This window comes from Pan troglodytes, chromosome X, assembly GCF_028858775.2.
Source record: "Pan troglodytes isolate AG18354 chromosome X, NHGRI_mPanTro3-v2.0_pri, whole genome shotgun sequence".
In the NCBI taxonomy this organism is placed as follows: Eukaryota; Metazoa; Chordata; class Mammalia; order Primates; family Hominidae; genus Pan; species Pan troglodytes.
The window spans coordinates 70,788,959-70,861,047 of record NC_072421.2 but is presented as its reverse complement, the minus strand read 5'-3'; the positions used below and the strand labels follow the sequence as shown (position 1 = coordinate 70,861,047).

The window sequence follows — 72,089 nt, the reverse complement described above, 5'->3', positions numbered from 1 at the left end:
GCAGGAAGGCAGGAAGGCAGGAAGGCAGGAAGGAAGGAAGGCAGGAAGGCAGGAAGGCAGGAAGGCAGGAAGGAAGGAAGGAAGGAAGGAAGGAAGGAAGGAAGGCAGGCAGGCAGGCAGGCAGGCAGGCTTGTCTCCACCGTCATTTCTGGTTTGATTTGAGTCTTTTCTGGTTTTTTCTTGGTAAATCTGGAAAAAGATTTGTTGATTTTGTTTACATTTTCAGAAATCAACTCTTAATTGTGTTGATCGTTATTTTTTTTCAGCCTCTTGTTAGTTCATTTATTTCTACTCTGATTTTTTTTTTTTTTTTTGAGATGGAGTCTCACTCTGTCACCCAGGCTGGAGTGCAGTGGTGCAATCTCCACTCACTGCAACCACCACCTCCCAGGTTTAAGTGATTCTCCTGCCTCAGCCTCCCGAGTAGCTGGGATTACAGGCACATGCCACCACACCTGGCTAATTTTTGTATTTTTTAGTAGAGATGAGGTTTCACCTTGTTGGTCAGGCTGGTCTCAAACTCCTGACCTCATGATCAGCCTGCCTTGGCCTCCCAAAGTGCTGGGATTACAGGCATGAGCCACCGCACCCAGTCTTTTTTTTTTTTTTTTTTGAGACAGATTCTTGCTCTGTCACCCAGGCTGGAGTGCAGTGGCACAATCTAGGCTCACTGCAACCTCTGCCTCCTGGGTTCAAGTGATTCTCCTGCCTCAGCCTCCCAAGTAGCTGGGACCACAAGTGTGTGCCACCACTCCCAGCTAATTTTTGTATTTTTAGTAGCTATGGGGTTTCACTGTGTTGGCCAGGCTGATCTCGAACTCCTGACCTCAGGTGATCTGCCCGCTTTGGCCTCCCAAAGTGCTGGGATTACAGGTGTGAGCCACTGCACCTGGCCTCTGCTCTGATCTTTACTATTTCTTTCCATCTGCTAACACTGAGTTTAATGGGGTTTTTTTGTTTGTTTCTATTTCTTTGAGGTGTAACATTGTTTGTGATCTTTCTATTTTTGGTATAGGCATTTATTGTTACAAACTTTCATCACAAAATTGGTTTTGCTGCATGCCATAAGTGTTGGTATGTTTCCATTTTCATTTGTTTCAAGATTTTTTTAAATTTCCTTAATTTCTTCATTGACTTATCACTTGTTCAGGAGCATATTGTTTAATCTCCATGTATTTGAGTATATCCTGAAATTTCTCCTGATATTGATTTCTAGTTTCATACTATTGTGGTCAAAATGATACTTGATATTATTTCAATCTTCTTAAATTTGCTAAGACTCATCTTGTGGCCTAACACATGATCTGTCCTGTAGAGTGTCCCTTGTGCACTTGAGAAGAATGAATATTTTGTTGTTGTTTAATGGCACATTCTGTATATATCTATGGGCTCCATTTAGTCTAAATGTTGCTAAAGTACGTTTCCTTTTTGATTTTCTGTCTGAATAATCTGTCCAATACTGAAAATAGTGTATTGCTGTCCCCCATGATTATCGTATTGCAATCTATCTCTCCCTTCCGAGCTTTTAATATTTGATTAAAATAGGTGCTTCATTGTAAGGTGCATATACAGTTACAATTATATCTTCTTAATGGATCCTTTTTATCATTATATAATGTCCTTCTTTGTCTCTTTGTAGTTTTTGACTTAAAGTCTATTTTTTCTAATATAACTATTACTATTCCTGATTTCTTTTGAATTTCATTTGTGTGGAATATCTTTTTCTTTCCCATCACTTTCAGCATATATATGTCCTTAAAGGTAAAGTGGCTTTTATAGGGAACATACAGTTGGGTCTTATTTTATTATCTATTCATTCACTCTATATCTTTTGATTGGAGAATTTAGTCCATTTTTACTCAAGATAATTATTGATATGTAATAACTTACTACTGTAATTTTGTTAATTGTTTTCTGGTTGTTTTGTGCATATTTTGTTTCTTTCTTCTCTTGCTGTTTTTTGTTTTATGGTTTGATGATTTTCTGAAGTGGTACTTTGGAATTACTTTTATTTTTGTTTTGTGCATCTCCTACAGATTTTAGAGTTTTTTTGGTTACTATGAAGCATAAATAGAACACCTTACATTTATAACATTTTGTTTCAAACTGATAACACGTTAACTTTGATTGCATAAAGTAACACTACACTTTTACTCACTCCCCACATTTTAAGGTTTCATGTCTGAATTTATGTTATTTTGCAATATGAATCTCTTGAAAATTCATTTTAGCTATAGTTGTTTTTAGTAATTTTGTCCTTTTATCCTTGTACTAGGGATAACATTACTTTACATACTACCATTACAGTCTTAGAGTATTATAAATATCACTCTGTATTAGTTATACCATTGGGTTTTGTGCATTGGTAAGTTTTCTGTTATTAATTAGCAGCCTTTTTTTTCTAGTTTAAAGAACTCCCTTGTAGCAATTCCTCTAAAGCATCCACCATACAGTGCTGATGAACTTCCTTAAATTTTGTTTGTATGGGAATGTTTTTATTTCTCCCTTATTTCTGTAGGGAAGATTTGATGCATAAAGTATTATTGGTTGACAGGTTTCTTTCCTTTGACATTTGAATATATCATCCTACTATCTCAAGAAGTCCACTAATAGTCATATCAGGACACCTTTGTGTGTAACGCATATTTTATCTCTTGCTGCTCTCAGGATGTTTTCTTTGTCTTTGATTTTTGATGGTTTATATATTGTATGTCTTGATGAACTCCCCTTTGTTGGAATTTAATTGGTGACTTCTGCAATACCTGTACCTAGATGTTGACTTCCCTCCTCAGAATGGGAAAGTGTTCACTAATTATTTCTTTAATTTTTTTTTTTTCTGGCCCTGTATCTCTTTCTTCTTTTTCTGCAGTGCCAATTATGCATAGGTTAGGTCTCTTGATAGTGTCCCATAATTCCTATAGGCTTTCTTCATCCTTTATTCTTTCTACTCTTCTGATTGAGAAATTTCAAGTGTCTGTCCTTGAGTTCACTGATCCTTCCACCAGCTTGATCTAGCTGGCTGTAGACACTTTGCATTGCCTTTTTTAGTATAGTCGTTGCATTATTTATCTCTAGCACTTCTATTTGTTTTTAATTGTTTCTGCTTCTTTGTCAAACTTCTCTTGTTCATGTATTGATCTCCAAATTTCACTTAATATTCATATATTCCTGGAGTTCACTGAGATTTTTAAGAGGATTATTCTGAATTCTTTTTCTATAATTTTGTAAATGTCCCTTTTTTAGTGTCCATTTTTGGAGCTTTGTTCATTTCTTTCAGAGGTCTCATGATTTTCTGAATCTTTGTTTTGTGCCATTGTGTGGGTGTATTTGTTGAGACAGACATCTTTTCTGGTTTTTACAGGAGTTCTTTGGCAGGGATAGACATTCACTTGTTAGTCTAGGCTATGACTGGATGGGTCAGCTGGTGATGACCCGAGGCATACAGAGCTTGCTTTCAGGTTCTTTAGATGTTTGGGCTACTGCTGACTTTGCTCTGAATTCATATGGGGCAGCTGGCTACACTCTGCTATCCAGCAAGACCGTTATCTAACATCTGCTACCAGGCTGAGCTGGTATATGGGCATTGCAATCACCTGATTCAGAATAGACTACAGCATGTATTCCCTGGAGAGAAGATACTGCCATTTGATTTCAGCGGTTGAGAGTTGCGAAGAGGTACCACAGTTAAGTTGATTGGAATAAATAGACCAAGTGCTATGTGCAGTAGAAATGCACAATTGAGACTTGCTTCTCTCCTTGGGTGGGGTCTGGGAGTGAGCTTTGAGGTACAGGGATTAAACTCCAGGGTGTGGCAGAATTAATACATGCTTATTGTTGAAATTCACTGCAGTGGTTCTCCCTCCCTGGGTGGGTCTAGTGGTAAAGTTTGAGGTCAAGAGGAGCCCTGATTAAGCTCTCAGTTGTGCAGAACTAGTGCCCACTTCTTATCAAAAGTCATCTCCCTCCCTAAGTGGGGTCTGAGGATGGGCTTTGAGGCTGTGGACGAATGATGATTAAGCTCCTGGGTGTCTGAAATCTAGTGGCTGCTTGTTGTGAAAATTTGTTATGGGGGTCTTCTCCCTAAGAGGGAGGCTGGGGTAGGATCTGAGGCTGGACCTGGAGGCTGGCCATCTTGGAATTCAAGCAAGATAGTACTTTCCACTTTTTCTGAGAGTGACCAGCTTAACATTGTGAGTGAGCTACACTGTAGCTAATATTGTAATTGAGTGCCACTGCTGGCAGGTACACTGAGCTTTCATCAAAATCTGTATGCTATTTTTATGGGCTCTTCCTTTTTCTTTGTTTTTCCTATCTGGCCCCAGGGGGTCTATTCATGTAGTTTCTCCCTACAAATGGAGTGAGCCTCCTGGGAAGCATCAGAGAATGCTAGGGAAGCTGGATGTCTGCCTCCCCAAAACTCTTTTCCCACTGTAGACTACCATGGGGAATCCTCTCTACGTGGCACTGAGACAACTTGGGGTAAAGGAAGGGGTGATGTAGTCAAAGCAAAGCCATTTTGCCTACACATTTAATGCAGGTTTGTATTAAGTTCCCTGGAATGTGCAGGTGGCTCGGGCTTATTTCCACACTTTGACGTTTTCAACAAGGTGTTTTTGTCTGTGGATAGTTCTAGTTGACGATTTGATTGAAGGGGGGAGGAAAGCCTGGAAACTTCTATTCTTTCTGACATCTCCTTCCAAAAAAGGAGAGTTGTTGCTTAATGAATTTATAGTTTTTTTTGTGGTGCTGAAAATTTTTAGCAGTAAGTAGTGGTGTTGGTGACATAACATTGTGAATGTAATTAATACCATGGAATTGTACACTTTGAAAACGGTTGAAATGGCAAATTTTATGCTATATATATAATCATAATTTTTTAAGTGAACAGGAAATACCTACAACACTCATTAAAAGTGACATAAAAATAGATACACTCAAAATCACTATAGATAAATCACAATGGAATTCTAAAAAGTGTTTAAATAATCCACAGGAAGGCAGACAAAGAAAACAGATGAGAACAAACAGAATGAAAGGAAGGCAAAAGCATAATGACAGACAAAAACACTAACATGTAAAAATTGTGAAATACAAATAATCTAAATATGCGAATTAGAATACAGAGATTGGCAGTGGATTAAAAACTCGACCCAATCTGTGTTATCTGCAAGAAACTCACCCTAAGTATAATCATATAGGCAGGTTTTAAATAAAATAATAGAAAAGATACATGGTACAAACATTAATCAAAGGAAAGCAAGAGTGGCTATAGTAATAGATCAAGCACACATAAGAGCAAAAAAAATTACCAGAGAGAGGAAGGCACACTATGTTTTAGTAGAAGGATCAGTTCACCAGAAGATATAGCAATCCTAAATGTGTACGGAACAAACGTCAAAGCTTCAAATAGGTAAAGCAAAAAATGATAGAACTGAAAAAAGAAATAGAGAAACCCACAATTTTAGTTGAAATATTTAACTCCCCTCTCTCAACAATTGAGAGAAGATCTGGAAAGAAAATCAGTAATCATGTAGAAGAAATCAACAATGCCATCAAGCAGCATGATCTAATCACCTTTTATAGAACACTGCAGATAAAAACAGCAGAATGCATTCTGTTCAAATGCCAGTGTTACTTATATCAAGATATACTATATTTTGGGCCAGAAAACAAACCTCAACAAAATTTAATAATGAAAATCATACAGAGTGTGTTCTTGGACCATAATGGAATCAAACTAAAAATTCGTAACAGAAAGGTAGCTGAAAAAGAACCAAGCACTTGGAAAGTAAATAACAGTTTCCCATATAATCCAGATGTCAAAAGGGATGTGTGAGGAGAAATTTGACAAAGAAACTATTGAACTGAATGAAAATAATAATAAATCACATCAAAGCTGTGGGAAGCACTAAAGGAGCATTTAGAAGAAAATGTATAGGATTAAATGCACACATTAGAAAAAATACAATTTCTGATGGTCACTAAAAGGGGCTTTGAGATGGCTGATTAGAGGCATCTGTTACCTCCTTCATGAAGAAAGCCAAAATAGCAAGTAGATAATCACACTTTGAACAGATCTCCTAAGAGAGAACACTGGTATTCAGCAGAGAAGTAAGGAAAACACCTAAGTCAAGGAAGAAATAAAAAGAGAGGCAGCCTGCTTCTCTGGGATGGGCAGGGATCCTGAAGTGGCTCTCCAATATGGGGAAAGGGCAAGTGAGAGACCCCCCTGGTGGTCCAAATTCCCACCATGGTTTCCTGTAATCTTAGGCACAGGAGAGTCTGTTGACACTTGCAGGTTCTGAGATAACATAGAGAGCTGCCTGGAGACCACATGATGGCATTTCTACAGAGAAGGAGCTCATGCTGGGTCCCAAACACCACCTGAGCCCTAAGCAGATATAGCATGGCATCATTTTGTGAGCCCAGGCCCCACATGGCTGCATCAAGCCCTGAGGCCCAACAGCCCCTGTATCTCCATATCCCTGAAGACCATTAACTTCCCCCACCCACAGACACTGCCACTGCTGGCTGCTGCTGCCAAGGCCACAGCATGAGCTATTGGCAGTGACACTGCTTCTCCCAATAGCAGAAGTGCAGCACATTTACATGTGCCCTGAAAACAGGCTACTGCATTTGGGGCTGAGGTGTGTCCTTGCTAGCCACTTGCCTATGGATGCTGCCACTAAACAGGAATCCCAGCCTCCCTAGCAGCAGGCCTGCAGCACAGCTGCTGCTGCCCCCACCAAAGAACTACTCTGGGGGCCTGAAGATCACCCCATCTCTGCCTACCAAAGCACATACCTGCATTCATCAACAGGAAGTCTTAGTTCAGGCTTTCCCAGCTTAGCTATGACCTCTGTAGTTCCAGAGCACATTATCCCGGCGGGGCTGGGGATTGCCATACCACATCTACCACCACTGGTATCCAAGTGCTGCTCCGGGGGCCATGAGGATGAGCCTGCCAAAACTGCCTCTATCACCCCTGAAGGAATCAACTCACTTCTGGAACCTGATGGCCTAGGGACTGGCCTGACTAGATCAAGCAGAAGAAATAATTTTAGAATATAAAGACAGGTCTACTGAAATAACCCACTCAGACAAAAATTATTTTAAAAAAGTAAAAAAGAATAAACAAAGCCTATGTTATATATGGGACACCATTAGGTGAAAAAACACTCAAATTTTTGATATCCCAGAAGACGAAGAGAAAAGGAGAGGGGTAGAAAATCTGTTCAATGTAATAATAGTAAAAAATTTTCCCCCTCTAGCAAGAGATTTAGACATGTAGATACAGGAGGCTCAGAGATTCTCAAAAGATACAATTAAAAAAGATCTCCTCCATGGCGCATTATAGTCAAAACATAAAAAGTCAGCCACAAAGAGAGAACTCTAAAAACAGCAAGAGAAAAGTGTCTAGTCACTTAAAAGGGATTCCCCATCAGACTAACAGGGGATTTCTTAGCAGAAATATATAGACCAGGAAAAAATGGGATCATATGGTCAAAGTGCTGATAACTCTCCAAGATGGGCAGCTAGAGGTAGCCAGGAGGAACATCTCCCACTGAAGAACCAGAATATCAGGAAGACTGGTGCACTCCTAGCAGATCTTCAAGAGGGAAGGCATTGAGAGCAGATGGCGGGAAGACACAGATGCTGGGCTGAAGCCGGGGGAAGCTGGGAACCCTGCACAGGGCTACCATGCACCAGGAGTCATACCTGGCCAATAACGACTCCTAGGGAAGGGATGAGTTGAGCAGGCAAGGACCCATTCAATCTTGTCACAAGCCTCCTGAATCTCAGCAGGAGGAGACTCCTTGACCACCATGGACACTTGAGCTGTCAGAGAGAGCTGCTTAGAGAAGTGGTTGGGGCAGAACTCCAGCCAGTGTGGAGCCCAAAGGATTTGGTGCGGGAACATCTGTAGTGGAGCATAGCTCCTGTGCTAGCAGATGGTGCCAAACCAGTAGAGTGCTCCAGCAGAGGGGACCCACAGTCAAGCACCAGTCTACCCAAGCCCTTCCCCAACTGTGGCCTCCCTCATGCCACTTTGCCTGCATGCACTCACCCAGGGTGAATAAAGAGCCACTAGGACCACTAACACTCCAGCTGTGCAACAACATCACCATCTCTTTCCAGAAAGTTTTCAAACTGAAACTCTGTACTCATTAGAGAATAACTTCCCATTTCCTCTCCTCTCACTCAGATGCTGGCAAACACAAATCAACCTTCTGTCTTTATGAATTTGACTACACTAGGTACCTCACATAAGTGGAACCATATACTACTTGCCCTGTTTATGACTAGTTTATTTTACTTAACACAGTGCACTCAAAATTGATCCATGTTATATATCATGTGTCAAAGTTCCTTCCTTTTTACAGCTGGATAATATTCCAATATAATATATACCATATTTTGTTTATCCATTCATTTATCAATGAATACTTAGAATGTTTTCACCTTTTATTGACTATGAATAATGCCACAGTGAATACGGGTGCACAAGTGTCTGTTTGGGTTCCTGTTTTTAAATATTTAGGGTATATAGCCAGAAGCAGACTTGCTGGATCATACAGTAATTATATTTTTAATATTTTGAGGAACAGTGAAACTATTTTACATAGTTACTGTACCATTGTACATTCCCACTATCAATGGATAAGTGTTCCAATTTCTCCTCATTCTTGTCAAAACTTGTTATTCTATCTTCTGTGTGTGTGTGTGTGTGTGTGTGTGTGTGTCAGATAATTGCTATCCTAATGGATGTGAACTGAAATTTCCTTGTGGCTTTGGTTGGCATTTACCGAATAATTAGTGATGTTTAGCAACTTTTTATATGCTTATTGGCCATTTGTGTGCCTTTGCAGGAATGCTTATTTAAGTCCTTTACCCATTTTAAAAATTGGATTGGGTTTCTTTTCTTTTTTTTTTTATACTTTAAGTTTTAGGGTACATGTGCACAATGTGCAGGTTACTTTACATATGTATATATGTGCAATGCTGGTGTGATCCACCCATTAACTCCTCATTTAGCATTAGGTATATCTCCTAATGCTATCCCTCCCCCTTCACCCCACCCCACAACTGTCCCCAGAGTGTGATGTTCCCCTTCCTGTGTCCATGTGTTCTCATTGTTCAATTCCCACCTATGAGTGAGAATATGCGGTGTTTGGTTTTTTGTTCTTCCAATAGTTTACTGAGAATGATGGTTTCCAGCTTCATCCATGTCCCTACAAAGGACATGAACTCATCATTTTTTAGGGCTGCATAGTATTCCATGGTGTATATGTACCACATTTTCTTAATCCAGTCTATCATTGTTGGACATTTAGGTTGGTTCCAAGTCTTTGCTATTGTGAATGGTGCTGCAATAAACATACGTATGCATGTGTCTTTATAGCAGCATGATTTATAGTCATTTGGGTATATACCCAGTAATGGGATGGCTGGGTCAAATGGTATTTCTAGTTCTAGATCCCTGAGGAATCGCCACATTGACTTCCACAATGGTTGAACTAGTTTACAGTCCCACCAACAGTGTAAAAGTGTTCCTATTTCTCCACATCCTCTCCAACACCTGTTGTTTCCTGACTTTTTAATGATTGCCATTCTAAATGGTGTGAGATGGTATCTCATTGTGGTTTTGATTTGCATTTCTCTGATGGCCAGTGATGGTGAGCATTTTTTCATGTGTTTTTTGGCTGCATAAATGTCTTCTTTTGAGAAGTGTCTGTTCATGTCCTTAACCCACTTTTTGATGGGGTTGTTTTTTTCTTGTAAATTTGTTTGAGTTCATTGTAGATTCTGGATATTAGCCCTTTGTCAGGTGAGTAGGTTGTGAAAATTTTCTCCCATTTTTAGGTTGCCTGTTCACTCTGATGGTAGTTTCTTTTGCTGTGCAGAAGCTCTTTAGTTTAATTAGATCTCATTTGTCAATTTTGAGTTTTGTTGCCATTGCTTTTGGTGTTTTAGACATGAAGTCCTTGCCCATGCCTATGTCCTGAATGGTAACGCCTAGATTTTCTTCTAGGGTTTTTATGGTTTTAGGTCTAACATTTAAGTCTTTAATCCACCTTGAATTAATTTTTGTATAAGGTGTAAGGAAGGGATCCAGTTTCAGCTTTCTACATATGGCTAGCCAGTTTTCCCAGCACCATTTATTAAATAGGGAATCCTTTCCCCATTGCTTGTTTTTCTCAGGTTTGTCAAAGATCATATAGTTGTAGATATGCGGTGCTATTTCTGAGGGCTCTGTTCTGTTCCATTGATCTATATCTCTGTTTTGGTACCAGTACCATGCTGTTTTGGTTACTGTAGCCTTGTAGTATAGTTTGAAGTCAGGTAGTGTGATGTCTCCAGCTTTGTTCTTTTGGCTTAGGATTGACTTGGCGATGCGGGCTCTTTTTTGGTTCCATATGAACTTTAAAGTAGTTTTTTCCAATTCTGTGAAGAAAGTAATTGGTAGCTTGATGGGGATGGCATTGAATCTATAAATTACCTTGGGCAGTATGGCCATTTTCACGATATTGATTCTTCCTACCCATGAGCATGGAATGTTCTTCCATTTGTTTGTATCCTCTTTTATTTCATCGAGCAGTGGTTTGTAGTTCTCCTTGAAGAAGTCCTTCACATCCCTTGTAAGTTGGATTCCTAGGTATTTTATTCTCTTTGAAGCAATTGTGAATGGGAGTTCACTCATGATTTGGCTCTCTGTTTTTCTGTTATTGGTGTTTAAGAATGCTTGTGATTTTTGCACATTGATTTTGTATCCTGAGACTTTGCTGTAGTTGCTTCTCAGTTTGAGGAGATTTTGGGCTGAGACAACGGGGTTTTCTAGATATACAGTCATGTCATCTGCAAACAGGGACAATTTGACATCCTCTTTTCCTAATTGAATAACCTTTATTTCCTTCTCCTGCCTGATTGCCCTGGCCAGAACTTCCAACACTATGTTGAATAGGAGTGGTGAGAGAGGGCATCCCTGTCTTGTGCCAGTTTTCAAAGGGAATGCTTCCAGCTTTTGCCCATTAAGTATGATATTGGCTGTGGGATTGTCATAGATAGCTCTTAGTATTTTGAGATATGTCCCATCAACACCTAATTTATTGAGAGTTTTTAGCATGAAGTGTTGTTGAATTTTGTCAAAGGCCTTTTCTGCATCTATTGAGATAATCATGTGGTTTTTGTCTTTGATTCTGTTTATAAGCTGGATTACATTTTTGATTTGCATATGTTGAACCAGACTTGCATCCCAGGGATGAAGCCCACTTGATCATGGTGGATAAGCTTTTTGATGTGCTGCTGGATTCTGTTAGCCAGTATTTTATTGAGGATTTTTGCATCAATGTTCATCAAGGATATTGGCCTAAAATTCTCTTTTTTGGTTGTGTTTCTGCCAGGCTTTGGTATCAGGATGATGCTGGCCTCATAAAATGAGTTAGGGAGGATTACCTCTTTTTCTATTGATTGAAATAGTTTCAGAAGGAATGGTACCAGTTCCTCCTTGTACCTCTGGTAGAATTTGGCTGTGAATCCATCTGGTCCTGGACTCTTTTTGGTTGGTAAGCTATTGATTATTGCCACAATTTCAGAGCCTCTTATTGGTCTATTCAGAGATTCAAGTTCTTCCTGGTTTAGTCTTGGGAGGGTGTATGTGTCCAGGAATTTATCCATTTCTTCTAGATTTTCCAGTTTATTTGCATAGAGGTGTTTATAGTATTCTCTGATGGTAGTTTGTATTTCTGTAGGATCGGTGGTGATATCCCCTTTATCATTTTTTATTGCATCTATTTGATTCTTCTCTCTTTTCTTATTAGTCTTGCTAGTGGTCTATCAATTTTGTTGATCCTTTCAAAAAACCAGCTCCTGGATTCATTAATTTTTTGAAGGGTTTTTGTGTCTCCATTTCCTTCAGTTCTGCTCTGATTTTGGTTATTTCTAGCCTTTTGCTAGCTTTTGAATGTGTTTCTCTTGCTTTTCTAGTTCTTGTAATTGTGATGTTAGGGTGTCAATTTTAGATCTTTCCTGCTTTCTCTTGTGGGCATTTAGTGCTATAAATTTCCCTCTACACACTGCTTTGAATGTGTCCCAGAGATTCTGGTATGTTGTGTCTTTGCTCTCATTGGTTTCAAAGAATATCTTTATTTCTGCCTTCATTTCGTTATGTACCCAGTAGTCATTCAGGAGCAGGTTGTTCAGTTTCCATGTAGTTGAGTGGTTTTGAGTGAGTTTCTTAATCCTGAGTTCTAGTTTAATTGCACTGTGGTCTGAGAGACAGTTTGTTATAATTTCTGCTCTTTTACATTTGCTGAGGAGAGCTTTACTTCCAAGTATGTGGTCAATTTTGGAATAGGTGTGGTGTGGTGCTGAAAAAAATGTATATTCTGTTGATTTGGGGTGGAGAGTTCTGTAGATGTCTATTAGGTCCGCTTGGTGCAGAGCTGAGTTCAATTCCTGGATATCCTGGTTAACTTTCTGTCTTGTCGATCTGTCTAATGCTGACAGTGGGGTGTTAAAGTCTCCCATTATTATTGTGTGGGAGTCTAAGTCTCTTTGTAGGTCACTCAGGACTTGCTTTATGAATCTGGGTGCTCCTGTATTGGGTGCATATATATTTAGGATAGTTAGCTCTTCTTGTTGAATTGAGCCCTTTACCAATATGTAATGGCCTTCTTTGTCTCTTTTGATCTTTGTTGGTTTAAAGTCTGTTTTATCAGAGACTAGGATTGCAACCCCTGCCTTTTTTTGTTTTCCATTTGCTTGGTAGATCTTCCTCCATCCTTTTATTTTGAGCCTATATGTGTCTCTGCCCGTGAGATGTGTTTCCTGAATACAACACACTGATGGGTCTTGACTCTTTATCCAATTTGCCAGTCTGTGTCTTTTAATTGGAGCATTGCGTCCATCTACATTTAAAGTTAATATTGTTATGTGTGAATTTGATCCTGTCATTATGATGTTAGCTGGTTATTTTGCTCGTTATTTGATGCAGTTTCTTCCTAGTCTTGATGGTCTTTACATTTTGGCATGATTTTGCAGCGGCTGGTACTGGTTGTTCCTTTCCATGTTTAGTGCTTCCTTCAGGAGTTCTTTTAGGGCAGGCCTGGTGGTGACCAAATCTCTCAGCATTTGCTTGTCTGTAAAGTATTTTAATTCTCCTTCACTTATGAAGCTTAGTTTGGCTGTATATGATATTCTGGGTTGAAAATTCTTTTCTTTAAGAATGTTGAATATTGGCCTCCACTCTCTTCTGGCTTGTAGAGTTTCTGCCGAGAGATCCGCTGTTAGTCTGATGGGCTTCCCTTTGTGGGTAACCCGACCTTTCTCTTTGGCTGCCCTTAACATTTTTTCTTTCATTTCAACATTGGTGAATCTGACAATTATGTGTCTTGGAGTTGCTCTTCTTGAGGATTATCTTTGTGGCGTTCTCTGTATTTCCTGAATCTGAATGTTGGCCTGACTTGCTAGATTAGGGAAGTTCTCCTGGATAATATCCTGCAGAGTGTTTTCCACCTTGGTTCCATTCTCCCCGTCACTTTCAGGTACACCAATCAGAGGTAGATTTGGTGTTTTCCCATAGTCCCATATTTCTTGGAGGCTTTGTTTGTTTCTTTTTATTCTTTTTTCTCTAAACTTCCCTTCTTGCTTCATTTCATTCATTTGATCTTCCATCACTGATACCCTTTCTTCCAGTTGATTGCATCGGCTCCTGAGGCTTCTGCATTCTTCACAGAGTTCTCAAGCCTTAGCTTTCAGCTCCATCAACTCCTTTAAGCACTTCTCTGTATTGGTTATTCTATTTATACATTCGTCTAAATTTTTTTTGAAAGTTTTCAACTTCTTTGCCTTTGGTTTGAATTTCCTCCTGTAGCTCGGAGTAGTTTGGTCATCTGAAGGTTTCTTCTCTCAACTCGTCAAAGTGATTCTCCGTCCAGCTTTGTTTTGTTGTTGTTGAGGAACTGTTTTCCTTTGGAGGAGGAGACGCGCTCTGGTTTTTAGAGTTTCCAGTTTTTCTGCTCTGTTTTTTCCCCATCTTTGTGGTTTTATCTACTTTTGGTCTTTGATGATGGTGATGTACAGATGGGTTTTTGGTGTGGATGTCCTTTCTGTTTGTTAGTTTTCCTTCTAACAGACGGGACCCTCAGCTGCAGGTCTGTTGGAGTTTGCTAGAGGTCCACTCCAGACCCTGTTTGCCTGGGTACCAGCAGCGGTGGCTGCAGAACTGCGGGTTTTCATGAACCGCGAATGCTGCTGTCTGATCGTTCCTCTGGAAGTTTTGTCTCAGAGGAGTACCCAACCGTGTGAGGTGTCAGTCTGCCCCTACTGCGGGGTGCCTCCCAGTTAGGCTGCTTGGTGGTCAGGGGTCAGGGACCCACTTGAGAAGGCAGTCTGCCCTTTCTCAGATCTCCAGCTGCGTGCTGGGAGAACCACTGCTCTCTTCAAAGCTGTCAGACAGGGACATTTAAATCTGCAGAGGTTAGTGCTGTCTTTTTGTTTGTCTGTGCCCTGCCTCCAGAGATGGAGCCTACAGAGGCAGGCAGGCCTCCTTGAGCTGTGGTGGGCTCCACCCAGTTCGAGCTTCCCGGCTGCTTTGTTTACCTAAGCAAGCCTGGGCAATGGCGGGCGCCCCTCCCCCAGCCTCATGGCCGCCTTGCAGTTTGATCTCAGACTGCTGTGCTAGCAATCTGCGAGACACTGTGGGCATAGGACCCTCTGAGCCATGTGCGGGATATAATCTCCTGTGCACCGTTTTTTAAGCCCATTGGAAAAGCACAGTATTAGGGTGGGAGTGACCCGATTTTCCAGGTGCCGTCTGTCACCCCTTTCTTTGACTAGGAAAGGGAACTCCCTGACAGCTTGCACTTCCTGAGTGAGGCAATGCCTCACCCTGCTTCAGCTCATGCACGGTGCGCTGCACCCACTGTCCTGCGCCCACTGTCTGACACTCCCTAGTGAGATGAACCCGGTACCTCAGATTGAAATGCAGAAATCACCCATCTTCTGTGTCGCTCATGCTGGGATCTGTAGACCAGACCTGTTCCTATTCGGACATCTTGGCTCCAGCCCCCCGGTTTCTTTCTTTTTTTTTTTAGCTGGTTTTTGTTGAGTTGTAGGAGTTCCTTATATAGTCTTCATACTAAATTTTATCAGATATATGATTTGCAGATATTTCCTTCCCTTCTGTGGGTTTCACCACATTGCTTGTGTACTTTGATGAATAATTTTTAAAATTTCAATGTGCAGCTTACCGATTTTTTTTGGCTGCCTGTGCTTTTGGTGTCTTAGCCAAGAAATTACTGAGAAATCCAATGTTATGAAGCTTTTCTCTTCTATTTTCTTCTAGGAGTTTTATAGTTTCTGCTTTTACATTTATGTTGCTAATCCATTTTGAGTTAATTTTTGTACATGGTTTAAGAACTTCATTATTTAGTATGTGGATATCCAGTTTTCCAAACACCATTTGTTGGAAAGACTACTCCCTATATCAAATGGTCTTGATACACTTGTCAAAAATTATTTGATCTTATATGCAAGAATTTCTTTCTGAGATCTCTATTCTGTGCTATTGGTGTATATGTCTGTCTTTATGCCAGTACTATAATATTTTCTTTATTGTAGCACTGTATTAAGTTTTGAAATTAGAATGTGTGACACTTCCCACTTTTTTCTTCTCAGAATTGTTTTGGTATTTCCATAGTAAATTTTAGGATGGATTTTTTTTTTAATTTCTACAAATGATGTTGATGGGATTTTGATAAAATTGTACTGAATCTGTGGATTAATTTGGCTGGTATTGACATCTTAGCCATATTAAGTCTTATCATATTCATAAACACAGGATATCATTTCATTAATTGTTTTCTTCCTTAATTTATTTCAAATATTTTTTTTTACTTTTCACCATACGCATTTTTTCTTATCAGTTAAGTTCATCCCTAAGTAATTTATTCTTTTGTATACTATAAATGAGATTACTTTCTTAATTTTCCTTTAGTTTATTTACTCTAGGTGTATAGAAACACAACTGATTGTGTGTTGATTGTATATCCATTAACTTTGCTGAAATTGTTATTAGTTATGATACTTTTTGGTGAAATCTTTAGTGTTACTTAGATATAAGATCATGTAGATTCTGGATATTAGCCCTTTGTCGATGAGTAGGTTGTGAAAATTTTCTCCCAAACAAATTTACAAGAAAAAAACAAACAACCCCATCAAAAAGTGGGTGAAGGACATGAACAGACACTTCTCAAAAGAAGACATTTATACAGCCAAAAAACACATGAAAAAATGCTCATCATCACTGGCCATCAGAGAAATGCAAATCAAAACCACAATGAGATACCATCTCACACCAGTTAGAATGGCAATCATTAAAAAGTCAGGAAACAACAGGCGTTGGAGAGGATGTGGAGAAATAGGAACACTTTTACACTGTTGGTGGGACTGTAAACTAGTTCAACCATTGTGGAAGTCAATGTGGCGATTCCTCAGGGATCTAGAACTAGAAATACCATTTGACCCAGCCATCCCATTACTGGGTATATACCCAAAGGTCTATAAATCAGGCTGCTATAAAGACACATGCACACGTATGTTTATTGCGGCATTATTCACAATAGCAAAGACTTGGAACCAACCCAAATGTCCAACAATGATAGACTGGATTAAGAAAATGTGGCACATATACACCATGGAATACTATGCAGCCATAAAAAATGATGAGTTCGTGTCCTTTGTAGGGACATGGATGAAACTGGAAAACATCATTCTCAGTAAACTATCCCAAGAACAAAAAATCAAACACCGCATATTCTCACTCATAGGTGGGAATTGAACAATGAGATCACATGGACACAGGAAGGGGAATATCACACTCTGGGGACTGTTGTGGGGTGGGGGGGAGGGGGGAGGGATAGCATTGGGAGATATACCTAATGCTAGATGACGAGTTAGTGGGTGCAGTGCACCAGCATGGCACATGTATACATATGTAACTAACCTGCACAATGTGCACAAGTACCCTAAAACTTAAAGTATAATAAAAAAATTAAAAAAAGATCATGTAACCTGTGAACAGATATTTTTTCCTTTCAAATTTAGACACCCTTTTTTCCTTCCTGCCTTTCTTCCTTCCTTTCTTTATTCCTTTCTTATTTCCTTTTCTCCTCCTCCTCCTTCTCTTTTCAACAAACTGCTCAAGCTAGAACTCCCATTACTGTGTTAAATAGAAGTGGCAAGAATGAGCATCCTTACATTATTCTAGATGTTAGATAAAAGATTTCAGTTTTTCACCACTGAGTATGATGCTCCCTTTCTTTAATACATCACTTTTATTATGTTGAGGTAATTTCTTTCTATTTTTAATTTGTGGAATGTTTTTATTGCAAAAGGTGTTAATTTTGGCTCATGCTTTTTCTGCATTGTGTTTGTCCATTCTCTCACTAATCAAGAAATATCTGATAATGGAAAATTTAGAAAGAAAAGAGGTTTAATTGGCTCACAGTTCCACAGGCTGTACAGGAAGCATGGCAGCATCTGCTTGGCTTTGATCATGGTGGAAGACAAATGGGAAGCCAGCACTTCACATGGCCAGAGTAGGAAAAAGGGGTGGAGGGTGTACTACACACTTTTAAACAACCAGATCTCAATTAGAACTCTGTCATAAGAACAGTACCAAAGGGATGGTTCTAAACCATTCATGAAAAATCTACCTCTATGATCCAATCACCTTCCACCAGGCCCCACTTCCAACATTGGGGATTACAATTCAGTATGAGATTTGGGCAGGACACAGATCCAAACCACCATCATGCATCAATTGAGATAATCATGTAGTTTTTGTCTTTATTCTGGTAATATGGTGTATTGCATTTGTCAATTTTTATATGTTGAATAATTCTTGCATTCCAGGAATAAATCCCCCTTGTTCCTGGTGTGTAATCCTTTTAATGTGCTGTCGAATTCAGGTTGCTAGTATTTTCTTAAGGATTTTTGCATCAATGTTCATCATGGACATTGATGTGTAATTTTCTTTTCTTGCAGTGTTTTTGACTTGGTATCAAGGTAATGCTGGTTTTGTAGAATTAATTTGGAAGTGTTTCTTCCTTTTCAATTCTTTGGAAGACTTTGAGAAGAATCGGTCTTAATTCTTCTTTAAATGTTTGACAGAATTCTCCAGTGAAGCCATCTGGTATTTTCTGTTGCGGATGGGGGTTTGATTACTGATTCAATCTCTTTGCTGATTTCAGGTCACTTCATATTTTCTATTTCGTCATTATTTGATCTTGATCGGTTGTGTGTTTTTAGGATTTTTTTCATATATCTAGGTTATCCATTTTTGCTATACAATTTTTCATAGTATTTTCTTATAATCCTTTTAAATTCTATAAAATTGGTAATAATATCCTCTTCATTTCATATTTTAGTCATTAGTGACTTCCCTTTTTTCATCAATTTGACAAAAGTCTTGTCCATTTTTATAATCTTTTCTAAGACCAAATTCCTGATTTTGTTTAATGACTCTATTTTTTTTCTGTTCTCTATTCTATTTATCTTTGCTATATTTGTCACATTTCCTTCATTTTTCTTGCTTTGGGTTTATTTCATTCTTCTTCAAATTGCTTAAGGTGGAGATTGTGGTTGTTGATTTGAGATTGTGATGGTTAATTTTAAATGTTAATCTGACTGGGCTAAAGGATGCCCAGATAACTGACAAAAAAATTATTTCGGAGTGTGTTTGTGGGGATGTCTCCAGAAGAGATAAGCATTTAAATTAATAGAATGAGTAAAGAAGATTGATCTCACTAGTGTGGGTGGGCATCATCCAATTCACTGAGGGCTCAGATAGAACAAAAAGGTGGAGGAAAGGTGAATTTTCCCTTGCTTCTTGATCTGTTATATTTATCTTCTCCTGCCCATGGTGCTTTTGTTTCTCAGCCCTTTGGACTCTGGGATTTACACCAGCAGCCCCTCTGCTTCTCAGGTCTTCAGACTTGGACTGAATTACATCGCTGGCAGCCTTGGTTCTCTAGCTTGCAGATGGCAGATAGTGGGATTTCTCAGCATCCATAATCACACGATCCAGTTCCCATAATATATATTTCCTATTCATTCTATTTCTTGGGATAATCATGACTAATAACAGTTTTTGGTACTGAGAGTGGTTCTAGAAAACAGAATTTTTAGGATAAAATTTCTGAATTTTTTTCTAGGGTTTCTAGAATTGGCTGTCTAATCTAATGAGAGTTAAATACACTAATGACTATTTCTAGTAATAAAGGGAGCACTGATAGTCTGTGACATGAACTGTTTATAGAGATACACAAAATATGTGCACTGAATTCACCTAATCAACCACTTATAAGAAGCAAGGAGCTAAGTTACTCTGTATATGATACTTTTAAACACATTCAGAAAACTAAGGAATATAATAATGCTAGTTGGTTGCTCCTAATATTACTGGACAAAGTAATGAAAAAAAGGATGAGCTCAAGGATTTGAATTCTCAGCTCAAGCACCACATAAATGACATAAGTTCTTCTAGGTGTGCCCTTAACAACCATAGCCATAAGGTTGAAACTGCTGAAAATCAAATGCACAACCTCATCCTGCCATTGGCTGAATTACAATGCAAGTTGAACTCCCAGTCTTGCAGAGTGTCTAGTGTTAAACTCACATACCTTTCTGTTTGCTATGCCTGCTACCAGCCAGTACTTCTCAGTTGTGGGTCTCTGCAGTACTTTCTTTAGCATTCCTGTAGATTGACACAGCCAATACATATTTGCCTTCACTTGTAAAGAAAAATATACCTGGAGTGTGATGCTCTGAGGATACTCAGGGAGGCACACTTATTTTTCCTGAGTATTAAAAGCTGATTTAGAGAATTTAAGATTTCCCCAGGGCTCGACATTCATTCAATATGTGAATGATGTTCTTTGCTCAGACACACTCTCTTCTTCTCACGAAGATAGTCTATATTTACTCAATTAGCTAATAAGGGACAGAAAGTGTCCAAAGACAAACTCCAGCTATGCTTGCCTCAAGTTAAGTATTTGGGGCACATTATCTCGGTGGAGGGATTCAGCATTACCCCTAATAGAGAGAGGAATTTAGCTTTCTCAATGCCCATCACAAAGAAACAACTTAGAGAGTTTTGGGGACTGGCCAGCTATTGTAGAAACTGGATACCAAATTTCTCCCTCATAGCTCAACTTCTGTATACATACCTAAAAAATGAACAGCCTGATCCCACCATGTGGGGTCCAGAGGAACAATATGTCATACAATGAATAAAATAAACGCTAACAAACACTCCAGCCATAGGGCACCCTAACTACAAGTTGCCTTTCCCCTCTTCATATGGGGTACCGACCCAGAAACATGCTAATCATCAGAGGCCTATAGGATGCTATAGCCAACAGCTAAGCCCCGTGGCTCAAGGGCTGCCTCCCAGTATGTGAGACATCTCAGCCACTATCCTTCTGTACAAGTCTGTTGAATAAATAATTATGGGTTCCTTTATTGCCATGTTTGCACCACATTCTCTTGAAGACCTTCTAAACTCTCACCATGCTCAACACCTATCTGTCAATAGGTTAAGCTCCTATGAAGTTTTACTTCCATCATCTTCAAATATTACCATTTTTCATTCTAACAATCTTAACCTGACTACTACATTACCAAGTCCTTCTGATGATACCCCTCATGAATGTAGTCTGACGGCTGACCAGTTTCTCACCTCCAGGATGGATATACAATAGATGCCACTGGATAATGCTGAGATAGAGTGGTTTACAGATAGGTCTTACTTAAGATGGGAGGATGGTAGCTTTAGAGAGGAATGTGCCATGGTTTTCTCATTAGAGGTCATTGAAGCCAGTCCTCTTCCCAAAGCCAGATTAACTCAAGTGGCTGAATTGATTTCCCTGACCTGAGCTTGTCAATTGAATTGCAAAAGAAAGGCCTATGAATATATACACTGACAGTCACTATACTTTTGTGGTTTCCCATGACTTTAGGATGCTATGGAAGGAGAGAGGATCTTTAACGTACTCAGGACAACCCATAAAAATGGAAAAGTGTAAGAGCTGTTAGCAACAATTCTAAAATCAAAACTTTTCGTGATTATAAAAGTCCCAGGTCACTCTAAGTTGGACATCACTGAAAGTTGGGGTAACCAATTTACAGACACTACAGCTAAAAGAGCAGCATTTGAGCCACCCAGCCCAGATCCACAGAATGGCCACAAAACCTAAGTCACTTAAAATCATGTTAAAAGAAAAAAACTCAAGGCATAGCCCCACCAAAAGAAAAATCTAGTTGGAAACAAAAAGGAGGATAATTTTATCCTGAAACTGAAATATGGTATGGATGTAATTAATAATAAACCCATTATTTCAATAAGATGTCAGGTGCTCCTTATGGAACATATTCATAATCTGACACATGGGAATTCACATAAAATGATATCCTGGTGTAAAAAATATTACTGGAAACTGTCCTTCATGGTGGTAGAAAGGGTTTATTTTCAGCATTTCATTTGTCCCAAACATAACCCAGAGAACCCCCTCCAAAGGGCCCAAGGTCATTTTCTCCTTGCAGCTGGACCTTTTGATACACGGAAACTTGATTTCATCCATTTGACATCACGTCAAGGTTACAACTATGTTTTTGTAATAATCTGCATATTTTCCCATTGGGTTGTGGCTTTTCTTTGCAAGCAAGGGACTGCAATGGCAGGTGGAAAAATCCTATTCAAGAAAATTATTTCACTATTGGGAGTCCCCTCTGAACTTCATAGTGATAAAGGAACTCATTTTACTGACCAAGTTAATAAAATATTTTCAAAATTTGTCCCATATTTTAATATTTCCATTGTGCCTACCACCCCTAGTCCACAGGGCTAGTGGAATGGACCAATGGAATCGTTAAAATACAATTGGCTGAATTCCTAGAGTTGTTTCACCTCCCCTAGCCAAAAGCAATCCCCCTGGTACTATTTACACTGCGATCTATCCCTTTTGGAAATCATCATCTATCCCCTCATGACATTATAACTGGAAGGCCCATGTATATGGGAACTAAAATAAATGATCCAACTGTTCTCAGGGGAGATATACTAAAAGATTGTAAAGAACTTCTTTCCCATTGTATTAGCCAGGTTTCTCTAGCGGGACAGAACTAATAAGATAGAGGTATATATAAAGGGGATTTTATTAAGGAATATTGACTCACACGATCACAAGGTGAAGTCCCACAATAGGCCATCTGCAAGCTGAAGAGCAAGGATGCCAGTCCGAGTCCCAAAACCTCAAAAGGAGGGAAGCCAACAGTGCAGTAAGGCCCAAGAGCCCCTGGCAAACCGCTTGTTTAGGTCCAAGAGTCCAAAAGCTAAAGAACTTGGAGTTCGAGGGCAGGAAGCATTTAGCATGGGAGAAAGATGAAGTCCGGAAGACTCAGAAAGTCTGCTCTTCCATCCTCTCCTGCCTGCTTTGTTCTGGCCATGCTGGCAGCTGATTAGATGGTGTCCACCCAGATTGAGAGTGGGTCTGCCTCTCCCAGTCCACCGACTCAAATGTTAATGTCCTTTGGCAACACCCTCACAGACAAACCCAGAAACAATACTTTGCATCCTTCAATCCAATCAAGTTGATACTCAATATTAATTATCACAAGTCCACCCCTTGTCAACTTGAACCCATACACACCTCCTGAAATCATACATAATCTTCAAATAAATACATTAAAAAGGTCATAATTATGCCTAACATAATACAGCTATTCTTTGTACAACTGGAAACACACCAATCCTTAACCTGAATGCTATTACATAAAGTTAACAACACTTAAATTCTGATAGGAAGTCAATAAATCTTATGTCACATGATAACAGAAAAAGACAGGAAATTAAATGAAGGTATTTTCTTAGAATAAGTATATACATGTACAAACACGTTCGTAACAAAATAAGGAGAAAATAGTCATGATAATTACAGTCCTCATTTCTGCAACTGGTTACACGGTCATAGCTGATATTGATGACTACTTTCTTCTACCACCCATTCTGTATTTCCTTTGCCTTCAGCAAGCACCTCAGCAGTTCGTGGTTTTTTACTTGGTGGAGTGACCCAAACCATTCCTGAGGGGTCTGGGCCATTTGTAGTCCTGCTAGGATTGGGCTGTTGTTGTTTCCCATTGACCTTAATCACAGGACATGGTAATACTAAGAGACACCCTAAAAGATCTCCTGTATTTCATACATACTCTTCCTTACGTCCATTGTTGAGTAGTAGACTGACTTCACCTTGATAGTATGGGTCAATCGCTCCAGCCAATACTGTAACTCCCCTCTTAGCCTGTTGACTTAGAGATAGAAGGAACCCAAAGTGGATAGGTGGCAATCTTAACTTCCAGTTTAATGGAATCATTGTTGTGTCTCCTGGTAGCAGCATTCCTCCCTCTGGAACTATGACCTCTAGGCCAGCAGAACATAATGTGACAGAAACAGGAAGCAAAAATTTTGCTAGTGGGTCACTAAGGGTGATGGTGAGTGATGGCACTTCCACCCCTTGATTCCTGAACCCGTGAATCCTGGCTATGAGAGAAGCAGTAGCATATATTGGATGCTGATTCAGAGCATGTACAGCGTTCTGGAGAACTTTGCCGCAGCCCTGCAAAGTATTGTAACATATTAGGCATTGTAATTGTGGCTTCAAAAGCCATTCCACAATTCTATCAATCCAGTACTTCAGGATGATGGGAAACATGGTAAGACCAGTGAATTCTATAAGCATGAGCCCACTGCTGCACTTCTTTAGCTATAAAGTGAGTGCCTTCATCAGAGGCAATGCTATGTGGAATACCATGACAGTGGATAAGGCATTCCATGAGTCCACAGATGGTATTTTTGGCAGAAGCATTGGGTGCAGGATAGATAAACTTATATCCGGAGTAAGTGTCTATTCTGGTGAAGAAAAACCGCTGCCCTTTCCATGATGGAAGAGGTGCAATATAATCAACCCTCCACCAAGTAGCTGGCTGATCACCGCGAGGATGACGCCATGTCAAGGGCTCAGTGTTGGTCTCGCTGCTGGGAAATTGGGCACTCAGGGGTGGCCATAGCCAGGTCATTCTTGGTGAGTGGAAGTCTATGTTGCTGAGCCCATGTGTAACCTCCATCCCTGTCACCATAGCCACTTTGTTCATGGACCCATTGGGTGATGAAAGGGCTGGCTGGGGAAAAAAGCTGAGTGGTATCCACAGAATAAGTCATCCTATTCACTTTATTAAAATCATCCTCTGCTGAGGTCACCCTTTTGTGAGCTCTCACATGAGATACAAATATCTTCACAGTTTTTGACCACTCAGAGATGTCCATTCACATACCTCTTCCCCAAATATCTTTGTCACCAATTTTGCAATCATGCTTCTTCCAAGCCCCCAACTATCAAGCCAAACCATTGGCTACTGCCCATGAATCAGCATATAGTCGCATTTCTGACCATTTCTCTTTTCAAGAAAAGTGCACAATGAAGTGCATTGCTCAAAGTTCTGCCCACTTGGAAGATTTCTCTTTGCCACTGTCCTTCAGGCATGTCCTAGAAAGGGGCTGTAGTGCTACAGCTGTCCACTTCCAGGTGGTGCCTGCATATCATGCAGAGCCATCTGTAAGCCCCTGTCAACTGATCATAGGGAACTCCCCATGTGGACACTGGTGCAGGCTGGGGGAGAGAAGGCAGGGTGGCAGGAGTGGAGACGATGGGCATTTGAGCCACTTCCTCATGTAACTTACTTGTGCTTTCAGAACCTGCTGGAGCCCGATCACATATATACCACTTCCATTTGATAATGAAATGCTGCTGTGCATACCCCAGTTCATGGCTAGATGGGTCAGAAAGCACCCAGTTCATGATAGGCAGTTCAGGTCGCATGGTGATTTGATGACTCATTTTCAAACACTCACTTTCTACCAAAGCCTGGTAACATGCCAAGAGCTATTTCTCAAAAGGAGAGTAGTTATCTGCAGAAGATGGCAGAGCCTTGCTCCAAAATCCTAGAGGTCTCTGCTGTGATTCACCTATGGGGGCCTTCCAAAGTCTCCAAACAGCATCCCTATCTGCCACTGAAACCTCAAGCGCCATTGGATCTGCTGGATCATGTGGCCCAAGTCACAGAGCAGCTTGCACAGCAGCCTGGACCTGTTGCAGAGCCTTCTTCTGTTCTGGACCCCACCCAAAACTGGCAACTTTTCAGGTCACTCAATAAATGGGCCACAGAAACACACCCAAATGAGGAATACATTGCCCCCAAAATCCATATAGGCCCAAGAGGCATTGTGCCTCTTCCTTGGTTATAGGAAGGGCCAAATGCAACAACTTATCCTTCACCTTAGAAGGAATATCTCAACAGGCCCCACATCACTGGACCTCATGAAATTTCACTGAGGTAGAAGGCCCCTGAATTTTAGTCAGATTTATTTCCCATCCCCTGGCACACAAATGTCTCACTAATAGGCCCAGTGTGTTTGTTACTTCTTGCTCACTGGGTCCAATAAGCATAATGTCATCAATTTAATGCACCAGTGTGGTATCTTGTAGAAGGTAACAGCAATCAAGATATCTGCAAACAAGGGTATGACACAAAGCTAGAAAGTTGGTATACTCCTGAGTTAAGACAGTGAAGGTATATTGCTGGCCTTTCCAACTGAAGGCAAATTGTTTTTGGTGGGCCTTATGGACAGGAATGGAGAAAAAGGCATTTGCCAAATCAATGGCTACATACCAGGTGACGGGTTAATTTGCTCAAGCATTGAAACCACATCTGGTACAGCAGCTGCAATTGGAGTCACCACTTGGTTAAGCTTACGATAACCCACTGTCATTCTCCAAGATCCATCTGTCTTCTGCATGGGCCAAATAGGAGAGTTGAATGAGGATGTGGTGGGAATCACAACCCCTGCATCTTTCAAGTCCTTGATGTGGTACTAATCTCCGCAATCCCTCCAGGGATGCAATATCGTTTTTGATTTACTATTTTTCTAGGTAGAGGCAGCTCTAATGGCTTGCATTTGGCTTTTCCCACCATAATACTCCTCACTCTGCCAATCAGGGAGCCAATGTGGTTCTGCCAGCTGCTTAATATGTCTATGCTGATTTTACATTCTGGCACTGGGAAAATGACCAGAGGACGAGTCCAATGACCCATTGGATTCACTGTAAGTTGGATATGAGCAAAAACTCCATTAATTACCTGACCTCCATAAGCCCCTACTTTAATTGGAGGACCGTAATGATGTTTTGGGTCCTTTGGAGTCAATGTCAGCTCAGAGCTAGTGTCCACTAGTCCCCAAAAGGTCTGATCATTCCCCTTTCCCCAGTGCAGAGTTACCCTGGTAAAAGGCTGTAGGTCCTCTTGGGGAAAGATGGGAGAAAGATAAACATTATGAATTGTCGGTAGTAGAGTGGGTGTCCTTCCTCAAGGGTACATGGCCTCCTTTTCATTCAAGGGGTTCTGGGTCTATAAACTGGTTCAAGTCTGGAAATTGATTGAGGGGCCATGATTCTCTATTTTTATAATTCAAATTAGTATTTAGTCCACTTGACCTGAAAGTTTTCTGCTTATACAAATTAAGTAAGAATGCAGTAGGCTTCCTGTCAATTTCACTTCTAGGAACACCATGATTAATTAGCCAATGCCAGAGTTCTACACAGGTCAGACTTTTCAGATTGCTGCTTTGCCTTTGCTCTCCATTATGGAAGCTACACCCACCTTGCCTCTGAAGGTTGAGGGCTACTCCTTGTCCCCTGCCACCTCAGGATCCAATTATTCCTATTGCATTTAAATTGTGTAATTGAATGACTGCAGTTCCCACTGTAAGAGTTGGCATACAGAGAATAGCAATCACAGAGCTCTTCAAGGATGCAGGTGTTCCCTTCACGATCTATTTCACAAGGTATTGGTGAAGGGTATGTCTTCTGGACCCTCCCACCTGGGATGAGTAGGTCTAAAGTGACTAATCCACTCTAGCATCTCAATCTCCCCATTCCTTTGGATCCCTTCCTCTACATTAAACAAAGGGAGATAAGACATTTCTAGCTCACAGGGGCCCATCTTTTGATCATATTTCAGCTAACCAAGTGAATAAACTATTAGATCCTTTTTTAACTCCCTGAGCTGCAACATTAAATGCAGAATCCCTGCTTAGTGGGTGCAAATCAATAAATTCAGCCTGATCCAACTTTATGTTCCTTCCACCATTATCCCACATCCTTAATATCCATTCCCATGCCTTTTCTCCAGATTTCTGCTTATATAAATTAGAAAATTCAAGCAGTTCTTTTGAGGTATAGTGCACCTCCTTATGGGTCACACTCTGAACCTCACCTCTAGGGGCCTGCCAGTACTTTAGTGCAGTTACAGGTCTAGAAGCAAACAGAGGTGTTGGGGGTGGGACGTGAAGAGAATCGGCATTGTCTTTCCTGGCAACTGCCCCAAGTGAGGCCATCACTGTTGCCTTGGGCAGTGCATGGTTAATCTCCTCAGACAAAGGTGGATAGACTGATGGCAGCATGGGTGGGGGAGGGGATGTTGTCACCACTGGGGGTGGGGTAGCTCTTTCTTCTGACAAAAAGTCTCATCAGACTCTGAGCTCAGTGTCTCCAGCTTCATCAGCATCCTCCCACATGTCCCCACTTCAAGTTGCAGGGTCTCATTCTTTTCCAATCAATGCCCTCACTTTAACAGTAGACACCTGGCAAGACTGAGTGTGCACCTTTCATTGCAGGTCAAATACCTCATGACCAAGTTGGATTTATCCCAGGGATGCAAGAATGTGTCAACATAGACAAATCAATTAAAGCGATACATCATGTAAACAGAATGACAAGAAAAAATATGATCTCTGATTGATGTTGAAAAAGCATTTGATAAAATTCAACAATCCATTGTAATAAAAACCATCAGAATACTGGGTAAAGAAAGATCAAACCTCAACACAATAAAAGCATTATATGACAGACCCACAGCTAGCTTCTTACTGAATGGGGAAATAGTGAAAGCCTTTCCTCTAAGATCTGGAACATGACAAGGATGTGCAATTTTACCACTGCTTTCAACATAGTCCTGGAAGTCCTAGATGGAGCAATTGGACAAGAGATAGAAACAAAGGGAATCTGAATTAAAAAGAAGGAAGTCCAATTATCCTTGTTTGCAGATGACATAATCTCATATTTGGAAAAACCTAAAGATTCCACCACAAAACCTGTTAGAACTGATAAATTCAGTAAATTTGCAAGATACATTAACATTAAAAAATCAGTAGCATTTCTACATGCCAACAGTCAACAATCTGAAAAATGAGTCAAGAAAGTAATTCATTTAAAATACTATGAATAAAATAAAATACCTAGGAATTAACTTAACCAAAGAACTGGAATATCTCTGTGATGAAAACAATAAAATATTGATTAAAGAAATCAAAGATGACACAAAAAATGAAAAGAAATTTTATGTTAATAGATTGGAAGAATCAATGTTGTTAAAATGTTCATACTATCTAAAACAATCTATATTTTCAATGCAATCCCTAACAAAATACCAATGACATTCTTCACAGAAATAGAAAAAGAATCTTAATATGCATAGGGATCTGTAAAGGACTCTGAAGAAAGGTATCTTGAGCAAAAAGCACAAAACTGGAAGAATCATATTACCTGACTTCAAATTATTCCACACAGCTTCAGCAACCAAAATAGCATTATAGTAGCATAAAAACTGACACATAGATCAGTGGAACAGAATAGAGAACCCAGAGATCAATCCACACATCTATGGTAAAGGTAGATTGTGCAGGGAAATTGTGCAGGGAAAGCTGGATACCCTTATGTAGAAAATTAAAGCTAGACCCCTATATCTTACCATTATACAAAAAACAAATCAAAGTGGATTAAAGACTTAAATCTAAGATCTCAAACTATGAAAGTACTAAAAAGAAAACTTTGGGGAAACTGTCTGGGACATTGGTCTGGGCAATTATTTCCTGAGTAATACCCCAAAGCATAGGCAAACAAAGCAAAAATGGACAAATAGGATTATATCAAGCTAAAAAGCTTCTGCACAACAAAGGAAACAATCAACAAGAAGAAGAGACAACCCACAAAATAGGAGAAAATATCTGCACACTATCCATCTGATGAGGGATTAATAACCAGAATACATAAGGAGTTCAAGAAAATCAATAGGAAAAGAATCTCATAATCCCATGAAAATAGGCAAAATAAGGTGGCTGGCAACATGGTCAAACAGGAACAGCTCCAGTCTGCAGCTCTCAGGTAGATCGGCGCATAAGGTGGGTGATTTCTACTTTTCCAACTGAGGTACCTGGCTCGTATCATTGGGACTGCTTAGACAGAGGGTGCAGCCCGTGGACAATGAGCCAAAATTGGGTGGGGCATTGCCTCACCCAGGGAGCACAAGGGGTCAGGGAACTCCCTCCCCTAGCCAAGGGAAGCCATGAGGGACCCTGCCATGAGGAATGGTGCGCTCCTGCTCAAATATTACACTTTTTCCATGGTCTTCGCAACGTGCAGACCAGGAGATTCCCTCGGGCACCTAGGCTACCAGGGCCCTAGGTTTTAAGCACAAAACTGGGTGGCCATTTGTGCAGACACTGGGCTAGCTGCACGAGTTTTTGTTTTTTGTTTTTCATACCCCAGTGGCACCTGGAACACCAGAGAGACAGAACCGTTCACTCTCCTGGAAAGGGGGCTGAAGCCAGGGAGCCAAGTGGTCTAGCTCAACAGATCCCACCCCCATGGAGCCCAGCAAGCTAAGATCCACTGGCTTGAAATTCTTGCTGCCAGCACAGCAGTCTGAAGACGACCTGGGATGTTCCAGCTTGGTGGCAGGTGGGGCATCCAACATTACTGAGGCTTGAGTAGGCAGTTTTCTCCTCACAGTGTAAACAAAACCACCAGGAAGTTCCAACTGGGCAGAGCCCATGGGAGCATGGGAAAGCCTCTGTGGCCAGACTGCCTCTCTAGATTCCTCCTCTCTGGACAGGGCGTCTCTGAAAGAAAGGCAGCAGCCCCAGACAGTGGCTTATAGATAAAATTCCCATCTTCCTGGGACAAAGTACCTGGGGGAAGGGGCGGCTGTGGGCACAGCTTCAGCAGACTTATTCTTGCATGCTGGCTCTGAAGAGAACAGCAGATCTCCCAGCACAGTGCTCGAACTCTGATAAGGGACAGACTGCCTCCTCAAGTGGATCCCTGACCCCCACGTCTCCTGACTGGAAGACACCTCCCAGAAGGGGTCAACAGACACCTTATAAAAGAGAGCTCCAGCTGGCATCTGGCAGGTGCCCCTCTGAGACGAAGCTTCCAGAGGAAGGAACAGGCAGCAATCTTTGCTGTTCTGCAGCCTCCACTGGTGATACCCAGGCAAACAGGGTCTGGAGTGGATCTCCAGCAAACTCCAGCAGACCTACAGAAGAGGGCCCTGACTGTCAGAAGGAAAACTAAAAAACAGAAGGAATAGCATCAATATCAACAAAAAAGATGTTCACACAGAAACTCCATCTGAAGATCATGAACATCAAGGATCAAAGGTAAATAAATCCACGAAGATGACAAAAAACCAGCGCAAAGAGGTTGAAAATTCCCAAAACCGGAATGAATCTTCTGCTCCAAAGGATCACAACTCCTTGCCAGCAAGGGAACAAAACTGGACAGAGAATGAAACTGAAGAACTGACAGAGGTAGGCTTCAAAACTTGGACAATAACAAACTCCTCTGAGCTAAAGGAGCATATTCTAACCCAGTGAAAGGAAGTGAACAACTTTGAAAAAAAAAATTAGATGAATTGCTAACTAGAATAACCAGTTTAGAGAAGAACATAAATGACCTGATGGAGCTGAAAAACACAGCACAAAAACTTTATGAAGCATACACAAGTATCAGTAGCTGAATCCATCAAGTGCAAGAAAGGATAACAGAGATTGAAGATCAACTTAATGAAATAAAGCATGAAGACAAGATTAGAGAAAAAAGAATGAAAAGGAATGAATAAAGCCTGCAAGAAATATGGGACTATATGAAAAGACCAAACCTATATTTGATTGGTGTACCTGAAAGTGATGGGGAGAATGGAACCAAGTCGGAAAACGCTCTTCAGGATATTATCCAAGAGAACTTCTTCAACCTAGAAAGACAGGCCAACATTCAAATTTAGGAAATACAGAGAAAACCACAAAGATACTCCTTGAGAAGAGCAACCCCAAGACACATAATCGTCAGATTCACCAAGATTGAAATGAAGAAAAAAATGTTAAGAGCAACCAGAGAGAAAGGTTGTGTTACCCACAAAGGGAAGTCCACCAGACTAAGAGTGGATCTCTCTGCAGAAACTTTCCAAGCCAGAAGACAGTGGGGGTTAATATTCAACACTTTTAAGGAAAAGAATTTTCAACTCAGAATTTTATATCAGGCCAAACTAAGTTTTGAAATAAAATCCTTTATAGACAAGCAAATGCTGAGAGATTTTGTCACCACCAGGCCTGCCTTACAAGAGCTCCTGAAGGAAGCACTAAATATGGAAAGGAAAAACCGGTACCAGCCACTGCAAAAACATACCAAATTGTAAAGATCACTGACACTTTGAAGAAACTGCATCCACTAACGAGCGAAATAACCAGCTAGCATCATAATGACAGGATTAAATTCACACATAACAATATTAACCTTAAATGTAAATGGGCTAAATGCCCTAATTAAAGGACACAGGCTGGCAAATTGGATAAAGAGTGAAGACTCATCAGTGTTCTGTATTCAGGAGACCCATCTCATGTGAAAAGACACAAAAAGGCTAAACATAAAGGGACGGAGGAATATTTACCAAGCAAATGAAAAGCAAAAAATAGCAGCAGTTGCAATCCTAGTCTCTGATAAAACAGACTTTAAGCTGACAAAGATCAAAAAAGACAAAGAAAGGCATTACATAATGGTAAATAGATCAATGCAACAAGAAGAGCTAACTATTCTAAATATATATGCACCCAACACAGGAGCACCCAGATTAATAAAGCAAGTTCTCAGAGACCTACAAAGAGACTTAGACTCCCACACAATGACAGTGGGAGACTTTAACACTCCACTGTCAACATTAGACCGATCAACAAGACAGAAAATTAATGAGGTTATCCAGGACTTGAACTCAGCTCTGGTTGAAGCAGATCTAATAGACATTTAGAGAATTCTCCAGCCCAAATCAACAGAATATACATTTTTCTCAGCCCCATATCACACTTATTCTAAAATTGACCACATAATTGGAAGTGAAACACTCCTCAGCAAATGCAAAAGAATGGAAAGCATAACATTCTCTCAGACAACAGTGTAATCAAATTAGAACTCAGGGTTAACAAACTTGCTCAAAACCATACAACTACATGGAAACTGAACAATCTGCTCTGGAGTAACTATAGGGTAAATGATGAAATTAAGGCAGAAATAAATAAGTTCTTTGAAACCAATGAGAACAAAGACACAATGTACGAGAATCTCTGGGACACAGCTAAAGCAGTATTTAGAGGGGAATTTATAGCACTAAATGCCCACAGGAGAAAGCAGGAAAGATCTAAAATCAACACCCTAACATCACAATTACAAGAACTAGAGAAGCAAGAGCAAACAAATTCAGAAGACAAGAAATAACTAAGATCAGAGAAGAACTGAAAAAGATAGAGACATGAAAAACCCTTAAAAAATCCATGAATCTAGGAGCTGATTTTTTTGAAAAGATCAACAAAGTAGATAGACCACTAGCTACACTAATAAAGAAGAAAAGAGAGAAGAGTCAAATAGACACAATAAAAAATGATAAAGGGGATATCACCACCAATCTCACAGAAATACAAACTACCATCAGAAAATACTATAAACAGCTCTATGCAAATAAACTAGAAATCTCAAGAAATGGATGAATTCATATACACATACATCCTCCCATGATGAAACCAGGAAGAAGTCAAATCCCGGAATAGACAAAAAACAAGTTCTGAAATTGAGGCACTAATTAATAGCCAACGAACACAAAAAAGCCCAGGACCAGATGGATTCACAGCTGAATTCTACCAGAGGTACAAAGAGGAGCTGGTATCATTTTTTCTAAAAGTATTGCAAATGATAGAAAAATAGGGACTCCTCTCTAACTCATTTTATGAAGCCAGCATCATCCTGATACCAAAACCTGGCAAAGACACAACAAGAAAAGAAAATTTCAGGCCAATATTCCTGACAAACATCAATGCGAAAATCCTTAATAAAATACTGGCAAACCAAATCCAGCAGCACATCAAAAATCTTATCCACCACGATCAAGTCGGCTTCCTCCCTGGGTTGCAAGGCTGCTTCAACATACACAAATCAACAAACATAATCAATCACATAAACAGAACCAATGACAAAAGCCACATGATTATCTCAACAGATGCAGAAAAGACCTTCTACAAAATTTAACACCCCTTCATGCTGAAAACTCTCAATAAAGTAGGCATTGATGGAATGTATCTCAAAATAATAAGAGTTATTTGTGACAAACCCAGAGCCAATATCATACTGAATGGGCAAAAACTGGAAGCATTCTCTTTGAAAACTGGTACAAGACAAGGATGCCCTCTATCACCATTCCTAGTCGACATAGTGTTGGAAGTTCTGGCTAGGGCAATCAGGCAAGAGAAAGAAATAAAGGGTATTCAATTAGGAAAAGAGGAAGTCAAATTGTCCCTGTTTGCAGATGACATGATTTTATATTTAGAAAACCCCACCATCTCAGCCTAAAATCTCCTTAAGCTGATAAGCACCTTCAGCAAAGTCGCAGGATACAAAAACAACTTGCAAAAATCACAAGCATTCCTATACACCAATAATAGGCAAGCAGAGAGACAAATCATGAGTGAAATCACATTCACAATTGCTACAAAGAGAATAAAATACCTAGGAATACAACTCACAAGGAATGTGAATGACTTCTTCAAGGAGAACTACAAACTACTGCTCAAGGAAATGAGAGGACACAAACAAATGGAAAAACATTCCATGCTCATGGGTAGGAAGAATCAATATCGTGAAAATGGCCACATGGCCCACAGTAATTTATAGATTCAATGCTATTCCCATCAAGCCACCATTGACTTTCTTCACAGATTTAGAGAAAACTACTTTAAATGTCATGTGGAACCAAAACAGAGCCCATATGGCCAAGACAATCCTAAGCAAAAAGAACAAAGCTGGAGGCATCACGCTACATGACTTCATACTATACTACAAGGCTGCAGCAACTAAAACAGCATGGTACCGGTACCAAAACAGACATGTAGACTAATGGAGCAGAACAGAGACCTCAGAAATAACACCACAAATCTACAGCCATCTGATCTTTGACTAACCTGACAAAAACAAGAAATGGGGAAAGGATTCCCTATTTAATAAATGGTGTTGGGAAAACTGGCTAGCCATATGCAGAAAACTGAAACTAGACCCCTTCCTTACACCTCATACAAAACATAACTCGAGACGGATGAAAGACTTAATCGTAAGACCTAAAACCATTAAAACCCTAGAAGAAAACCTAAGTGATACCATTTAGGTCATAGGCATGGGCAAAGACTCCATGAATAAACACCAAAAGCAATGGCAACAAAAGCCAAAATTGACAAACGGGATCTAATTAAAACTAATGAGTTTCTCTACAGCAAAAGAAACTATCGTCAGAGTGAACAGGCAACCTACAGAATGGCACTAAAGTTTTGCAATCTATCCATCTTACAAAAGGCTAATATCCAGAATCTACAAGGAACTTAAATTTACAAGAAAAAAAATCCCATCAAAAAGTGGGCAAAGGATATGAACAGACACTTCTCAAAAGAAGACATTTATGTGCCCAACAAACATATGAGAAAAAGCTCATCATCACTGGTCGTTAGAGAAATGCAAATCAAAACCACAATGAGATACCATCTCACATCAGTTAAAATGGTGATCATTAAAAAGTCAGGAAACAACAGATGCTGGAGAGGATGTGGAGAAATAGAAACGCTTTTACACTGTTGGTGGGAGTGTAAGTTAGTTCAAACATTGTGGAAGACAGTGTGACGATTCCTCAGGGATCTAGAACCAGAAATACCATTTGACCCAGCAACCCCATTACCGAGTATATGCCCAAAGGACTATAAATTATTCTACTATAAAGACACATGCACATGTATGTTTATTGCAGCACTGTTCACAATAGCAAAGACTTGGAACCACCCCAAATGCCCATCAATGATAGACTGGATTAAGAACATGTGGCATATACACACCATGGAATACTATGCAGCCATAAAAAAGGATGAGTTCATGTCCTTTGCAGGGACATGGATGCAGCTGGAAACCATCATTCTCAGCAAACTAACACAGGAACAGAGAATCAAAAACCACATTTTCTCACCCATAAGTGGGAGTTGAAAAATGAGGACACATGAACACAGGGAGGGAACATCACACACCAGGGCCTGTCAGGGGGTGGAGGGCTAGGAGGAGGGATAGCATTAGGAGAAATACCTAATGTAAGTGACAGGTTGATGGGTGCAGCAAACCACCATGGCACCTGTATACCTATGTAACAAACCTGCATATTCTGCACATGTATCCCAGAACTTAAAGTATAATAAAAAAATAGGCAAAATAGCTGAATAGATATTTATTTTAAAAAGACATACAAATGGAAAATAGGGGTATGTAAACATTTTCAACATCACAGATTATCAGAGAAATGCACATTAAATCCACAATGAGATATAATTTCACACCAGTTAAAATGACTTTTATCCAAAGATAGGCAACAACAAATGCTGATGAGGTTGTGGAGAAAAGGAGACCCCTATAGACTTCTGACAGGAATGCAAATTTGTACAACCATTGTGGATAACAGTTTGGAGTTTCTTTAAAAAACTAAAAATAAAACTACCATATGATCCAACAATCCCACTGCTGTGTATATACCTTTAAAAATTAGTATATTGAAAAGATTTTTGCACTTCCATGTTTATTGCAATATTATTGGCAATAGCCAAGATTTGAAAGCAACCTAACTGTCCATCAACAGATAAATAAATAAAGAAAATGGGGTCTGTATACACAGTGGAGTAATGTTCAGCCATTAAAAAAATGTTATCCTGTCACTGTCAACAATGTGAAACTGGACATCATTATGTTAAGTGAAATAAGCCAGGCAGAGAAAGTCAAACTTCACGTGCTCTCACTCATTCGTGGGAGCTAAAAATTAAAACAATTGAGCTCATAGAGATAGAGAGCAGAATAATGGTTATCATTGCCTGGGAAGTGTAGTGGGACGGGGGGAAGAAAGTGAGCATGTTTAATGAGTCCAAAAATTTTGTTACAGAGAATGAATAGGTTCTAGTATTTGATAGCAGGATGACTACAGTAAACAATAATTGATTGTAAACTTTAAAATAGCTAAAAATTGGAATATTTGTTTTACAAATAAATGATAAATGCTTGAGTTGATGGATACCTTATTTACCCTTAAGTGATCATTACACATTTTATACCTATGTCAAAATATCTCATGTATCCCATAAATATATATACCTACCATGTAACCATAAAAATTAAAAACTAATTTTTAAAAAAGTATACAGCAAACTTAAAAGCAAACAATAAAAAAATCACAGTGAAAAATTATGGTAAATATGTTGTGAAAAAAATTGTTAAAATAATAAAAATGCCCATTAGAAAATATTCACTTAATACAAAACACAACAGTAAAGAAGAGATATGGGAACAGAAAAACATAAAATGTATTTTAAATCAGTAAAATGGGAGGGGGGAGCCAAGATGGCCGAATAGGAACAGCTCCAGTCTACAGCTCCCAGCGTGAGTGATGCAGAAGATGGGTGATTTCTGCATTTCAATCTGAGGTACCAGGTTCATCTCACTAGGGAGTGCCAGACAGTGGGTGCAGGAGAGTGGGTGCAGCGCACCATGCATGAGCTGAAGCAGGGTGAGGCATTGCCTCACTCGGGAAGTGCAAGGGGTCAGGGAGTTCCCTTTCCTAGTCAAAGAAAGGAGTGACAGACGGCACCTCGAAAATCAGGTCACTCCCACCCGAATACTGCACTTTTCCAACGGGCTTAAAAAATGGCACACCAGGAGATTATATCCCGCACATGGCTCGGAGGGTCCTATGCTCACGGAGTCTCACAGATTGCTAGCACAGCAGTCTGAGATCAAACTGCAAGGTGGCCGCGAGGCTGGGGGAGGGGTGCCCGCCATTGCCCAGGATTGCTTAGGTAAACAAAGCAGCCGGGAAGTTCGAACTGGGTGGAGCCCACCACAGCTCAAGGAGGCCTGCCTGCCTCTGTAGGCTCCACCTCTGTGGGCAGGGCACAGACAAACAAAAAGACATAAGTAACCTCTGCAGAATTAAATGTACCTGTCTGACAGCTTTGAAGACAGCAGTGGTTCTCCCAGCATGCAGCTGGAGATCTGAGAACAGGCAGACTGTCTCCTCAAGTGGGTCCCTGACCCCTGACCCCTGAACAGTCTAACTGGGAGGCACCCCGCAGTAGGGGCAGACTGACACCTCACACGGCCAGGTACTCCTCTGAGACAAAATTTCCAGAGGAACGATCAGACAGCAGCATTTGCGGTTCACGAAAATTCACTGTTCTGCAGCCACCGCTGCTGGTACCCAGGCAAACAGGGTCTGGAGTGGACCTCTAGCAAACTCCAACAGACCTGCAGCTGAGGGTCCTGTCTGTTAGAAGGAAAACTAATAAACAGAAAGGACATCCACACCAAAAACCCATCTGTACATCACCATTGTCAAAGACTAAAAGTAGATAAAACCACAAAGATGGGGAAAAAACAGAGCAGAAAAACTGGAAACTCTAAAAAGCAGAGCGTCTCTCCTCCTCCAAAGGAACGCACCTCCTCACCAACAATGGAACAAAGCTGGACGCAGAATGACTTTGACAAGTTGAGAGAAGAAGGCTTCAGACGATCAAACTACTCCCAGCTACAGGAGGTAATTCAAACCAAAGGCAAAGAAGTTGAAAACTTTCAAAAAAAATTTAGACGAATATATAACTAGAATAACCAATACAGAGAAGTGCTTAAAGGAGCTGATGGAGCTGAAAGCCAAGGCTCAAGAACTACATGAAGAATGCAGAAGCCTCAGGAGCTGAGGCGATCAACTGGAAGAAAGGGTATCAGTGATGGAAGATGAAATGAATGAAATGAAGTGAGAAGGGAAGTTCAGAGAAAAAAGAATAAAAAGAAATGAACAAAGTCTACAAGAAATATGGGACTATGGGAAAAGACCAAATCTACGTCTCATCGGTGTACCTGAAAGTGATGTGGAGAATGGAACCAAGGTGGAAAACACTCTGCAGGATATTATCCAGGAGAACTTCATCAATCTAGCAAGGCAGGCCCACATTCAGATTCAGGAAATACAGAGAATGCCACAGAGATACTCTTCGAGAAGAACAACTCCAAGACACATAATTGTCACAATCACCAAAGTTGAAATGAAGGAAAAAATGTTAAGGGCAGCCAGAGAGAAAGGTCGGGTTACCCACAAAAGGAAGCCCATCAGACTAACAGCTGATCTCTCAGCAGAAACTCTACAAGCCAGAAGAGAGTGGCAGCCAATATTCAACATTCTTAAAGAAAATAATTTTCAACCAGAATTTCTTATCCAGCTAAACTAAGTTTCATAAGTGAAGGAGAAATAAAATCCTTTACAGACAAGTAAATGCCGAGAGATTTTATCACCACCAGGCCTGCCCTAAAAGAGCTCCTGAAGGAAGCACTAAACATGGAAAGGAACAACCAGTACCAGCCGCTGCAAAATCATGCCAAATTGTAAAGACCATCGAGGCTAGGAAGAAACTGCATCAACTAAAGAGCAAAATAACCAGCTAACATAATGACAGGATCAAATTCACACATAACAATATTAACTTTAAATGTAAATAGACTCAATGCTCCAATTAAAAGACACAGACTGGCAAATTGGATAAAGAGTCAAGCCCCATCAGTGTGCTGTATTCAGGAAGCCCATCTCATATGCAGAGACACACATAGGCACAAAATAAAAGGATGGAGGAAGATCTACCAAGCAAATGGAAAACAAAAAAAGGCAGGGGTTGCAATCCTAGTCTCGGATAAAACAGATTTTAAACCAACAAAGATCAAAAGAGACAAAGAAGACCATTTCATAATGGTAAAGGGATCAATTCAACAAGAAGAGCTAACTATCCTAAATATATATGCACCCAATACAGGAGCACCCAGATTCATAAAGCAAGTCCTGAGTGACCTACAAAGAGACATAGACTCGCACACAATAATAATGGGAGACTTTAACACCCCACTGTCAACATTAGACAGATCAACAAGACAGAAAGTTAAAAAGGATATCCAGGAACTGAACTTAGCTCTGCACCAAGCAGACCTAATAGACATCTACAGAACTCTCCACCCCAAATCAACAGAATATACATTTTTTTTCAGCACCACATCACACATTCCTAAATCGACCACATAATTGGAAGTAAAACACTCCTCAGCAAATGTAAAAAATCAAAAATTGTAATAAACTGTCTTTCAGACCACAGTGTAATCAAACTAGAACTCAGGATTAAGAAACTCACTCAAAACCGCTCAAGTACGTGGAAACCGAACAACCTGCTCCTGAATGACTACTGGGTACATAACGAAATGAAGGCAGAAATAAAGATGTTCTTTGAAACCAATGAGAACAAAGACACAACGTACCAGAATGTCTGGGACACATTCAAAGCAGTGTGTAGAGGGAAATTTACAGCACTAAATGCCCACAAGAGAAAGCAGGAAAGATCCAAAATTGACACCCTAACATCACAATTAAAAGAACCAGAAAAGCAAGAGCAAACACATTCAAAAGCTAGCAGAAGGCAGGAAATAACTAACATCAGAGCAGAACTGAAGGAAATAGAGACACAAAAAACCCTTCAAAAAATTAATGAATCCAGGAGCTGGGTTTTTGAAACGATCAACAAAATTGATAGACTGCTAGCAATACTAATAAAGAAGAAAAGAGAGAAGAATCAAATAGATGCAATAAAAAATGATAAAGGGGATATCACCACCGATCCCACAGAAATACAAACTGCCATCAGAGAACGCTACAAACACCTCTATGCAAATAAATTAGAAAATCTAGAAAAAATGTATAAAATCCTGGACACATACACCCTCCCAAGACTAAACCAGGAAGAAGTTGAATCTCTGAATAGACCAATAACAGGATCTGAAATTGTGACAATAATCAATAGCTTACCAACGAAAAAGAGTCCAGGACCAGATGGATTCACAGCCAAATTCTACCAGAGGTACAAGGAGGAACTGTTACCATTCCTTCTGAAACTATTCCAATCAATAGAAAAAGAGGGAATCCTCCCTAACTCATTTTATGAGGCCAGCATCACCCTGATACCAAAGCCGAGCAGAGACACAACCAAAAAAGAGAATTTTAGGCCAATATCCTTGATGAACATTGATGCAAAAATCCTCAATAAAATACTGGCAAACTGAATCCAGCAGCACAACAGAAAGCTTATCCACCATGATCAAGTGGGCTTCATCCCTGGGATGCAAGGCTGGTTCAACATACACAAATCAATAAATGTAATCCAGCATATAAACAGAACCAAAGACAAAAACCACATGATTATCTCAATAGATGCAGAAAAGGCCTTTGACAAAATTCAACAATGCTTCATGCTAAAAATTCTCAATAAATTAGGTATTGATGGGATGTATCTCAAAATAATAAGAGCTATCTATGACAAACTCACAGCCAATATCATACTGAATGGGCAAAAATTGGAAGCATTCCCTTTGAAAACTGGAACAAGACAGGGATGCCCTCTCTCACCACTCCTATTCAACATAGTGTTGGAAGTTCTGGCCAGGGCAATCAGGCCGGAGAAGGAAATGAAGGGTATTCAATTAGGAAAAGAGGAAGTCAAATTGTCCCCGTTTGCAGATGACATGACCGTATATCTAGAAAACCCCATTGTCTCAGCCCAAAATCTCCTTAAGCTGATAAGCAACTTCAGCAAAGTCTCAGGATACAAAATGAATGTACAAAACCCACAAGCATTCTTATACAACAATAATAGACAGACAGAGAGCCAAATCATGAGTGAACTCCCATTCACAATTGCTTCAAAGAGAATAAAATACCTAGGAATCCAACTTACAAAGGATGTGAAGGACCTCTTCAAGGAGAACTACAAACCACTGCTCGATGAAATAAAAGAGGGTACAAACAAATGGAAGAACATTCCATGCTCATGGGTAGGAAGAATCAATATCATGAAAATGGCCATACTGCCCAAGGTAATTTATAGATTCAATGCCATCCCCATCAAGCTACCAATTACTTTCTTCACAGAATTGGAAAAAACTACTTTAAAGTTCATATGGAACCAAAAAAGAGCCTGCATCGCCAAGTCAATCCTAAGCCAAAAGCACAAAGCTGGAGGCATCACACTACCTGACTTCAAACTATACTACAAGACTACAGTAACCAAAACAGCGTGGTACTGGTACCAAAACAGAGATATAGATCAATGGAATAGAATAGAGCCCTCAGAAATAACACCACATATCTAAAACTATCTGATCTTTGACAAACCTGAGAAAAACAAGCAATGGGGAAAGGATTCCCTATTTAATAAATGATGCTGGGAAAACTGGCTAGCCATATGTAGAAAGCTGAAACTGGATCCCTTCCTTACAGCTTATACCAAAATCAATTCAAGATGGATTAAAGACTTAAACGTTAGACCTAAAACCATAAAAACCCTAGAAGAAAACCTAGGCATTACCATTCAGGACATAGGCATGGGCAAGGACTTCATGTCTAAAACACCAAAAGCAATGGCAACAAAACTCAAAATTGACAAATGGGATCTAGTTAAACTAAAGAGCTTCTGCACAGCAAAAGAAACTAACATCAGAGTGAACAGGCAACCTACAAAATGGGAGAAAATTTTCACAACCTACTCATCTGACAAAGGGCTAATATCCAGAATCTACAATGAACTCAGACAAATTTACAAGAAAAAAACAAACAACCCCATCAAAAAGTGGGCAATGGTCATGAAGAGACACTTCTCAAAAGAAGACATTTATGCAGCCAAAAAACACATGAAAAAATGCTCACCATCACTGGCCATCAGAAAAATGCAAATCAAAACCACAATGAGATACCATCTCACACCAGTTAGAATGGCAATCATTAAAAAGTCAAGAAACAACATGTACTGGAGAGGATGTGGAGAAATAGGAACACTTTTACACTGTTGGTGGGACTGTAAACTAGTTCAACCATTGTGGAAGTCAATGTGGCGATTCCTCAGGGATCTAGAACTAGAAATACCATTTGACCCAGCCATCCCATTGCTGGGTATATACCCAAAGGACTATAAATCATGCTGCTATAAAGACACATGCACATGTATGTTTATTGCAACGCTATTCACAATAGCAAAGATTTGGAACCAAGCCAAATGTCCAACAATGATAGGCTAGATTAAGAAAATATGGCACATATACACCATGGAATACTATGCAGCCATAATAAATGATGAGTTCATGTCCTTTGTAGGGACATGGATGAAATTGGAAATCATAATTCTCAGTAAACTATTGCAAGAACAATAAACCAAACACTGCATATTCTCACTCATAGGTGGGAATTGAACAATGAGAACACATGGACACAGGAAGGGGAACATCACACTCTGGGGACAGTTGTGGGGTGGGGGGAGGGGGGAGGGATAGCTTTAGGAGATATACCTAATGCTAAATGATGAGTTAATGGGTGCAGCACACCATCATGGCACATGTATACATATGTAACTAAGCTGCACATTGTGCACATGTACCCTAAAATTTAAAGTATAATAATAATAAAATAAAATAAAAAAATAAAAAATAAAAAAATTAAAGAAAATAAATCATTAAAATGGCAGGTGTAAATCCAATTCTTTCAATAATAAAATTAAGTTTGAATAGATTAAACAATGTAATCAAAAGGCAGAGATAATGAAATGAGATTTTAAAAAGCAAAATACAGTTATATATTTTCTACAGGAGTCATACTTTAGATTGAAAGATATAAATAAATTTAAAGAAAGCATAAGTAGTATGCAGTGGCTATACTAATATGCAAAATTGACTTAAAGTAAAAATATTGCTGTGATAAGGGTAGGTATTATAATGAAATATGTTTTACTACCTCAGGAAGAAATAAAATTATAATACATGCATCTAACAACACAGGCTTAAAACAAATAAAGCGAAAACTAAGATAAATTAAAGGGAGATATATAAAGTTCAACAACAATAGCAGGCAACTTCAATGCATCATTTTCCATAATGGATAGGCACAACTACCAGGCAGAGATCATCAGTGAAATAGAAAACTTGCAATGCACTATAAACCAACTAGACCAAACAGACATCTAGGGAACATCCCACCTAATAGGAGAACAAACATATTTTTCAACTGCACAGGGAACATTCTCCAAGGTAGACCATATTTTAGAGCATTAAACAAACCACACAAATTAACATAGTTGAAATTACACAGTGTATATACTCCAAATAAGATTAAATAAAAATAGAAATCAATAGCCGAGGGAAATTTGGAATTTTCATAAATATATGAAAATTGAACAATATACTGATAAAAACCCACTGAGTCAAAGCAAAAATCACAAGGGAAATTATAAGATATTTTGAGAAGAATGATAATGAAAATACATTACTCCAAACATGGGACGCAGCTAAAGCAGTTCTTAGAGGGAAACTGATAGCTGCAAATGCCTATATTAAGATAGAGAGAAGATCCTAATGTAATAACTTGAACTTCCACTTAATAAACTAGAAAAAGAGGAGCAAACTAATGTTAAATCAAGTAGAAGAAAGGAAATAATAAAAGATTACAGAAGATATTAAGATATTAATGAAATAGCAGCAAAACAAAGAGAAAAATCAATAAACCCTAAAATTGGTTGTTTGAAGAGATCAACAATATTGACAAACATTTAGCTAAAATGACCAAGAAAAAAGTGAGAAGAATCAAATTAATAAAATTAGGAATGAAGAAAAGCATATAGAAAGTAACTTTACAAACATGAAAAGGACTGTAAGGGAAAGCTATGAACAATAGTATGCCAATGTATTAGATCACTTACATGAAATGGAATAACTCGTTCAAAGCCACAAACTACGGAGATTGACTCAAAACATAACCTAAAATCTGAATGGATCTACAATAAATAAAGAGGTTGTATTAGTACACAAAATCTTTAAAACTCTCTTCTAAGAAAAGCCCAGACCCAGATGGCTTCATTGGTTAATGCTACCAATCATTTAAAGAAAAGTTAATACTGCTCCCTCTCCCCCTCCCGCTCCCTCTCCCTCTCCCTCTTTCTACGGTCTCCCTCTCTTGCGGAGCCTGGACTGTACTGCCATGATCTCGGCTCGCTGCAACCTCCCTGCCTCGGGCTCCGGTGATTCTCCTGCCTCAGCCTGCCGAGTGCCTGGGATTCCAGGTATGCACCGCCACTCCTGACTGGTTTTTGTATTTTTGGTGGAGACGAGGTTTCGTCGTGTTGACCGGGCTGGTCTCCAGCTCCTCGCCTCAGGTGATCTGCCCCCCTCGGCCTCCTGAGGTGCTGGGATTGCAGACGGAGTCTCACTCACTCAATGCTCAATGTTGCCCAGGCTGGAGTGCAGTGGCGTGATCTCGGCTCACTACAACCTCCACCTCCCAGCCGCCTGTCTTGGCCTCCCAAAGTGCTAAGATTAGAGCCTCTGCCCATCTGCCACCCCATCTAGGAAGTGAGCAGCATCTCTGCCTGGCTGCCCATCGTCTGGGATGTGAGGAGCCCCACTGCCCGGCCGCCCCGTCTGGGAAGTGAGGAGTGTCTCTGCCTGGCCACCACCCCATCTAGGAAGTGAGGAGCGTCTCTGCCTGGCCGAACATCGTCTGGGATGTGAGGAGCCCCTCTGCCTGGCTGCCCCATCTGGGAAGTGAGGAGCGCCTCTGCCCCGCCACCCCGTCTGGGAGGAAGTGAGGAGCGCCTCTGCCCGGCTGCCCCAAATGAGAAGTGAGGAGCGCCTCTACCTGGCCGCCCCCTCTGGGAAGTGAGGAGCGCCTCTGCCCGGCCACCACCCTGTCTAGGAAGTGAGGAGCGTCTCTGCCTGGCCGCCCATCGTCTGGGATGTGAGGAGCCCCTCTGCCTGGCCGCCCCGTCTGGGAAGTGAGGAGTGCCTCTGCCCGGCCTCCACTCCGTCTAGGAAGTGGGGAGCATCTCTGCCCAACCGCCCATCGCCTGGGAGGTGAGGAGCACCTCTGCCCGATCGCCCCGTCTAGGATATGAGGAGCGCCTCTGCCCGGCCATCCCATCTGGGAAGTGAGGAGTGCCTCTGCCTGGCTGCCCAGTCTGGGAGGAAGTGAGGAGCGCCTCTGCCCAGCCATCCCATCTGGGAAGTGAGGAGCACCTCTGCCTGGCTGCCCAGTCTGGGAGGAAGTGAGGAGTGCCTCTGCCCGGTTGCCCCAAATGGGAAGTGAGGAGCACCTCTGCCCGACCGCCCCATCTGGGAAGTGAGGAGCACCTCTGCCCGGCCGCCCCGTCTGGGAGGTGAGGAGTGCCTCTGCCCGGCCACCCCGTCTGGGAGGTGAGGAGCGCCTCTGCCCGGCCACCCCATCTGGGAGGTGAGGGGCATCTCTGCCTGGCCGCCACCCTATCTGGGAAGTGAAGAGCACCTCTGCCCGGCCACCACCCTGTCTGGGAGGTGAGGGGCATCTCTGCCTGGAGGCCCTGCCTGGGAAGTGAGGGGTGCCTCTGCCCGGCCCCCCTTCATCTGAGAGGGGGGGAGTGCCTCTGCCCAGCTGCCCCATCTGGGAAGTGGGCACCTCTGCCCGGCTGCCCCGTCCAGGAGGTGAGGGGCGCCTCTGTCCGGCCGCTCCATCTGGGAGGTGAGGGGCGCCTCTGCCCGGCCGCCCCACCTGGGAGGTGAGGAGCACCTCTGAACGGCTGCCCTTCGTCTGGGAGGTGGGGAGTGCCTCTGCCCAGCCGCCCCATCTGGGAAGTGGGCGCCTCCCCCGGCTGCCCTGTTTGGGAGGTGAGGGGCATCTCTGCCCGGCCACCACACCATCTGGGAGGTGAGGAGCGCCTCTGCCCAGCAGCCCCATTTGGGAGGTGAGGGGCGTCTCTGCCTGGCTGCCCCATTTGGGAAGTGAGGGGCACCTCTGCCCGGCCACCCCGTCTGGGAGGTGGGGAGTGCCTCTGCCTGGCTGCCCCATCTGGGAAGTGGGCGCCTCTGCCTGGCCACCCCATCCGGGAGGTGAGGGGCACCTCTGCCCGGCCGCTCCATCTGGGAGGTGAGGGGTGCCTCTGCCCGGCCACTCCGCCTGGGAGGTGAGGAGCGCCTCTGCCTGGCCGCCCCGCCCGGGAGGTGAGGAGTGACTCTGCCCGGCCCCCCTTCATCTGGGAGGTGGGGAGCACCTCTGCCCGGCTGCCCCATCTGGGAAGTGGGCACCTCTGCCCGGCTGCCCTGTTTGGGAGGTGAGGGGCATCTCTGCCCGGCCACCACACCATCTGGGAGGTGAGGAGTGCCTCTGCCCGGCAGCCCTATTTGGGAGGTGAGGGGTGTCTCTGCCCGGCCACTGCCCCATCTGGGAGGTGAGGAGTGCCTCTGCATGGCCGCCCCGCCTGGGAGGTGAGAAGCACCTCTGCCTGGCCGCCCTTCGTCTGGGAGGTGGGGAGTGCCTCTGCCCGGCTGCCCCGTCGGGGAAGTGGGTGCCTCTGCCCGCCCACCCCGTCTGGAAGGTGAGGGGCATCTCTGCCTGGCCGCCCCATCTGGGAGGTGAGGAGCATCTCTGCCTGGCCACCCCGTCTGGGATGTGGGGAGTGCCTCTGCTCAGCCGCCCTGTCTGGGAAGTGAGGAGTGCCTCTGCCCGGCTGCCCATCGTCTGGGATGTGAAGAGCACCTCTGCCCGGCCGCCACCCCGTCTGGGAGGTGAGGAGCGCCTCTGTCTGGCCACCACCCCCTCTGGGAAGTGAGATGCGCCTCTGCCCGGCCGCCCTGTTTGGGAAGTGAGAGCGCATCTGCCCAGCCGCCCCGTCTGGGAGGTGAGGAGCACCTCTGCCAGGCCGCCCCATCTGGGAAGTGTACCTAACAGCTCTGAAGAGACAGCGACCATCAAGAATGGGCCATGATTACGATGGCAGTTTTGTCGAAAAGAAAAGGGGCAAATGTGGGGAAAAGAAAGAGAGATCAGATTGTTACTGTGTCTGTGTAGAAAGAAGTAGACATAGGAGACTCCATTTTGTTCTGTACTAAGAAAAATTCTTCTGCCTTGGGATACTGTTAATCGATAACCTTACCCCCAACCCCATGCTCTCTGAAACATGTGCTGTGTCAACTCAGGGTTAAATGGATTAAGGGCAGTGCAAGATGTGCTTTGTTAAACAGATGCTTGAAGACAGCATGCTCGTTAAGAGTCATCACCACTCCCTAATCTCAAGTACCCAGGGACACAAACAGGGCCGAAGGCTGCAGGGACCTCTGCCTAGGAAAACCAGTGACCTTTGTTCTCGTGTTTATCTGCTGACCTTCTCTCCACTATTATCCTATGACCCTGCCACATCCCCCTCTCTGAGAAACACCCAAGAATGATCAATAAATACTAAAAAAAAAAGATATAAAATGTAAGAATAATAATAATAAAATAAAATAAAAACAAAAAAAGAAAAGTTAATACCAAATTATTACAATATTTTCCAGAAAACAGAAAGGAAGAAAACACTTCCCAATTATTTTATTAGGCCAATATTATCCTGATAACAAAACCAAGCAAGATATCACAAGAAGACTACAAAACAATATGTCTTATGAATGTAGACATATTTATATACTCATTTCTTTAGGAAAAAAACCCTCAACAAAATAGTAGCAAAACCCAGATTTCACAACATGGTGAAGCAGAAACTCTCCTTTCCCCAACAAACACACCAATTGAGCATGAATTAATGGACAAATTTCCTTTTTGAGAAACCAAAAACTAATTGAAAAGTTTCTACACCCCAGGAGAACATGGAATCAGTTTCATTGAAGTGGGAAGGATCACATTACCTGACTTCAAATCATACTACAAACTATGTTAACCAAATCAGCATAATACTGGCATAAAAACAGACACATAGACCAATGGAAGAGAATAGAAAACCCAGAAATAAATTCACACATTTCCAATCAATTCACTTTTGCCATAGGTGCCAAGAACATACATTGGGGAAAGGACAATCTCTTCAATAAATGCTGCTGTGAAAACCAAATATTGACATGCAAAAGAATAAAATTGCATCTTTATCTTATACCATACACAAAAATCAACTAGAAATGACTTAAAACAAGACCTGAAACTGTAAAACTCTTATAAGAAAACATAAGAAAAAAGCTTCATGACTTTGGTCTTGGCAATGATTTCATGGATATAACACCGAAAGCACAGGCAACAAAAATATAAAACAAAAAGTGGGACTACATCAAGCTAAAAAGATTTTTGAACAGCAAAGGAAACAATAGAGTGAAAATGCAATTTACAGAATGAGAGAAAATATTTGCAAACCTTACATTTGATAAGGGGTTGATTCACAAAATATATAAGTAACACCTACAGCTCAATTGTAAAGGAACCTGTAACTGAATTTAAAAACGGGCTAAGAATTTGAATAGATGTTTTTTCAAAAGACATACAAATGGCCAACATGTATATGAAAACGTAATAACATATCTAATCATCCAGGAAATGCAAACCAAAACCACAGTGAAGTGTTGCTTCACACCTGTCAGGATGGATATTATCAAAAAACAGAAGACAATGATATTGGCAAAGATGTGGGGAAAAGAAAACACTTGCACACTGTTGGTAGGAATGCAAAACAGTACAGCTGCTAGGGAAAATAATATGGAGGTTTCTTGCAAAATTAAAAATAGAACTACCATATGATCCAGCAATTCCACTTCTGATATTTATCCAAAAGACTTGAAATCAGGATCTCTAAGGTAAATTAACACTCCTATGTTCATTGAAGCATAATTCACAATAGCAAATATGGGCGAACAACCTCAATGTCCATCGATGGATGAATGAATAAAGAAATGTGGTATATACATGAAATGGAATACTATTCCGTCTTAAAAACACACACAAAATTCTGTAATATGTGACAACATAAATGAATCTTGGGGACATTATGCTAAGTGAAATAAGCCAGTGACTGAAAGACAAATCCTGCATGATTCCACTTGTATGAGGTATCTAAAATAGTCAAATTAATAGAATCAAAGAGTGATATGGTTGTTGCCAGGGGCAGGAATGTGGGAAAATGAAATCAATGGGCATAAAGTTTCAGTCAAGCATGATGAATAAGCTCTTGAGATGTGCTTGCATAGCATCATATCTATAGTCAACAATAATGTATTGTACATTTAAAATTTTTGTTAAGAGAGCAGAACTCATGTTTTGTGTTCTCACCACAATTAAAAATACTTTCTCATAAAATGTGGTACATACATACAACAAAATATTCTTCCACCTTAAAAAATGAAATTCTGATGAATGCTACAACATGGAGGAACCTTGAAGAGGTTATGCTAAGTGACATAAGTCAGACACAAAAGAACAGATATTGTGTGATTCCATTTGTATGACCCACCTAGAATTGTCAATTTTTTCAGACAGAATGGCAGAATAGTGTTTACCAGGGGCTGGGGCAAGGGAGGAATACGGAATAGGTAGTTACTTTTTAGTCGGCACAGAGTTTCAGTTTGAGATGATGAAAGAGTTTGGGAGATATGTAGTAGTGAATGTTGCACAGCATTGTGAATGTACTTAATACCACTGAACTTGACAAATGGTTTACATGGTGAATTTCATGTTATGGCATACCTGACCACAACAATGTTTAGATTAAAAATACTAGCGTACTGAATTCAATAATACATAAAGACGATTATACATTACCAAACAGAATTTATCCAAGGAATTATACATTGTTTTTAAATCTGAAAATTACTTAATGTTATATACCAGATCATTAGAACAATGGGGGAAAAACTCACAAGGATTATCTCAGCAAATCCAGAAAAAGCATTTGGTAAAATCTAAAACTCTTTTATAACACTCAGTAATTCAGGAATAGATGAGTACTTCCTCAATCTGAAAAAAAGATCTACAAAAACCCCACAGTAAGCATCATACTTAATGGTGAAAGACTTAGTACTTTTCTCCCAACATTAGGAACAAGACATAGATATTCATTTTCACCACTTTTATTTAACATCGTATTTGGATTTTCTAGCTAAGGTCATTAGGCAAGAAAATGAAATAACATGCAGCCAGACTGGAAAGAAAGAATTAAAACTACTTCTATTCACAGATGATGTGATCTTTTTTCACTTAATTGAGATGTGATTGTGAAATAAAGTTGTATATATTCAAGGTGTACTAGCTGTTGTTTTGATATGTGTATGTGTTGTGAAATGATTACCACAATCAAGCTTATAACATACTCATCACCTCACACAATTTTTATTTTGTGGTGAGAATACTTAAGATCTACTATCTGAGAAAATTTCGAGTATACTATAGATTATTATGAACTATAGTCACCATGCTGTACTTTAGGTCTGCAGAACTTACTCACCTCATAACTGCAAATTTGTACATTTTGACCAACATCCCATTTCCCCCAACCCTGCCACCAACCCCTGGTAACGACCCTTCTCTCTATTTCTATGAGTTCAACTTTTTTAGATTCCACATATAAGTGAGATCACACAGTATTTGTCTTTTAGTGCCTGGATTATTTCACATAGAATAATGTGCTTCAGGTTCATCCATGTTGTCAGAAATAACAGACTTTCCTTCTTTCATAGGCTGAATAATATTCCATTATGTATACATACCACATTTTCTTTATTCTTTTGCTGATGGACACTTAAGTTGTTTCTTTATTTTGTCTATCGTGAATAATGCTGCATTTAACATGGCATTGTAGATGCCTCCTCCAGATAGTGATTTTCTTTCCTTTGGATGTATACTCAGAAGTAAGACTTCTGGATTATATGGTAGTTCTATTTTTAATTTTTTCAGGAAACTACGTACTGTTTTCCATAATGGTTGCACTCACTTTCATTCTTACCAACAATGTGTAAGGATTCCCTTTTATCCACATCCTTGCCAACATTTGCTATCTTTTCCCTTTTTGAAAATAGACATCCTAAAGGTGTGAGGTGTTATCTCATTGTCAATTTGACTTGCATCTCCCTGATGCTGATGATTAGTGGTGTTGAGCATCTTTACATGTACTTGTTGGTGATTTATAAGTCTTCCTTGGAAAAATGTCCATTTAGGTCTTTTGCCCATTTTTAATTCAGGTTGTTTTGTTTCATTTTGTTTTGTTCTTTATGCTATTGAATTGTGTGAGTTCCTTATGTATTTTGGATATTAACTCCATATTGGATACATGTTTTCCAAATTTTTTTCATTCCTTAGGTTGCCTTTTCGTTTTTTTTTATTTTATGCTGCATAGAAACTTATTAATGTGAAGTATTCCCACTTGTTTATTTTTGCTTTTATTGTCTATGCTTTAGGTGTCATGTCCATGAAATCATTGCCAAGACCAAAGCAGTTTCCCTCTATGTTTTCTTCTGAGAGTTTTATGGATTCAGGTCTTATGTTTAAATCTTTAGTCTATTTTGAGTTGATTTTTCTGTATGGTGTAACATAAGCATCCAAGATTTTTGCATTCACATATCCAGTTTTCCCAACACCATTTATTGAAGAGGCTATCCTTTTTCTGTTGTGTATTCTTTGTGCCTTTATTGATGATTAGTTGACCATATATGCCTAGGTTTTTTTTCTGAGCTGTCTATTCTGTTCCACTGGTCTATGTGTCTGTTTCTATGCCAGTATCATACTGTTTTGATTACTATAGCTTTGTAATAACATGATTTTATACAGAAAATCCTAGAAAATTCACCAAATATATATTAGAACTAATAAATGACTTCAGCAATGTTGCAGGATACAAGGTCAATATACAGAAATCTATTATACTTCTGTACAGTAGCAATGAGAAAACCAAAACTGAAATTAAGAAATCAATTCTTTTTACAATAGCATCAAAAGAATTAAATACTTAAAAAATTTAACCCAGTAATTGAGAACTGCTACTCTGAAAACTACAAATCGTTGTTGAAAGAAAAATGTTCTATACAAAGACAATCCATGTTCATAAGTTGGAAAACAGTATTTTTAAGATGATAATAGTACACAAATCGATCTATGTATTTCACACAATCCTCATCAGAATTCCAGCTGTCTTCTTTGTAGAAATTGACAGACTGATTTGCCTGTCTCTCTTGCATTACTCTTAGCTTATTTTCCCAGTAATGATAAGAAAGATTTTGTTCTGACCGGATCAAAGCTAAGGACAGATCTCTCTGTGTACTGAACATGGACCCTTTGTGTCATACCAGTAGCTGTTTGCTTTGGTGCATAGGGGGCTATTTCTGAACCCCTTCTGTGATGGGTTAAACAAATAAAATAACAGATATATTTTAACATATAACTTCTATGAAGAAATAATAGCAATCCATACCTTACAAGAATAAACCCTAAAACAAGGGTTTCTTTGTTTTTCAGCTTTGCCAAATTGTCAAAGTTGCCTTGAACTGAATGAAGGGTCTGCATCAAAGTATTAAACATAAATTAGCTTGTTTCTTCCACCAAGGCAGTGGCTCTGTTTTATTCACTTTATAGAGTTTGTAAAACTATTTTATTTCTAAGTGGTTTTTAAAAGATGCTCCTTTTTGTTCTCTTAAAATCATTATTTCTGATGCTTGTCTTGATTTTTTAATTGTTCATTTACACCCTGTGCAAAGCAAAGAAATATCAAATGCTTTGCTCTAGGAGAGGGAGGCAATTCAACTGCAAAATTGTTCATCATACCTTGGGTTTAATGGGGTAAATCTTAGAAACTACTTTAATATCCTTAATAGGTAAACTCCTAAATAAAATTCCAGTCTTATACAATGATGGTTTCAGGAGAAAACTGAATAGCCATGGATGTTTTAGATGTTGCAAGATATTGAAAAGCAAATAATGACAAAATATGCCAGTATAATTCTGTAATTGGTTTTAAATGCTTATGGATGGATAGTAGCAGCCTGTATAAAAAAATAATCTAAAGTGGTTTTGATCTATATTTTAATGCACTAGATCTCCCTCTTTAAAAATGTTTGTAAAATGAAATAACAGAAAAATTGATATGCTTTTTTAGCTTAACAAAACTTTAAAAATACTTTGATCAATTTAAGAAGGTGGGACATGATACAAGCACTTTTCTACATGTTTATATCCACCACTGTAGTGGATATAAACTAGTGGATATAAAGACCAAGAAAAATATTTAACACATTCGTGTCTATTACTCTGTAATTCCACTAGTAAGGAATAAAAAACAATAAAATATATCTACACATTCAGGTAAAAAGTTGTTCATCATAGAATTGATCTTATGAGGGAAAAAGATCAGAATCTTTTTAAACATAGCCCCAAAGGATGCTTGGTTGCAGAAATCATAGCTTATCCTGATGACAGAATATATGTAACAACAGAATTGCAGGACAATATTTAATGATTTACAGAGATGACCCCAGATAATTGTAATAGTGAAATACCCTCCAATGAAACAATGCATATTGTGTTATAAATACAAAGGTAGGTAGATACCTATTATTAAAAATTTATTTTGTCAAGTAGTAGTATTAGGAGGGGTATTAGGATTTCAACTTTCTTTTCTTACATTAGCAATTTTTAAAAAATATTTTCTATTATAATTTTGTACAATTTGTATAAAAATAAATGTATAACATAAATAAAAACAAAAAAGCTCCTGTGTCCCTGGGAAAATACTGGTGAATTGTAGAAACAAATGTAATAGCAAGTGCAGAAAATCGTCCAGGTATCTGGGTCCTGTAACAACACTGATGCACCTTATGAAGATGAACTTGTACTATATTTACAGGTGGCCATTGAATAACACATTCTTCCTCCCCTCCAAAAAAACATTCAAACTGCCCATGTACTTTTGACACATGAATTCTACTTTTAGCAATGACTCATCAGGAAATAATCTTGAAAGTCGGCATGTTTTGTGCACTAGGAACTTCATGGCAGCTTTAGATTACATAAAGGAAAAGCAGAAACAATCTAGATGTTCAACGAGGAAAGAGTTAAAATAAAACATGCATAAGACACATGAACACACAGAGATATAGACATAGATACATATGTACACACATATATCTAACCTTTTACCTAGTCGTGAATTCAATAGAATATTAAGAGCCAGAGAAAATATTTTAAAAGTATCTTTAATGACATGAAATGAAGTTCAAGAATATGCGTGTGTATAAATATACACACACATGTATGTGTGAAAAGCAGATATAAAAACAGTCTGTACATCATAATATACATATATGATATATGCATAAGAAAAAAACCAGACCTACAGACAAAAATGTTTCAGGTAGTTCTAGAAAATATCAGAGAGGTGTGCATGAAAATGTTTCTGGAATGTGTGTGTAATCAGAAATGATTAGTGGTGACTTTAATTTTCTTCTGTTAACTTGTCTGCTTTGTGATTTTTTTTCTTGCAATGACGCTGAATTACTTTTCTGACAACAGGGAAAAGGACAGGAAGTGGGCACAGGGGAATGGGGTCATAAGCAGTGTTTGTTTCCAGCAAAACTACCGAGGACAGCGAAATACCCTTTGTAGCCCGCCAAGCTGGCCAAGACACACACACAAAGACACACACACGCATGCACACACGCACGCACGCACACACACGATCAATTACAGTGACCAGGAGACTATGCAGGGGAAACGGGCATACTCTTTACTAGCTGCGCTGGCCGGCACGAGTGCAAATCGGTACAATGCTTATGAAGGGGGCCTTTTGGCAACACACAGGAAAAGTCTTTAAAATGTCTATATGTGGATCTTGCAAGTCCGCAGTTAAGGAGACCACCGGGATGCTAGCAAAGATTTGGCTTGACAAGGAAGGATTCACTCATCAAAGCACAGAGCACACAATGTTGGTCTTAAACACAGGGAAAGAACTAGGCACCACCTGAATGTCCAACAATGCGGGAATGATTACAGAAATGTTAAGGTCCACGGATACACTGGAGCACTCTGCAGGCACTGAAGATGACGTTTCATAAGCCTGTTGATAACATGGAAAGAAGTTCAATGGGTTGATTTTTGTTTGGTTTCAGTTGCTGAAAAAGCAGGTTAAGAAACACCACATACACGAACCATTCTATAACGGTGTGTTAAAAGGGAAGGCGGGGTGGGGGTGAGCAAAGGAGAGAGAGGGAGAGAAGAGAGCCTGGAAAAGCAGCACACCAAAAAGGTAAAAGTGGTTCTCTCTGGGGAGTAGGACCAGGGGAGCAATTACTCTCTTGTTTCTTCCCTCATCTGATATCCTTCTCCTTTCTGATGATTCTACCATGAAATTGTACCACCTGTGCAGTAAACAAAGAGAGAATGAAAATGCTTTTTAAACCAAACCACAGGGAGAAGAGGCAGCCTTTAACCTACAAATGGCACAGATTAGTAAGATTATTCACAACGCCCTTGGTGGGGGTGGGCGGGGGAGAGGAAGGGAAGGAGAGGAGAGGTGGAGGGAGAAAATAGGAAGCGGGGAGAGAGAGGGGGAGAGAGGGAGAGAGAGACCTGCACTCTCAATACAATAAATACACTGCTGGTGGGTTGGCGGGGGAGGGCTGGGGGTGGGGGGTTGTAAACCGGGTGTGAGCCAAGGTTTGGCTCTGCTGGCTGGCTAGCTCCTGGGATGTCTTCATCGCAAGGTGGCCTCCTCGTCGGTGTCTTCCTCGAAATCCTTGACGTCAGCACTAGTGGACTGCCTGGCCCAGGCTCCCCTTTCGGCCTCTCGTTCTTTATGCGACTTGAATCTCCCGACGAAAATTTTGCGGTAGTTCAGGAACATGCCATTCATCACATCGATGGCCCGCTCCGCAGATTCCTGCTTTTGGAAGTGCACGAACCCGTAGCCCTTGGGCCCCTTTTCGTCACAGGCCACTTTGCAGGAGAGGATGTTGCCGAACGCCGAGAAGATGTTGTACAGCGCCTTGTTGTCGATGGTCTTGCCCAGGTTCTTGATGAAGACGTTGCCCACCCCGCTCTTGCGGAGCGACGGGTCCCTCTGGGACCACATGATGCGCACTGGCCTGCCCTTTATGACATCAAAGTTCAGGGTCTCCAGGGCCCGCTTGGCGTCCACCGGTTGCTGGTAGTTGACATACGCGTAGCCCAATGAGCGGCGGGTGATCTTGTCCCTGCAGATGCGGATGGAGAGGATGGGCCCAGCTGGACTGAACTTCTCGTACAGCATTGCCTCGGTCACCTCAGGGTGCAGGTCGCCCACGTACAGGGAGGCCATCTGAAAATCTGGGTTCCCCTCACAGTCCCCGAGGGTCTCATCCGCATCTGCATCCGCGGCGGCCGCCGCAGCCGCCACCTCGGCCGCCACCTCGGCCGCCACCTTCGCATCCGCATCCGCATCCGCATCCGCATCCGCCTCCGCCTCCCCCAAGGGGGGCCCCGCAGCCTCCGCTGCGGCGGCGGCTTCGGCCGCGCTGCCCTCCGCCACCGCCACCACCGTTGCCACCCGGGCGGCCTCCGCCTCCCCCGGGGTGGCCTCCGATGCTGCCTCCTCTATTGAGGCCTCGGCCTCCACCTCAGCCTCTACCTCTGCTTCCGCCTCCGCCACGGAGGCCTCCGCCACCGCCTCTGCCACGGTCGCCGCCGCAGCCTCCGCCGCCGCCGCAGCCGCTGCCGCCACCGCCGCCGCCACTGTCGCTGCTGTCGCCACGGTCGCCGCTGCCGCCGGGCCGCTGCCGCGACCTCCCTTCCCGCGAGCTGGGGGACGGAGAGGCGGGGGAGGGCGGGTGGGTGCCGGAACCCAGACCCGATGCGCGAGCGGGAGCTGGCGCAGGGGATCCGAACTGGCGAGTTCAAGTCACCTGGGATGGCAAGTGCTGCTAGGAGCGCGCCGGTGCGAGTCGCCGCAGCCTGCAGCCAGCTGCTGTTGCCGCCGCCGCTCGGTCGTGGGCTAGCGCGCAGGGTGCGGGGTGCGGGCGGGCAGGCGGCGTGTGGTGGGGGGCGGGGGGTGTTGGCGTCTGTCGTCCGGGCAGCTGGGAAGGCTTCTGTCTCTTTGGTTCCCCCTGTGGCTGCTGCGGGGCTGCGGGGCTGCGGGGCTGCGGGGCTGCGGGGCTGCGGGGCTGCGGGGCTGCGGGGCTGCGGGCGGTGGGAGATGACGGGGGTGGGAGCGGGAGCGGGAGCAGGGGCGGGAGCGGGAGCGGGAGTGGGAGTGCTCAGCCTCTCGGGTCGCCTGGATATTTATGAAAAGGACGCCAGGGAAAGGGCTCCGCTGTAGACCGAAGGGATAAGGGTTCGATTCGGAAGGGAGCGTTATTTTTATCCCCTCTCCACATAATGGAACGTTTAAATGGTTAAATCAAGTACCTTGCAGGAGAGGGTGGGGTGGCCTTGAGAATACACTCAAGGCCTCAGTACATGCAGTCTGGAAGTGGGGGAATCAAGAGCACCCTGTCTCTAGTACTGTCCTCAATGATAAGGTGAGGAAAGCCAAACCCAGGACTGGGAACAGGGCCTGGTCCAGAGCCAGGCGCTTGTTTATTCTTGGCTCTGCTCTCAAGGCGCTGAGGTTCCCAACCTGGACCAAGAAGTACATATTCAGGTTCAAAGGGTAAACCAAAACAAAACCTGAGCTCTCTCTCTAGAATGAAGTGCCTGGTCCCAGTTCACCATCTAATATTTATGGAAAGCTTATCAGGTACTTGGTGCTGGGGGCTAAGGGGCCCGCAATGTGGTAAGTGAGCAGGGAGTGTTGATGTGTTGGAGGTGTGGAGCAGGGTGAGAAGAGGTGAGCAGTGTGTGTGTAGTGAGAGCAGAGAGGCCACACAGAGCCAAATGCTGGGGGTATAGACAAGGGAGCAACCATGAGAGTTGAGTGTAACAGAAGCTACAGTCCCACTTCCTCCAGAGAGGAGGACCAGCCACTAACTCTTCTTAGTAGCAATTAGGTGAGGCTGCACCAAAGACAGAACCACCGAGGTGGGCTCTGAAACATGAGGAGCAGTCCACCATGTCAAGGCAGGAAGGAAGGCACTCCAGGCAGAGGGATCAGTCTGTGCCCAGGGCCCTTTGTCATGAGAGCACATGCTTGGTCGCTTCTGGCCATGCCTAATAATCTGGCAGGGACAGAGCTCATGGTCTCCAAGAGCACATGGTAGCAGACAGGGCTGGAAGGTGTGGGGCCCTGAGAATCAAGCTAAGGTGCTTCGACTGTATACCCAAGGTCACGGGGACCACTCAGCATGTTCAAGGAGGGAAGCAGTATGATGAGAACTTTAGAATGAGTACAAATTAAACATCAATGTGCATGTATAAGTGCACATTTACATGTACACGCACGTACAAAACCAAGACAGGGCTGACAGAACACAAGGAAGAAAGTCAGATGTGACCAATTCAAAAAGAGTCTGAACAATCCTTCCCTCTATTCCTTTTCATTCCATAAATAGGGGTCTCACGTTTACCACGAGCCAGTGGGGCCAGATGTTTAAAAAGAGAAAACCATAGTGCCTTCCCTCAGGATGCCTTCACTCTGCTAAAGCTCAGTCTGCCCCCACAGAGAACAGAAGTGTCAGCAGAGGACTGTAAGTGCTATGTGATTGGACGATGGTGGCCATAGAATTTCACCTGCCCAGCACGTATTCTCTCATCCTCTCCTCCTCTGCCTTCTTTGGGTAAGTAAAGCTGTTTTCTGTGGTTGCAGTGATGGCTGGATCTTGGCAGTCATACATGATAGAACAACCGTGAACCTGAGGAAGTGACTGAGTCACTGTGGGGTGCGAGGCAGTGAGAACTCTTCGTCGCTGGCTGGAAAGCATCCCAAGGTGGCTGAGAAGCAGATACACAGACATGTACCTCTCCAGCTTGCAAAGTCCAGCTCTCTGCCTCTAGGCAGGGCTAGTGCCGGCAAAGGCAAGGGACAGAGACCTAGGAAAAGCCTGCTGTACAGCGCATGCCTGACCAAGGTGATCACTGTCACCGCTGTTAAGAGCCATCTCCTGGGGGCCTAGGTTGCTTGCAGGCAGGGAGAAGATGAAGCTGTGCCTCACCATTTCCAGGTTGGTGTCCAAGAGGGACCTGAGAAGGCAGAGGCCAAGGGGGAAGCCATGCTCGCAGAGGGGTAGGGGATGTGGCGAGGATGAGAAGAGCTTCTCGGCCCATTGTTAGGAAACAGAAATGACAAGGGAGACCAAGTCGAGGACCAGGACTCAGCAAGATCTCTGTCTCTGGCGTTGCCTTCCAGTACACAGGGCCAACAGAAATCAGTGAAACAGCAGGAGAAGGAAGTTCAGGGAAGTCATGCTATGGCTAGCAAATCCCCAAACCTGAAAACAATTCCTAGGATCCTGAACCTCTAGCAACAGGAGCAGGGCTACCAAAGTGACAAGGACACAGCAGGGACTGCTCCCCAAGTCCTTTCTCAGGGGCTTCCATGGAGTCGAGTTTCCATCTCCTTTTTATTCTTTATTTTTAAAGTTACGTTGTGGTCAGTTTCTGCCACCTGCAAATGGAATGTGTTCTGACCACTACACACTGTGACAGGGGCAAAAATAAAGAGCCCTGTGGAGCCTCAATGGAGGGAGGGGAAGTTTCCTTTCCCGTGGGAGGAAGTGCTGTTGATTTTATTTATTCAGTGATTCAACGAATATTCCTGGAGGGCCTTCTATGTACCAAGTATTCTGCCGGCCAGACCGTCCCTGAACTCAGGGAGCTTATTTTCTAGTGGGGAGACAGACAATAGACAGATCAGGGAATATGAAAACAGTTAAAGGTTGCTATGAATGCTCTCGGGGACATAAACAAGATGATTTGGTACATATTGCCTAGAACCCCGGAAAAGTGGCAAAACGGGAGACATGAAGCTCAGGGAAGGCCTTTCTGAGGACAATGATAAGCCACCAGTCTTTCAAGGAACCAGGGGGGAAACCTGCCCAGCAGAGGGAAGGGCAATTCCCCTGGCCCTGTGGCAGAAAAGAGAGGCTGCTGGGGGTGGGGGTGGGGGCAGAAAGGATGCCAATGTTGCATGGAGCCCAGTGTGAGAGGGGATAGAGGAAGGAAAGGGAGGAAGGCGCAGTGGTGGGTGGTGCCATGATGAAGAGTCTGGTTCTTCTTCAGAGAGCTCAGGAGAGCCAGAGAAAGGATTGAAGCAGGTAGTAGCATAATCTAATGCCCATTCAGTGGTTTCTCTCTAGCTGCTCTGTGTGGGCAATATCACAAGTGGGCAGGGCACAAAGGAAAGCAGGGAGACCAGTTAGGAGGCTCTTGCAGTAGTCCAGTCCAGAGGCAGCAGGGGCTTGGCCCAGACTGGAAGCATCAATGTGGAGACTAGTGCGTGGATTCACATGGTATTTTGGAAGTGGAAGAGACAACGCTTGTGAGTGGATTAGAGGCAATCTCAGAGGTCTATGTACGGTCATAGGAAAGACAGAGGGTGGGTGGGCATGGTAGATTTGGAGAAGGGAGAAAGACAGATGGGGGTGTGTGTCAAGAGCTCCTATTTGCACAGGTTTAGTTACTGAGGTCTGCTTGTCATCCATAGAGGCTGGAGAAACAGAATTGTTGAGACAACAGGACACAGTTAGGGTCTAAAGCCACAAAACTGAGTAGGATCACCTAGAGAGAGTATAGCCAGGAGAAGAAGGTGCAGGGCTACTCCCTGAGATACTCTGACACTTAGAAGTTGGGTGGGGAGCACAAGCCAGCAAAATAGATTCAGAAGGACTGGACAGTGAACAGGACTCCTCTCTAAGGCCTTGCATGTCCAAACATGTCCAAACTTCTCGCCAAGGCTTTTCATCACCAGCCTCAACGTCCACACTCAGACTCTGCTCTCAATGCTCCTAGCTGTACGTGCATGGGAGTTGGTTTAAAATGGGACAACAACGACTTTGTGTGCTTGGCTTTGGACTTCACTCTCTGATCATTTCTCAGTGGAGCTTTCAAAAGAGAGAGAGGTTCGGATGCAGAGAACTTCAAAGAGTGGGGTAGGCACTGCTCTGCTATTTCATGTGGCCCATCTCCTTTTTCCTTTCAGGAGGGAGAAATCAGAAGGAGTGGGGATGCAGTTCAGAGAGCAGAGGAGAAGAGAAGAAAAGAAGGAAGAAGGAAGAGGACTAGGGTTGGGTGAGGGGGGAGGACACCAATGGGAAGAGGGACAGATCAACTCTATACACAAAAGTAAATCAAAACACCAAAAACAGGGGTCTATGTAAAGAAGCCTCTTCCCGTGAATTGCTCGTTGCATAGCTGCAGGGAGGGTGTTTAGGGGCATAGAGAATGAAAACATACCTGTATTTTGGTGTAGGGAAATTGTTTCTGTCAATTCACACCGTCCACACACCACCTCCCACCCCAACCCCGCCACTACCAAATTCCTCTAAATAAAAATAATTATGAGATACAGGCCAACAAAAACGTCAGCGTTAGGCTGTTATTTAGAGAGAATTGGAAAGCGTTTGAATGTGGCCCTGTTGTTTAATAAACGATAACAATGATTACTAAGTTGTCCTGAGTCAATACAACAAATTTAGCAAATGGTCCTTTGGGTCCTTATAAAGTGAAGAGTTGACGGAGACAGATTTGTATATGGGGCAGGGATGGAATGGTAGTCAGTCCTGGAGAAATAAGAACCCCAGGAGGTGATGAAATATGTACAAGTATGTTTATCACAGAAACGCTCATATTGGGCAAATCAGGGCACAAAGCAAGTATGCATCAGGTGAGGAGTGACTGATCCATTGGCAGTGCAGCCATTCTGAGGATTATTATGCAACCATTAACAAGTATGAGTTATATCTATATAAGCTGATTTAAGGGGATTTCCAAAATGTGCTATTACCAGGCGAGAAAAGCAGGTTTGTTGTCATTTTGGTGCAAACAAAAGGAGATGGGCCTTGGAGTCAGATTGACTAGTAGGCTGAATTTCAGAGCAAAACACTTAACCATTCTTGAGCCTCAGTGTGTGCTCAGAGTTTGAATTTCAGAAACCCTAATTAAGCATCTTACAAATTTCCTTTGTAACAAGCAGTTTTGCCCCAGCTCTGCTTAGAAACCAAGCCAAAGGGCTGTATTGACTGATGGTTTTTGCATAGCATTCCAGATATTTTTCTCTCTGAGAACCAATTCACCTTCTAACACACGCTGGAAGCCTTAACTCATGCCCTTCTTTGTTATAATTTTAGGCAGTTCACAAAACTGATTTTATAACAGTATACCTACAGATACACCCCAGGCCATGACTTAAGAGTTGTGCTTACTTTGGTCAAGGTACTTTACCCCCCTTTTTTCCATCTTAGCTTTGGAGTCCCCATCTGTACAAAGGGATATTTATAAGGATAACAAGTGATAATGTATGGTAAATGTTTTTCACAGTGCCTGGCATGCATTCAATGCCCAATACAAGAGACTCCTTATTAATCTTATTGCCCTCTGTCCTGGGGATGTGCTTGTTCAGCTGGTTTTTGAAGGTCCAGTGTCTTGTCTTTCTGGTGCTCCAGGCAGCCTGGAATTTTCTCTCTAACCAGGAGCAAAGTGTCAGTACAGAGGGAGTCTGATCCTCTGGGTTCTCTGGCCTGAACTCGCTTAGCTCACACTCTCATTGAGCTTCTCTGTACTAGTCCCAACCATAGGACCTTTTAATGATCCAGTTATTTATTTTCTGGAGGCTCAGGGTCTCGCACATTAATTAACACATGAAAGCATGGCATTTTCTGTACTCAAGGAAACCACCCAGAAGATTTAATAACACTATCTCAACAAAATGGGATATTGAGACAGGAGAGAATTTTCTGTCAACTGCTATTCATCCTTTTGAGCAACATCTTGGGGGCCATTTGAGAGGTAATTTACTGTAAGGTAATACACTCCTTCAGCTTCTTTGCTGCAGGCTACTGAACACACTTTGATGTCTCCATGATGTCTCTGGAACAATATTACCAATATTCACCATTGTGATGTGATGCATGCATGGATTACTGAAGCGTGAGTTGGCTGATCTCCAGTATCATGAGCTGCTGATCAATTTTAGGTTTTCGCTTTGTTTAATAGATGTAAAACGAAATCTCCTTCAATGTGGTAAAATCTTGCTAATGTCAAGGTGATTAACCTTGGGACTTCCTCCCATACAGATCATCTTTTAAAAACTGTCTCCAAATAATTGTTCTTAATTAAAAATATATATGTATGCACATGGTAAATATAATAGTGATGATCAGAAAGTACAAAGGAGCTTATGATAAAAAACAAAGATTCAAGGTCCCATCACTTCCTACTCCCCAACTGTGCTTCCCAGAGTAGACCACTTTAACAATTTCTGTTTGCAGTGTTCTGACCATTACCTCCTTATATCTAAAGAAAATGCCTAATCTGCTAATTCAATAATTCATCAACTTCAGACATCATCAAGTGACCATCCTCTACCAGAGAGGAGGATTTAACTCACTCACACTATCTTCAATCTGCCCTGTCTTTCCTTCTGGCAATTTTTATACCTTTTGATCTTTAGTTCTTCTATTGGTGACTCCAGTGACTTTAAGTGATATGCTTAACTCTCAGTCTCTAGCGTACACCTTCGTCAGTTTCCCATAAAATAAGGATATTAGCACCCCTCCCCTTCCCTTAGCCTCTCCTCCCTCTTTCTATATCCTCTTTTCCAAACAGACTGCTGCTCATTGACATCCACTTCTGAAAACTTAATTGAATTATTTGGGCTTTGAAAAGCAACACAAGCCTTTTACCCTTTAATGAATCTCTAATAATGTTGTCCACAAGGGTCACATTTCTTCATACTTTAAGGTGGTTAACTTTAGGGAGGTTAATCCTGGTATCAAGCTTGAATCCTCTCTTTCACTGTATTTTATGAACTCCTGAAAGGTATGCCACATTTGAGGGGTTTTTTTTAAGTTTATTCATTATGTATTTTTTAAATTTTTTTGTTGGTACATAGCAGGTGTATATATTTAGGGGGTACATGAGATGTTTTGATAAAGTCATTTAATGGGAAACAAGCACATCATGGAGAATGCAGTATCAGTCCCCTCCAGTGTTTATCGTTTGTTTTACAAGCAATCCAGTTACACTCTTTTAGACATTTTAAAATGTACAAGTAAGTTGTTACTGACTTTAGTCATCCTGTTTTGCTATCAATAGTATGTCTCATCCATTCTTTCTATTTTTTATGTACTTATTAACAATCCCCACCTCACTCCCCCAACACCCCACTACTTTTCCAGCCTCTGGTAACCATCTTTCTACTGTCTGTGCTATGAGTTCAACTGCTTTCGTTTTTAGATCCCACAAATAAGTGAGAACACATGATGTTTGTCTTTCTGTGCCTGGCTCATTTCACGTAACATAGTTAACTCCAGTTCCACCCATGTTGCTGCAAATGAGTGGCTCTCATTCTTTCTTGTGGCTGAATATTACTCCGTTGTGTATATGTACCATGTTTTCTTTATTCATTCATCTGTTGATAGACACTTAGGTTGCTTCCAAATCTTAGCTATTGTAAACAGTGCTGCAACAAGCATAGGAATGCAGATGTCTCTTAGCTTTACTGATTTCCTTTCTTTTCGGTACATACATAACAGTGGGGTTGCTGGATCATATGGCATCTCAATTTTTTCTTTTCTGAGGAACCTGCAAACTGCTCTCCATAGTGGTTGTACTAATTTACATTCCCACCAACAGTGTACAAGGGTTCCCTTTTCTCCACATCCTCGCTAGCATTTCTTCATTGCCTGTCTTTTGGATATAGGCCATTTTAATTGAGGTGAGATGATACTTTACTGTAGTTTTTATTTACATTTCTCTGGTGATCAGTGATGTTGAACATCTTTTCATATGCATGTTTGTCATTTGTATGTCTTCTTTTGAGACATGTCTATTCAGATCTTTTGCCCATTTTAATCTGATTATTAGATTTTTTTTCCTATGCAGTTTCTTGGGCTCATTATATCTTTTGGTTATTAATCCCTTCTCAGATGGATAGTTGGCAAATCCATTCTTCATGTTGTCTCTTCGCTGTGTTGATTGTTTTCTTTGCTTTGCAGAAGCTTTTTAACTATACGTGATCCCATTTGTTTGTTTTTGCTTTGGTTTCCTGTGCTTGTTGGGTATTACTCAAGAAATGTTTGCCCAGTCCAATGTCCTGGAGAGTTTTCCCAAAGTTTTCTTGTAGTAGTTCCATAGTTTGAGGTCTTAGATTTAAGTATTTAATCCATTTTGATTTGATTTTTGTATATAGTGAGAGATAGGGTATGGTTTCATTCTTCTGCCTATAGATATCTAGTTTTCTTAGCACCACTTATTGAAAAGACTGTCTTTTCCCCAGTGTATGTTCTTGCCACCTTTGTCAAAAATGAGTTCTCTGTAGGTGTGTGGATTTGTGTTTGGGTTCTCTATTCTGTTGCATTGGTGTATGTGTCTGTTTATATGCCAGTACCATGTTGTTTTGGTTACTCTAGCTCTGTAGTATATAATTTGGAGTCAGGTAATGTGATTCCTCCAGGTTTGTCCTTTTCCTTAGGATATCTTTGGCTGTTCTGATCTTTTGTGGTTCCATATAAATTTTAGGATCATTTTCTCCATTTCTGTGAAGAATGTCATTGGTGTCTTGATAGGGATTGCATTGAATCTGTAGATTATTTGGGGTAGTATGTACATTTGAACAATATTCATTATTTCAATCCATGAGCATGGAATATCTTTTCATTTTTTTGTTGTCTTCTTCAATTTCCTTCATCAGTGTTTTACAGTTTTTATTATAGAGATCTTTCACTTATTTGGTTGAGTTAATTCCTTGGTATTGATTTTATGTGTGGCTATTGTAAATGAAATAACTTTTAAAATTTCTTTTTCACATTGCTCACTGTTGGCATATAGAAATGCTACTGATTTTTGCATGGTGATTTTGTATCCCGTAAGTTTACTGAATTTATCAGTTCTAATAGTTTTCTCGTGGAGTCTTTGGGTTTTTGCAAATATAAGATAATGTCATCAGCAAACAAGAATACTTTGACCTTTTCTTTTCCAATTTGGATGCCGTTTATAGCTTTCTCTTGTTTGATTTCTCTAGCTAGGACATCCAGTACTATGTTGAATAACAGTGGTGAAAGTGGGCATCCTTGTCACGTTCCAGATCTTAGAGGAAAGTATTTCTGTTTTTCTCCATTCAGTATGATACTAGCTGTGGGTCTCTCATACATGGCTTTTATTATGTTGAAGTATGTTTCTTTTATCCCCAGTTTTTGTGAGGGTTTTTATCATGAAGGGATATTGAACTTTATCAAATGCTTTTTCAGCACCAATTCAAATGATCATATAGTTTTATCCTTCATTCTGTTGATATGATGTATCAAGGTGATTGATTTGCATATGTTGAACCATCCTCACATCCCAGGGATAAATCCATCTTGGTCATGATGAAAGCTCTTTCTGTTGTATTGTTGAATTCAGCTTGCTAGTATTTTGGGGGGATTTTTCATCAATATTCATCAGAGATATTAGCCTATAGTTTTCTTTTCTGATGTGTCTAATAAGAGTGGTGAGAGAGAGTTCTTGTCTTGTGCCGGTTTTCAAGGTGAATGTTTCCAGCTTTCGTCCATTCAGTATGATGTTTGCTGTGGGTTTTTCAAAGATGTCTCTTATTATTTTGACGTATGTTATTTCAATACCTAGTATATTGAGAGATTTTTAACATGAAAGGTTGTTGAATTTTATCAAAAGCCTTTTCCACATCTGTCAAGATAATCATGTGGTTTTTGTCTTTAGTTCTGTTTATATGATGAACTACATTTATTGATTTGCACATGTTGAAACAACTTTGCATCCAAGAAGTAAAGCCTAGTTGATTGTGTTGAGTAAGCTTTTTGACGTGTTGCTGGATCTGGTTTGCCAGTATTCTGTTAAGGATTTTTGCATCTATGTTGATCAAGGATATTGGCCTGAAGTTTTTGTTGTTGTGGTTGTTGTTGTTGTTGTTGTTGTTGTTGTTTTGGTATGTGTCCCTGCCAGGTTTTGATATCAGGGTGATGCTGGCCTCATACAATGAGTTAGGGAGGAATCCTTTCTCCTCAATTATTTGGAATAGTTTCTGCAGGAATGGTACCAGCTCTTCTTTGTACATCTAGTAGAATTCAGCCATGAATCTGTCTTGTCCTGGGCTTTTTTTTTTTTTTTTAGGCTGTATGGTACAGACTCAATTTCCAACTAATTACTGGTCTGTTCAAGGATCCAACTTTTTTCTAGTTCAGTCTTGGGAGGGTGTACGTGTCCAGGAATTTATCCATCTCTTCTAGATTTTCTAGTTCGTGTGCATAGAGGTGCTCATAGGATTCTCTGATGGTTACTTGTATTTCCATGGGGTCAGTGGTAATATTCCTTTTGTCATTTTTGATTGTGTATATTTGAATCTTTCCTCTTTTCTCCTTTATTAGTCTAGCTAGTGGCCTATTTTATTAATTTAAAAATAAACAGCTCCTGGATTTGTTAATCTTTTTATGGCTTTTTGGGTCTCAGTCTCCTTTGATTCAGTTCTGATTTTGGTTATTTGTTGTGTTCTGCTACCTTTGGGATTGGTTTGCTTTTGGTTCTCTAGTCCTTTTAGTAGTGACGTTAGGTTGTTAAATTGAGATCTTTCTAATTTTTTGATGTGGGTGTTTAGTGCTATAAATTTCCCTCTTAACACTGCCATAGCTGTGTCCCAAAGATTCTGATATGTTGTATCTTTTCTTCTCATTAGTTTCAAAAAACTTTTTGATGTTTGCCTTTATTTTATTATTTACCCAAAAGTCATTCAGGAGCAAATTATTCAACTTCCATTTAATCGTGCGATTTAGAGTGAATTTCTTAGTCTTGTTTTCTAATTTGATTGTGCTGTGGTCCAAGAGATTGTTTATTTTGATTTCAGTTCTTCTGCATTTGCTGAGGAGTGTTTTACTTCTGATTATGTGATCAATTTTAGAGTATGTGCCATATGGCAATGAGAAGAATGTACTTTCTGTTGTTTTGGGGTGGAGAGTTCAGTATATGTCTATCAGGTCCATTTTATTCACCACTGAGTTCAGGTCCTAAATATCTTTGTTAATTTTCTGTCTCGATGATTTGTCTAATATTGTCAGTGGGGTGGTAAAGTCTCCCGCTATTATTATGTGGGAGTCTAAGTCTCTTTGAAGGTCTCTAAGAACTTGCTTTGTTAATGTGGTTGTTCCTGTGTTGGGTGCAAATATGTTTATCATAGTCAGATCTTCGTGTTGAATTGAAATCTTTATCATTATGTAATGCCCTTCCTTGTCTTTTTTTATCTTTGTCGCTTTAAAGTCTTTTTTTGTCTGAAACTAGGATTGCAATCCTTGCTTTTTTCTGTTTTCCATTTGCTTGGTAGAGCTTTCTCTATCCCTTTATTTTGAGCCTATGTGTGTCATTGCAAACAGTGTAAAAGCGTTCCTATTTCTCCACATCCTCTCCAGCATCTGTTGTTTCCTGACTTTTTAATGATTGCCATTCTAACTGGCATGAGATGGTATCTCATTGTGGTTTTGATTTGCATTTCTCTAATGACCAGTGATGGTTGAGGCTTGCCCATTTTTCTACTGGACTGCTGGTCTTTTATGGAATTCTAGGGCATCTTTTACGGCATTTGAATCTTGAATCATGGTTAGGAGGGCTGTCCCTGGAACTCTAAGGTTAGAAAGGAATTCTTCCATGTTTCTTTTCAGTGCTTTTTATTATAATGTTTTATATTTAAATAATTGATTCCTCTCCGGTTTATCCTGGTGTACAGTGTGAAGTATGAATCTACTTTATTTTTTTCATATGGCTACCTGGTTGTCCCAACTATTTACTGAATTGTTCACCTTTTCTCCAACCATTTTAAGATGCCATCTTCATCATATCCCAAACTTCAATATTTATTTGTTTTTACTTATGAATATTCTATTCTGGCGTCCCCAGTGTCTATTGTATTCACCTTTATGTCCATGTGTACCCATTGTTTAGCTCCCACTTATAAGTGAGAACATGCAGTATTTGATTTTCTGTTGCTGCATTGATTGACAGGATAATGGCCTTCGGATGCATTCATGTTGCTGCAAAGGACATGATCTCATTCCTTTTATGGCCACATAGTATTCCATGATGTATATGTATCACATTTTCTTTATCTAATCCATTATTGATGGGCACCTCATTTGATTCCATGACTTTGCTATTGTCAGTAGTGCTGCGATGATCATACAAATGTAGGTGTCTTTTTATATAATGATTTCTTCTTTTGCTTTGGGTCTATGTCCAGGAATGGGATTCCTGGGTTGAATGGTAGTTCTATTCTTAGTTCTTTGAGGAATCTCCAAACTGCTTTTCACAGCGGCTGAACTAACTTAAATTCCCATCAACAATCTATGAGAATTCCCTTTTCTCCCCAGCCTTGCCAGCGTCTGTTATTTTTAGTCTTTAATAACAGCCATTCTGACTGGTGTGAGATGTCATCTGATTGTGGTTTTGGTTTGCATTTCTCTGATGATTAGTGATGTTAAGAATTTTTTTCATATTTTTTTGGCCACTTTTTTGCCTTTTTGAGAAGTGTCTGTTCATGTCCTTTGCCCACACTCTAATGGGGCTGATTTTTCTCATTGATTTGTTTAGTTTCCTTATAGATTCAGGATATTTGTCCTTTGTCGGATGCACAGTTTGCAAATATTTTCTCCCATTCTGTACGTTGTCTGTTTATTCTGTTGATGATTTCTTTTGCTATACAGAAGATCTTTGGCTTAATCATGTCCCACTTCTCAATTTTTGTTTTTGTTGCATTTGCTTCTGAGGTCTTAGTCATGAATTCTTTACCTAGGCCAATGTCCAGAAGAATTTTCCTAGGTTTTCTTCTAAGATTTTTATAGTTTGAGGTCTTACATTTAAATGTTTAACTCGTCTTGACTTCATTTTTGTATATAGTGAGAGGTATTGATCAAGTTTCATTCTTCTGCATGTAGCTAGCCAGCTATCCCAGCACCATTTATTGACTAGGGTGTCCTTTCACCATGGTTATTTTTGTCAACTTTGTCAAAGATCAGTTGGGTCTAAGTGTGTGGCTTTGTTTCCGGGTTCTCCATTCTGTTCCATTGTTCTATATATCCGTTTTTGTACCAATACCATGCTGCTTTGGTTACTGTAGCCTTGTAGTATAGTTTGCAGTCCAGTAATGTGATGCCTCCAGCTTTATTCTTTCAGAATTGGTTTGGCTATTCAGGCTCTTTCTTTGGATCCAAATGCACTGTAGAATAGGTTTTTTCTTAATTCAGTGGAGAATGACATTGGTAACTTTATAGGAATTGTGTTGAATGTGTAGATTGCTTTGAGTGGTGTGGCCATTTAATGATATTGATTCCTCCAATCAGTTTTTCCATTTGTTTGCATTGTCTGTAACTTATCAGTGTTTTTTAGTTCTCCTTGTAGAGACTTTTCACCTCCTTGGTTAGATGTATTCCTAGGTATTTTGGTTTTTCATGGCTATTGTAAATGAAATTGCATTCTTCATCACGATACTTTTAATTCTCTAACCTCACTTCCTCTTGTTCTCTCCCTCATTCACTCGGCTCCAGCATTAATGACCTTGCTGTTTCTCCAACATGTCAACCATATGTCTGCTTTAGGGTCTTTCTTTAATTCTTGTCCCTTCCTGGAACACTATTTCCCCAGATATTCACTTGGCTAGTTTCCTCACCTACTTCCAGTCTCTACTCAACTTCCACCATCTCAAGGAGGTCAATTATGATCACTATATTTAATACTGCAGCCTAACTACGTTTCCCCAAGTACTCTCTATCTCTACTAAAGTTTTCCTTTTTTCTTTCATAGCACCTATCACCTTACAACATACAATATATATTTTACTTATTTATTTTTTACTGTGTGTCTCCCTCTGCTAAAATATAAGCCCCAATCAACAAGGGCAGGGATCGTGGTCTGTTGTGTTCAGTGATATGTCCCAAGTGCCTAGAAGAGCACCTGGCACATGGTAGGGATCTAGGAAATACTTGTTGACTATAAATGTCTAGTTTGGTGTGATCCTTTCAGAGGTTTTTCTATGAATTTACGTATGTATATGCAATCCTAGAAAAAATAATAATAGCAATGGGGTGAGTTTTTATATCTCATACATGAACTTCAAGACAACGCAAGTGTTGCCTCCTACCAACCTGTTCCTAAAATTCCCCTCAATCACAGCACCTAGTGCAATGTATTGTAGTTGTCTAATTACTTCTCTGTCTCCCTCACTAGGCTGTGAGCTCCTTGTGGGTAGGAACCATGGTTTTTCCAACTCTGTATCCCAGGGATGGCTCATAGTGGCACATAATAAACGTTGAATGGATACATTTATGAATAAATGACGCTTTGCCTGGAAGAAGGGTAATTCCACTTCCTTGATATTGTGGTCCTCTATTGTAGAGCTGTGTCTTAGTCTAAGCAAGCTCAATATACAAGATATATGAAAACTCAAGCCAGGCACAGTGGCTCACGCCTGTAATCCCAGCACTTTGGGAGGCCGAGGTGGGTGGATCACAAGGTCAGGAGTTCGAGACCAGCCTGACCAACATAGTGAAACCCCTTTTCTACTAAAAATACAAAAATTAGCCAGACATGGTGGCACGCACCTGTAATCCCAGCTACCCAGGAGACTGAGGCAGGAGAATCAC

General features: G+C 41.1%; 2 protein-coding genes and 1 long non-coding RNA gene across 6 annotated transcripts; 1 reads left to right on the top strand and 2 right to left on the bottom strand.

Annotated features, from left to right (window-relative positions):
- Positions 1-45,081: 45,081 nt before the first annotated feature.
- Positions 45,082-47,106, bottom strand: LOC129138853 (uncharacterized). Its single transcript, XM_054676944.1, has 6 exons — positions 46,984-47,106; positions 46,290-46,427; positions 45,793-45,918; positions 45,485-45,564; positions 45,370-45,405; positions 45,082-45,229 (listed from the first exon to the last, which is right to left on the bottom strand). The coding sequence occupies exons 1-6, from the start codon at positions 47,104-47,106 to the stop codon at positions 45,082-45,084; spliced, it is 651 nt and encodes a 216-aa protein (XP_054532919.1).
- Positions 47,107-55,093: 7,987 nt separating this feature from the next.
- Positions 55,094-57,143, bottom strand: PABPC1L2A (poly(A) binding protein cytoplasmic 1 like 2A). Of its 4 annotated transcripts, XR_008542095.2 has the most exons (3): positions 56,029-56,786; positions 55,627-55,745; positions 55,094-55,444 (listed from the first exon to the last, which is right to left on the bottom strand). XR_008542095.2 is itself a non-coding variant. In XM_024353112.3 (1 exon), exon 1 carries the CDS (start codon positions 56,681-56,683, stop codon positions 56,081-56,083), a length of 603 nt encoding a protein of 200 aa, XP_024208880.1. In that variant the 5' UTR covers positions 56,684-57,143; the 3' UTR covers positions 55,094-56,080. The 4 variants fall into 4 exon arrangements, 1 of the variants encoding a protein (XP_024208880.1); XR_002941322.3 differs by having other exon boundaries at positions 55,627-56,786; XR_002941321.3 differs by having other exon boundaries at positions 55,094-55,745.
- A 466-nt stretch (positions 57,144-57,609) lies between these two features.
- Positions 57,610-61,895, top strand: LOC129138862 (uncharacterized). The gene is made up of 2 exons (XR_008542097.1): positions 57,610-59,075; positions 61,436-61,895. It is a non-coding gene; the product is annotated as an uncharacterized LOC129138862 (long non-coding RNA).
- The last annotated feature ends 10,194 nt before the right edge of the window (positions 61,896-72,089 follow it).

What these genes read in the sequence shown, in the direction of transcription:
- LOC129138853 (XM_054676944.1), bottom strand. Translation starts at nt 47,106, where the DNA reads ATGGGCAGCCGGGCAGAGGCACTCCTCACTTCCCAGACAGGGCGGCTG. An exon ending in CTCCCAGATGGGGCGGCCAG is followed by an intron (nt 46,428 to 46,983) that starts GCAGAGATGCCC and finishes TGGGGCAGCCAG; the next exon opens with GCAGAGGCACTCCCCACCTC. An exon ending in AGACGGGGCGGCCAGGCAGA is followed by an intron (nt 45,230 to 45,369) that starts GGGGCTCCTCAC and finishes TTCTCATTTGGG; the next exon opens with GCAGCCGGGCAGAGGCGCTC.
- PABPC1L2A (XM_024353112.3), bottom strand. Translation starts at nt 56,683, where the DNA reads ATGGCCTCCCTGTACGTGGGCGACCTGCACCCTGAGGTGACCGAGGCA.